Source organism: Chiroxiphia lanceolata, chromosome 28 (genome assembly GCF_009829145.1).
Source record: "Chiroxiphia lanceolata isolate bChiLan1 chromosome 28, bChiLan1.pri, whole genome shotgun sequence".
Lineage (NCBI taxonomy): Eukaryota > Metazoa > Chordata > Aves > Passeriformes > Pipridae > Chiroxiphia > Chiroxiphia lanceolata.
Window position 1 is genome coordinate 2,965,741 of NC_045664.1, and position 69,475 is coordinate 3,035,215.

Below are 69,475 nucleotides of genomic sequence, written 5' to 3' on the forward strand. Positions count from 1 at the left end.
TTGCTGCAAATCTCTCCATCCTTGGAAAATTCTGGAGTGCTCACAAAGTTTGGAAAGGGGGAAGAAGTAGATTTTTAAGGTGGCAGAAAAGTTGGGGTGGAATATCTTATCATTTAAATTCTCTTTATAATTTTAAATATAAGCTCATTCTAATTTAAATTATAATTTAAGTTTTGACTACACCTGTGAATACTCTTTTTGGTTAAACCTGGGAATTTTAGGGATTTGGCATTGTTATAAATGGTCCCACTTTACACGATTTTTCATGTGGAAATGATGGTTTTTAAAAAATACAGCGACTACCTCCCATTTAGAGAGAACATTTTAATACAGAAATCTTTGTATATACATTAATTACAGCTCATAAAAAATAAGTTCTGAGTCTTTACACCACAGTCAAACACAGATATGGGTTCAAATCCATTCCTGACTCAAATAAAGCAGCAATAATCCAAAGCAGAAGAAAGCTCTGCTCTTCCAGTAATGTTTATCCTAATCCAAAATCCCACCTCCCTCCTCAAACCAGACTGGAATTCCATCACACCTGTGTTCTGCAGGGGTTGGGAACCTCAGACAAAGCCCAGCCCAAGAGGAGAAACTGGAGTTTTATCTGGAATTCTGGATCAGAGAGGGTGGGTCTGAAGGGTGAGAGCTCAGGGAGGGTCACTGGAAACAGCAGAAATTTGGGAATTTGGCTTCTCCAGCGAAGCCACTGTGCCCAAGGGCTGGAAACAACTTTCCTGAGTCACAGTGGGATCAGCTGGATCCGTGTTCTGATTCTGATCCTGCTCCAAACCTAAACCCACTTCTCACTGGAAACTCCATAAAAATCTTGAGTACTTCGAATCCAGGGCAAGTTCCTTTCTCCCTCTTTTATTTTTCCTTATTTTTCTCTCTCTTCTTTTTTTTTCTTCTTCTCCCCTGGTAGAATTTTTGCCCTTGAAAAAACAACTTCTGGGAGCTTGACCTTCCAACCCTGGATGCCGAGCACAGGGATGCTCCCAGTGCCAGTGGCAACAGCAGCTCCCAGCACCATTGGCACCAGTGCCAACAGGGCCATCCCAGCTGGGCAACGTGCCCAGAGTGATGCCAACAGGGCAGGAGGGATGAGGGACCCTCGGGAATGAAGCAGAGTGGGAAAACTCATCCCACAAAAACAACCCCTGGTTCCCAGGAGTGACCCCACAACAACCCCCCCCGGGGGGAGCTCAGGGAGACAGGAGCACCAAAGGGAGGGTGGGGGTGTCCTGGAAGGGAGGAATCCTTGGATGTTTGTGGAGCTGAGGGGGCAGGGAAAGGACTGAGGGAGGGTTTTGGTGGGGCTGCTTTGCTGGGTTTCCCTGTCCCAGGGCAGTGGAGCAGCTGGAGCTCTGTGGAGTGGCACAGCCGGAGCTCTGGAGCTCTTGGAGCAGCACCTGGAGCTCCTGAGTCTCTCCAGCTCTCCCTGCTCACCCCAGGGATCTTGTTTAACAGGGAATCTAAGGGTTACTGAGAGAATCCCATCCCAAAGGATCATTCCAGACCCATTTCCAGCGTGTCACCTCGCTCAGGTCTAGTTCAGACCTCGAGGACACCAACTCCTCCCCAAAGGGCAGGAAGGGTTTGTCTTTCTGCAGAACTCAGACCTCTGCAATGCAGGGACCATCCCAGGCACCTGGAGGAGCAGATTTGTTCTTCCTTTGCATTGATTTACTCCCCAAATCCCTGTTGCTTTGAACTCCACGTGCTTTTGCTGCTGACAGGGACATGTGAGGGCTGAGAGGATTCCTTGGCACAGATGAAGAGTGTCTTGTGCAGTTTAGGATGATGTGTGAAGAAGGTCTGGTGTGTTGTGGAGGAGGGAGAGGGGCTGGCAGAGATCCCAAAATGGAGCCAAACCAAGGTAACACAGTTCACATTCCCTCACCCCCTGGGGTCTGTGCCCAGAGGAGCAGTGTGGGTGCAGCCACACCTTGGGTGCTGGCCCAGGAGCTGGGATGTGTTCAGCAGCTTTGGAATTTACTCCCAGTCTACACCTCAGTGCAAAGAGTGACTCTGCTTCGTTTCCTCTTGGGCAGAAGCTCTGTGTCTTCACCAAAATGTTCCTCACTGCTCAGAGTCCATCCCTTTTCTTCCCAAGCAGCCACCAGTCCGTTGTTCTTGTTGGAAGGAGAAGAGGAAGATGATCCTGGATGCCTTTGCCAAAAGTGGAGGAATGGAGGGGCAAGCAAATTGTCCCTGAAAACATCTCCATCCAGCCCTGTGTCAGAAACTTCAGACTTGGGGATTCACTGGGGGTTTTAAAGCCTGGGTGGAAAAGAAGGAGTTAAATCAAACATCAGAGGCTGCCCGGGGCTGTTGCAAGGAATTACATCCCAAAGGAATCGCTGTTCCCACTGGAACTCGGGTTACCTGTGGTGGAGGTTTGCCTCTGGGGACTGGGAGATGAGGAGGTTTCCTCTCTGGTGCCTAGAACAAAATGCAGTTTAAATGTCACTGGGTTTTCCTGCCTGAGCAGCTGCAGAACTCCCCCAGACCTCAGGTGTCCTCATGGATTTACCACAACATTTCCCAGGGGAAAAGCTGCAGGGGAAGTGGATTAATCTCTCCACATGCCAAATTACCACCAGGCAAGGGAGGCAGATCCCTTTCAGAAGCCAGTGAGCTGTGCTCAGTATTTAAATTCACCTGGGCTGGGTGTCTGTGCTCAAACACAACGAGGAGGAAGCTCAAGGTGTGTGTTGAGGAAGCCTCTCTAAACCCACTGACATCCAAGTGTGGTTTTACAGCCAAGCTGATATGGGGGAGTGTTTTAATTCCTATTTTGTTTAGTCCTGGCCCAGCATTCTCTGTGCAGGCACTGCCACAGTGATAGCACCAGCTGAAGATGGGTTTTACACCCTTGAGCAGGGGGCTCAAAGGCTGAGATGGGGAATATTTGAGGGATGTGTTTTCTTTTAATTAAGGTGCTTTGGGTTTATTGAGGACAAATATTCACATCCTTCCGGTTTCCAGTTTTTTTAAGAATTCAAAACACACATTGAGGGCAGAGCCCAGCACATCTCTGCAACACAGGGACCATCCCAGACACCTGGAGGAGCAAATTTGTTCTTCCTTTGCATTGATTTACACCCCAAATCCCTGTTGCTTTGAACTCCATGTACTTTTGCTGCTGAGAGGGACATGTCATGGTTGAGAGGATTCCTTGAGTATCCAAGAGTATCTTGTGCAGTTTGGGATGATGTGGTAAAAAAGGTGACTCTTTACTTAAAGAATCTTGGTTTGAATGGCTGTGAGTTTTAATTTTTATATTAAATCACGGTCAGAAACTGAAAAATACTGTTTGGCATCTGATAATCCTTTGCTACTCAGAGGAAATGTGGGAAAATTGGAGGGCTGTACTTACAAATTTCTCCTCTGGGTGAGATGAGGCTGCTTTGGTGGAAGGAACAGGAGGTGGGGGACCTTTAGGCCTTAAGGCAGGCTGGAAAAAACAGAACAGAAAACATATTGGCTCTCTACACACACTGTGCATGCCCGTGGTCCCACGGGAATGTGGTTGATGTAGGAAGTGCTGCCTGGCCCTGAGAAATCCCTGGGCTGGAGCTCAGGGATTGCCCAGCCTTTGGGAGTTGGTTTGGGATGGGTTGTCTTCCCCAAAGGCAGCAGGGAAAGCAGGGACATTCCCTGGCAGTACTTACACTCTGGAGCTGGGGTTTGCTCTCCTGAGGTGGAGGCACAGGGAGCAGGAGTTTCTTCCCATCCACCTGCAAACAGGAAACAGTCCCATGGGATGGAGCCCTTGTGTGTTGTCTCCCTGTGTCACTCAGGTCACTCAGGGACTCAGCCCCACGTGCTTTCCCCACTCCCAACCCACGCTGGCATTCCCAGCACTGCCCTCTCAGCCCTGGAGAAGCATTTGGGACCCTGGAGGAAGAGGAGCCCACTTTGGCTGCTGGGTTTTGGTGGCTGGGACAGTCCCAGACAGACCCAGCTGGCCCAGCACCCCCCTGCCCTCACCTTCTGGGCAGGCACTGCCAGGCCTGGGGGTTCTCTGCACCTCTGCTCTTGATCCACAAACACTTGGTTGGTGGCTCCAGGTCCACTCCTGTTCTGGTGGCTGTAAAATATTTCATATTGTGGTAAATCTTACCTTGACTGAAATAAATAAACTTGCAGTTGAATCCTTGCCTTAATCCCAGTGGTGTGTTACAGCCATGGCCCTGCTTTTTTATTGTATTTATCAAGGATTAATCTTGATTAATTTGATTAATCTTGCATTTCAAATCTTCACTCCTCTCCCAAATATGAGAGCTCTGAAGCAGTTCAGCAAAGCTCAAGGAATTCCTTGGCTTTTTGGTTTCTAATTCCCCCCACCCCCTTTGAAAACTCCAAGTTAAACCCATCCAGGTATTCCATGGCTTTGGTTTAGGGTTTTTTTTTCAGTCAGTGGGGAAGGATTTACCTCTCCTTGGCCACTCTGAAGCGGATGAGCAGCACTGCAGCAGTGGCTGTGACAGCCAGGACAGCCAGCACCCCAACCACGATGGCAATGCCTGCCAGGGAGAGACAACAGACACTCCTTAAACAGCCCAGAATCCTCCAGCTTGGACAGAGATCCAAGAGATCCACTGCTCTTGAGAAGTCTCCCATCACCACCACTGGCAAAGGAATTTTTTTCCCCAAGATCTGGACCCTGTTTGTCCTCACTTTGTGGCTTCTTCTCCTGGCACAGATGGAGATGGTTTTGCCAGATTTGAAGCCTGTGCAGGGCTGAGCAAACCCTGAACAATCCCTGTCCTTTCCATCCAGCCTCAAAGATCCTTTGGCTGTCACTCCTCTCCTCTGCCTCCAAAAGGTGTTACCCAAGTGAGGTTTCCTTCACAACTGTCCTTCAACCAAACCCTGATGTTCAGAGCTGATGGTGCTCTGGGGAGTGTGGGGAGACAAACATATTTATATTATAAATAAAATAAAGACTGCTTGTTTTTTTTTTCCCAGACAGATGGAAATCTACCCACAAAATGTTTTCCTTCAGAGGTAGATCAGTTAAAGACCAGCTGCCTGCAGATGACAAAGGAACTTGTCCACCTCCCTCACAGCAAAACCTGTGGGATCTTGGCTCCACTCTGAGGTGACAGTGAGCTCCTTATCCCAGCATGGAGAGGGGAGAAGCTGCTCCCCTCTTGTCAGCTCAGAAAGAAAAGTCCTTGCTCTGGTGGTTCCTACAAGCAGCAGGGGCTTCAAGATACTCAGAAATCACCTACTCAGATATGCAATATGTGCAAAGAAATGGGATTTTATGTTGGATATTAGGGGAAATTTCTCCAGTGAAAGGGGTGTTTAAGGCTGCCCAGGGGAATAGTGGAGTCCCCACCCTTGGAAGTGTTCAAGTGTTCACCATTAGTGGTGACCATGGGGGTGCTGCTGGTGGCTGGTTGGACTCTGTGACCTTAGAGGGCTTTTCCAGCCTCCACAATTCCATGAACCAGCCCAGCCCCCAGTGCTGGGCTGTCTCCCTGGAGTTCACAGGCTCATTCCAGCTGGGAGAGGGCAGATCCCAAGGTGTGGCCATGCAGCACTTACTGGTAAAGGCTGAGGAGCTGTCACAGGTGGGTGGTCCCCATCCTTCCTCACACTGGCACTGCAGCTCGTGGTCACACACCTGGGGAGGCACAAAGACCTTCAGTTTGGGAATGGGAGCGAATTGGGATGTCCCTGGGTGGCTCTGGTGAGTTTATTGAAGCTCTCAGTTTAAAATTTGGCCCAGAGAGGAGCAGTTTTGGGGGTTACAGGCCAGCCCTGGGGCTCTGCTGGTGTGCAGGTGAGAGCTGCAGTACAAGGCAGGGTTAACCCACACATCTCCAGGTCTCTGAATGGTCACACATTGTCTTCCCAACCCCAAAATGACCTAAAGGAGGAGAGCTGTGGTGCTGTGGCTCAGGGGCAGGGCCAGACACAGAGGCTGTGTCCACCTCCTGTGGTCTCCTTGGTAAAAATACTGATCCTGTCTCAGTTTAGATTTGCTTTCATAAAAATATAAGAAGCTTCTGCCTCCCCAGTTTTTACCAACTCCCATCCCAGTGACTTAAAAACCCTCAGCAATAAGGTCTGCAGCTGATATGCATCATTTTAAAGTGAATGGCATCAAATCTCAGATCTTACAGCGTGTCCAGAACACTTGGCAGAGCAGTTGGTTGATCTAAAGACCTCCTCAGCATAGATACACTCTCCATTGCTGCACACCTGAAATGAAAGGTTCCCAGAGGGATTCAGAGCTTCCAGAAGGTTCAGAGCTGGAACATCATCATGTGAAGGGATGAAGAGCACGAGGAGATGTGGGAACAGCTCTGCAAATCACCTAAACCCACCTCAGGGGGTTGATATGTGGGGATAATTTTTCATCTGAGCTTTGGGTGTTTTACAGCAAAGGGGAGTGACAAAGATGTACAGACATCTCTCCCCTTCCAAGAAGAAAATTGGGAATAGCACTTAAGAGATTCCTGGCACATCCATGATGGGAATCACTAAATGTAGTAATACATTTATGAGCTTCTACATAAAACCTTCTACATAAAACCTTCTTACAAGGGTGTTTCTGTTGCCACATATGTTTGTGGCAGGAAAAAAAATAAAGGGACAGCAGCCAAGGCAAAGGAATTTGGAATCATGGAAGTTCCTGTTTGCTTTGCTACTGGTTTGGGGATGTAGGGAAAACCAGCAGAAGTCTGGTGTCAGCTCAGCCTTCCCTGTTTAAAATTATCCTTAAGAATGAGCTAAGACTGAAAGAGGAGGAAAAAATATGGAGAAAAGTTATTCCCTACTAACCATCCCATTCCCACACTTGGTTCCATCAAGAATCATGCCCAGGTCCTCATCATCTCCATTTTTAGGAAAACTTGCTTTGCAGGAATTAACAGTCACCAGGCTCCCCTCCCGGGGCATCTCCCTCCCTCCAGAGCAGAACAGCTTCCCACACAGTTTGTCTCTGCAAGGAGAACAAAGGGCTGTTAAAACAAGGCCATGGCACAGCAAACCCCCCTCACCCCCCTGAGCTGGTCCCTCCTCCAGCTTGAATTCCAAGGAAACAGCTGCAGGAGGGAGCTTGGGTTTGTGGTGTTTGGTGGTTTGAGCAGGTGATGGGTTCTTAATTCCTCTGGAGCTAATTGGGAGTGATGTGCAGAATTGAGTGTTTAGATGATATTCCTTAATATTCTGAGGTTCAGATCAGAAAATCCCTTCCCTTCCCTATCCCAAAATCCCTTCCCTGTGGTTTTGTGAGCACACACACACACACACACTCATCCTCTCCAGCAGGTCTGCCCACACCTCTCCCCACATTTCCTCCTTCACCTCGTGATCTCAAACTAATTCTCTCAGAAGTGACTTTCCCACAACACCCAGACAACAGGGAGGGACACGGGGACATCTAAAACAGGGTGGGCTCGGATTCTGTCTCTTCAGTTGAAGTAGGAATTGTTTTTCTTCCCAAATCCCAAGCTCTGGAGCTTACTTTGTCTTGCAGGGGAGGTGGGTGCCCAGCTCCTTCCTGCAGTACCCGTAGTACGCGCCCCGCTCGTTCAGGCGGTAACAGGAGGAGGGACCGTCCGTCGCCTCTGGGAGAGAGGAAAAGGCCCTGGAATGAGTCTGGGAGCTCTGCCTGGCAGAACTGAGGATGTTCCATCTCCTTCACCTGCTCAGGAAATGGCCTTGCCCACTTCATTTGCTGAATGAGTCTCTGGCACTTCAGCCTGGAGAAGGGAAGGCTCCAGAGAAAGAGAAGGGTCTCTCCTTCTTTCTCTCTTTCCTTCTCTTTCTCTCTCTCTTTCTCTCTCTTTTCCTCTCTTCCTCTCTTTCCCTCTTTCCATCTCCCTTTCTCTCTCTTTGTCCCTTTCCCTCTTTCTCTCTTTCTCTTTCTCTCTCTTTCTTTCTTTCTTTCTCTCTTTCTCTCTTTCCTTCTCTCTTTCTCTTTCTCTCTCTTTTACTCTCTTCCTCTCTTTCCCTCTTTCCTTCTCCCTTTCTCTCTCTCTCTCTCTTTCTCCCTTTCTCTTTCCCTCTCTCCCTCTTTCTCTCTCTTTTCCTCTCTTCCTCTCTTCCTGAGAGACTCTTCCAGTGCCTAAAGGGGCTCCAGGAGAGCTGGAGAGGGACTGGGGAGAAGGGATGGAGGGACAGGACAAGGGGGAATGGATTTAAACTGAGAGAGAGCAGTTGGAATTAGATGCTGGGAAGAAACTCTTCCCTGTGAGGGCAGTGAGGGGCTGGGATGGAATTCCCAGAGAAGCTGTGGCTGCCCCATCCCTGGAAGTGTCCAAGGCCAGGTTGTTCCAACCTGGGCTACTGGAAGCTGTCCCTGCCCATGGCAGGGGGTGGAATGAGATGATCTTTAAGGTCCTTCCAACCCAAACCATTCTGTGGTTCTACAAATTCCTACTGTCAGCAGCCTAAAGACACCAAATATGGATGTTAATTTGACAGACAGACACTTCCTCTTCCTGTGTAGCCAAAAATACTTCCCCAGCTCCATTCCAGTTCTTTGAAAATCGTTGTGTGAAAGAGGAATCCCCTCCCCACTTCCCATTTCTCTGGAAACACTGCACTGGGTGCTCTGAGCTTTGGCTCACGAGTCACCATCACTTGCAGTGTGAGATGGGGAAACAATGATTGTGTGAAATAATGAAATAATAACTGTATCAAATAGAAAAATAAGAGTTATATGAAATATGACAATTACATGCTAGAAACTAGAGTTTATTTTTATGGATGTGCTATTCCTGATTTACAACAGGTCCTTGAGGATTTGTAGGCACAGCTTCCCCCTCTCTTTCTCTCTTTTTCTCTTTCTTTCTCTCTTTTTCTCTCTTTCTCTCTTTCCTTCTCTCTTTCTTTTTTCCTTCTCTTTCTTTCTTTCTCTTTCCGTCTCTCTCTTTCTCTCTCTCTTTCCTTCACTCTTTCTCTCTTTCTCTTTCTCTCTCTTTTCCTCTCTTCCTCTCTTTCCCTCTTTCCATCTCTTTCTCTCTCTTTTTCCCCTTCTCTCTCTTTCTCTTTTTCCTTCTCTCTCTCTTTCTCTCTCTCCTTCTCTCTCTCTTTCTCTTTCTCTCTCTCTTTCTCTTTTTCTTTCTCTCTTTCTCTTTCTCTCTCTTTTCCTTTCTTTCCCTCCTTCCTTCTCCCTTTCTCTCTCTTTCTCCCTTTCCCTCTCTCTTTCTTTCTCTCTTTCTTTCTCTCTTTCTTTCTTTCTCTCTTTCTCTTTTTCTCTCTTCCTCTCTTCCCTTCTCCCTTTCTCTTTCTCTCTCTTTTCCTCTCTTCCTCTCTTTCCCTCTTTCCTTCTCCCTTTCTCTCTCTTTCTCCCTTTCCCTTTCCCTCTTTACCTCTTTCTGTTTCTCTCTTTCCCTCTCTCTCTCTCTCCTTTGCCCAAGACACCCAGATTGCAGTTCTGGTGTTACTCACGTGGTCCAAAGGCAGCCTTGCACTGGTTGTCCCTGGTGGGGCACTTGCCCATGTAACAATACCCCTCTCCATAGTTGCAGGGGTGCCCGTTGACCCGGAATCGATCCGTGGGGCAGCTGGCGGAGCTCCCGGAGCACATCTCGGCCAGGTCACAGTCGTCCTTCACTGCCCTGCAAACTGCTCCTGACTTCTTAAACTGAGGGAGGGGAGAGCAAAGCCACCCTTAGCACAGGGCCCCTCCACAGGGCTGGAAACCACACTCGGCCAGAGCTGGAATTAGGGCAGAAAAATCTCGTCCTGGCTGTGCAGGTTGTGTGAGGAGCAGCATCACCCCCGGGGTGGGTGGGCACTGGGACAGGGACAGCACCCAGGGAATGGCTGGAGCTGTGCCAGGGCAGGCTCAGGTTGGATCTCAGGACAAGGTTCTTCCCCCAGAGGCTGGTTGGGCACTGCCCAGGCTCCCCAGGGCAGTGGGCACAGCCCCAAGGCTGCCAGAGCTCCAGGAGGGTTTGGCTGATCCTCTGGGGCACAGGGGGTGACTCTGGGGATGGGTCTGTGCAGGGCTGAGGGTTGGACTGATGGTCCTTGTGGGTCCCTTCCAACTCAGCAGATTCTGGGATTCTGGGACCTGCATCTCCTTTAACATTGGTTATGACACTCGACAAGGAGAAAATGGGTGATCCAAGAGCTCGTTTCTCCAGGATGTTGGAAGATTGAGGGAATTGTTTGCTGTGGGGTTGTTTGGGGTGGGCTGGTGAGCTGTGACAGGACCCGAGGGAATGGCTGGAGCTGTGTCAGGGCAGGCTCAGGTTGGATCTCAGGACAAGGTTCTTCTCCCAAAGGGTAGTTGGGCACTGCCCAGGCTCCCCAGGGCAGTGGGCACAGCCCAAGGCTGCCAGAGCTCAGGAGTGTTTGGACAACACTCTCAGGGACAGGGTGGGATTGTTGGGGTGTCTGTGCAGGGTCAGGAGTTGGACTCCGATCCTTGTGAGCCCCTTCCAGCTCAGGATATCCCATGATTCCATGATGTGCTGTCAGTAAGTACAAGTGAAGGGGATTGATCCTATGGAAAGCTGTCTCTGCTCTGTCCAGGAAAGGCTGGATGGGGAAGGGTCTCACCTGGCAGTTCTCACAGCACTCCCCGTGGGCACAGGCAGAGCCCGAGGTCAGCTTGCAGGTCTCGGGGTCACAGCAGTCGTTGGTGCACTCCTGGGACAGAACAACAACCAGAGCTCTGGGACCTGCCACCACCCCCTGCCCTGGGCTGGCACAGGGGGCTGGGACCTCCATTTCCCAAGGAGCCATCCCAGCCCTGGGAGGGAACGTGGGGAGGGCACAGAGTGGGGCTGCTGATCAGAGAATCACAGAATCACAGAATCAGCTGGGTTGGAAGGGACCTCTGAGATCATCCAGTCCAACCCTTGATCCAACCCCGCCGTGGTTCCCAGCCCATGGCACTGATGCCACATCCAGGCTCACCTTAAAAACCTCCAGGGATGGAGAATCCACCCCTTCCCTGGGCAGCCCATTCCAATGGCTGAGCACCCTCTCTGCAAAGAAATTCTTCCCAATCTCCAACCTAACCCTCCCCTGGCACAGCTGAAGCCCGAGCCCTCTTGTCTTGCTGATGGTTGGGTGGGCAAAGAGACCAACCCCCAGTTGGCTCCCCCCTCCTGTCAGGGAGTTGCAGAGAGTGAGGAGGTCTCCCCTGAGCCTCCTCTTCTCCAGGCTGAACAGCCCCAGCTCCCTCAGCCTCTCCTCAGAGGACTTGTGATGGTGGAAGTTGGGCAGGGAACTCTCTGGGCTGGTGACATGGAGGTGGCTCTGTGGGACTCTCAGTTCCCGTGTCCCCAGAGCCCCACAAACCAGGATTTGCCTCCTCCATCCCACCCCCGGTGACCACAGGAATCCTTCAGCTAAATTTGAGCTCCCTGCCCCAGGGAGGGACAGAAACCAGCCTGAGCAAACCCCTTTGCCTTTTCCAAGGGATATTTCATTCCCAGGTACCTCAGGAGTGCCACAGTCGCATTCCTCTCCCCTCTCCACGAAGCCATTCCCGCAGGCCGGGGGGGCGATGATGCTGCTCACGTCGGGAATGTCGGTCAGGCACTCGGGCATGTCGTTCAACATGAACTTCTCAAAGCTTTGGAGGCTGCAGGAGCTGAATTCCTTGGGAATGAAGGAACTGCAGGGAGAAATCCCGAGGATTTACGTTAGGATGGGCATAGGGAAGGAGGAGAAGTCCCCTTTGTGAGAGAAATACAGTGAGAGAAACTCACTCGTGAGTTCTCCCTTGTGAGAGAAATCAGCCAAGTGACCACCCCCAAAAATCAGCTGCAACCATTTCTCCAAATATCTCTATTGATAAATAAAGACAGCAGAGGAAAAATAATAAAAAAGAGTAATAAAATGAAAAAATAGATGAATAAAATATATAGGGGGGAAATGCACAAAGGAAATTTAAGATAGGAAAAATAAAATGGAAAATTGAAATTGAGAAAGAACTCTAGAAATAAAAAAGTAAGTAATAAAAAAATAAAAAATAAAAAATAAATAATAAATAATAAAATAATAAAATAATAAAATAATAAAAATAAAATAAAAATAATAAATAATAAAATAATAAATTAATAAAATAAAATAATAAATAATAAAATAATAAAAATAAAATAATAAAATAATAAGAATAATAAAATAATAAAATAATAAAATAATAAAAATAATAAAATAATAAAATAATAAAATAATAAAATAATAAAATAATAGAATAATAAAAATAATAAAATAATAAAATAATAAAGTAAAATAGTAACAAAATAATAAAAAGTAAATAATAAAAAAAATCTAGAAATAAAATTTGGTAGGTGAAAAGGAAATATTCAAATAAAAATAAAAAATAAAAACCTACAAATAAAATTAAGAAAGGAAAAATAAATAGAGCTCTGGCTGAGACCCCACAGCAGTTTCACGTTGTCAGCATTGTAAGGATGAAATCATGTTTTAATATAAAGCCTTCTACCATGCAGGGAACACCAATGCTACCCAAAAGTCACTAAAGTTTGGGGGTTTTTTCACTTGGTTGTTTTTTTGGGGGGAGGGCAGCGATAATCTGGGAATATCCTACAACGCCCTGAAATACCTTCATTTTTCCGTTTTTTTTTTTTTTAAATATTTCGAACGGTGTAATCTCAGAGGCCAAAAATACTTCGGTTTTCTGGAAACAGGAAGTTTCTCTGCACCCTTTCTGCCCCCCCCGAGGGGGTTTCTGCCCCTTCACCTGACGGTGTCCGTCATGATGCAGACGTCGTCGCCGCAGGCGCAGGCCTTGGTGTCGTGGCTCATGCCCAGGTTGTGGCCCAGCTCGTGGGCCAGCGTGGCTCCCACGGCGATGACGTTCCGGCTGTGGTCCTGCGGGGACAAGGACGGGCCAGTGGCAGCGTTTGGGGACAAGGGGAACACCAGGGGAGAGAATAATCCAAGGGGAATTGTCTCGCTGCTGCACCTTGTGGTGCTCCATCCCTGTGTGCAGCTACGCTATAGATCTATCTAGATCTGTCTAGAATAAATATAAATATGAAGAGAATAAATATAGAAACAGAATAAAGATAGATAGATGTATCTAGAATAAATAGAATGTAGATATAAATAGGATATATAGAGATATATCTATATAGATGTATCTAGAACAAAGAGAATATAGATATAAATAGGATATATAGAGATATATCTATATAGATGTACCTAGAATAAATAGAATAGAGATATAAATAGAATAGATAGAGATATATCTATATAGATGTATCTAGAATAAAGAGAATATAGATATAAATAGGATATATAGAGATATGTCTATATAGATGTACCTAGAACAAAGAGAATATAGATATGAATAGGATATATAGAGATATATCTATATAGATGTACCTAGAACAAAGAGAATATAGATATAAATAGGATATATAGAGATATGTCTATAGAGATATATCTAGAATAAATAGAATAAATATCTAAATAGAATATGTAGAGATATATCTATATAGATGTACCTAGAACAAAGAGAATATAGATATAAATAGGATATATAGAGATATGTCTATAGAGATGTATCTAGAATAAAGAGAATATAGATATAAATAAGATATATAGAGATATATCTATATAGATGTATCTAGAACAAAGAGAATATAGATATAAATAGGATATATAGAGATATATCTATAGAGATATACCTAGAATAAATAGAATATAGGTATAAATAGAATATAGGTATAAATAAAATATATATAGTTATATCTATCTAGATATATCTAGAATAAATAGAATAGAGATATAAATAGAATAGAGATAGAATATATATAGATATATCTATATAGATACAGCTAGAATAAATATAATGTAGATATATCCATATAGATATATTTGGAATAAATATAGATACAAATGGAATATAAATGCAGATACAAAAGCATACATTAAAAGTATTGATCTATTATAGATCTATATTATAATATAGATGTAAATAGAATAGATACCATGGGGGTGTGCACACCCTGTGTGTGTCATTTCAAATAAAATCCTGGAATGGTTTGGGTGGGAAGGGATCCCAAAGCTCATCCAGTTCCACCCCTGCCATGGGCAGGACATTTCCCACTGTCCCAGTGGCTCCAACCTGGCCTTGGACACCCCCAGGGATCTCAAATAAAATAATTCTATGACCCAGAGACAGAACTGAAAGTGCCACAAACCAACAGTTTTCATCAATGGGTTTTACAGGGTCAGCAAAAAAAAAAACAACAACGAACTACATGAAAGGCTTTTAAAAAAATAGAATAAAACTCAATCAGACCTGAATAACACCTGCAGAATATAAACTACTGCAGATGGACTTGAGAAAGGCCAAGCCAATCGTTGTCCCCTCGAAGTTGAGGCCCCTGGAAAGGAGAAGGAAGCAGAAGGGGGTCAGTGATGGGACATAAAATAAGGAAAATACTAAAAAATATATGTAAAATATATAATATAAATATAAATATATCATTGATATATATTATAATATAATATATAATACATTATTATTTATAATATATAATATGTATATCATGTACACTATATTATATATTATATTAGATATAATATATATAATAAAAATATGGTTTATATTATATTATTATATATTATATTATAGTACATAATATATAATTATATTAGATATACGAAATTATGTATTAGATAAATAATTTTAGATAAATAATAGATAATATATTATATAAATTATATAATAAATAATAAATAAATATTAGATAAATAATATAATATGTATTAGATAAATGATAAATAATAATAATATATATCTATATCTTAGATAAATAATATATTATTTACATATTATATTAATTATATCGATAAATATATTATTTATCTAATATATATTATCTATATTATATATATTATCTAATATATATTAGATAATATATATATTAGAAAATAATTAGATTTATCTAATATATATAATATATATTAGATAAATAATATAAATAATTAAGATAAATAATATATTCGATAAAAAATATATCAACTATAATTTTGGGAACATATAATATACAATAAAATAATAATATATAAAATACATATAATTTATATTACATATAATATATATCATAAATATAGAAATATATAATATATATTATATACTATATATAATATATATAATGTGTATATATATTATATATATTATATATATTATATATTATTATATATATTATATATATTATATATATTATATATATTATATATATTATATATATTATATATATATGTATATATATATTATATATAATGTAAATAAATAAATAATATAATAAATATAAAATAAAAACATAAAATAAGTAAAAAATTTTAAAAATACATTTTTTTCCCGCACCAGGAAAAAAACAAGAGCACCATTTTTAGCAATTCAAACTCGCATTCTAATTTCTATTTTGAATTTTTTAGTTTTATTTTTCATTTTCCTCAACTAAAACTCGCGCTTTAATCTTTATTTTTAAATTTTTTTTCATCTTTATTTTTCATTTTCATTTTTACTCTTTACCAATTAAAACCCGCACTGTCATTGATACAAACCGGCGTCGGCGAGCCCGAAATCCAGGTGGGTTTTAGGCTAATTTTTAAGGAATGAAGGGGTTTGGGATGGAGAGGCACCCACGTGATGAGCTGAGCGTTGTCGTTGCCCTTCCTCTTGAGCAGGTCCGAGCGGCGCCATTTGGCGAAGGCGTCCAGGGTGATCCCAGCGTTCCTGCTCAGGGGCCGCTTGTCCCCGTCCGTCCACACCTCCAACCCCACCAGAGCCACGTGGATACTGATGGCCTTGTAAACCTGCACAGACACTCAGCTCAAAACAACTCTGGCCTTGTAAACCTGCACAGACACTCAGCTCAAAACAACTCTGGCCTTGTAAACCTGCACAGACACTCAGCTTAAAAAACTCCAACCTGGCAAAGACTAGGAACCAAACCCTCGCCCCTTCCGTCACTCAGAACCAAACCCTTGCCCTCACTCAGAACCAAACCCTCGCCCCTTCCCTCACACGGAACCAAACCCTCATCCCTTCCCTCACACGGAACCAAACCCTCGCCCCTTCCCTCACTCAGAATCAAACCCTCGCCCTCACTTGGAACCAAACCCTCGTCCCTTCCCTCACTCAGAACCAAACCCTCGCCCTCACTCAGAACCAAACCCTCGCCCCTTCCCTCACATGGAACCAAACCCTCGCCCCTTCCCTCACATGGAACCAAACCCTCACCCCTTCCCTCACTCGGAACCAAACCCTCGCCCTCACTCAGAACCAAACCCTCGTCCCTTCTCTCACTCAGAACCAAACCCTCGTCCCTTCTCTCACTCAGAACCAAACCCTCGCCCCTTCCCTCACATGGAACCAAACCCTCACCCCTTCCCTCACATGGAACCAAACCCTCATCCCTTCCCTCACTCAGAACCAAACCCTCGTCCCTTCCCTCACTCAGAACCAAACCCTCACCCTCACTCGGAACCAAACGCTCACTCCTTCCCTCACACGGAACCAAACCCTCATCCCTTCCCTCACTCAGAACCAAACCCTCGCCCTCACTCAGAACCAAACCCTCGCCCCTTCCCTCACTCAGAACCAAACCCTCGCCCCTTCCCTCACATGGAACCAAACCCTCATCCCTTCCCTCACTCAGAACCAAACCCTCACATTTTAACAAGTGATAACAAAGTTCAGTATAAATCCTTCTTTATAAAAATCTCATATCTGAAGGCAAAGAACAGGATCATTTCCTGTTAAGTGTTAAATTTCCTCCTTAAATTACGATGCACTTGAGCTTTCATTCATTACTATATAAAATAATGAACATTTGTGTTGTTTGCAACAGAAGAAACTTGGATTTTGATGTCAGTGGTTTACTCCTACCGTGTTGACGTAGTTGACGATTCCAAACACCCTCTGTCTGATGGCTTTGACATCTTTATCGTGGTTCTGGTACTAAAATGTAAATACAGAACGTCAGGAAAAGGAGAGGGGGGAAAAGGGATTGATCAGAAAATCAATTGTGCTGCAAACCACTCCATGCCCAGGCTACTTGATGAGAAATTCTCTTTTTATGGAGTATTTTAACAAACAATTTGTTTCAAGATGTGTATTAAATGGCAGGGTGTAGAGAAGAGCTTGGACTCCAGGATCCTTTTATTGATCCCTTCCAGCTCAAGATTTTTAGGCACTTTAAGGGGTTTTCTGAATTTTCCTCATCTCTAGGCAGGATTTTGAAAACAAACCCATTTTAGGAAACCCTTTTCCCACCCAAGCTCAGTAGTTGGAAAAGCAGGAGCCCAGGGATGCAATCAACACCTATCCTGGGAAAATAACAATTCCAATACTCACCAGAGTGTTGTCTGCAACTATGTAGAGCTCCAGGTATTTTTTGGCTTTCAGGTACTCTTTCATCTAAAGAAATAATAGATTTAAATGACCTGCTTTAGCCTCAGTCTTTGCAACTTCAAACCCATCTATTAACTCTTGGAGGTGTTTGTTTGACCAAGTCATTTCGAGTGGGACTGTTTTTAAAAGACAAGAAGCAGGTTAGATATTAAAATTAATAAGATTATGAAGGATCTGCTGGATATTAAATAAGTATTTAGGTGTGTAAAGGTGCACCTGTTGGTAAAGGCAGGAGGGTTTAACTCGGGTGGTGACTCTGAAACCTCAGATCTGGAAGATTTTTGTGCTGATTCTTTAAAATCTGATGCAATGAGCAGCCAAAGTGGGGTTTGGGCTCCTCAAATTCGAGTTTTTAACCCCTTCCCTCTGTGTTTAACCCCGTCCTTACCTCGGGGCTGTTGCTGGATTTGAAGATGTCGTTGATGGGGTCGTCAGAATCCTGTTCCCAGGTGTTGTTGGAGAGGCCACAGGTTTTGATGGGCTCTTGTTTCAGTGCCTCGTATTTATAAACAGCGTGTTCTGCTCCCTCCCAGCCTCCCAGGGGCTCGATGAGGTACCTCTGGCCACGGGTCTCAAAATAGCCACTGAAAAAAGGAGCTGGACTGTGATATTTTTTTTTGAATCAAGAGAGCAACAGCATCTCCAGAGCGTTTATCCCAAGCATGGAATATTCTGGCAGCCTTCAGCCAATGTAAATTTAAATCAGGAATTAAAGCTGTCGAGTCAGCTGGAAGATTTGGGTGGCCAGTGAAGTCTCTGAGGAGGAGACTGGCAGTGAAAGGAAGCTGGTGCAGGAATTAATTTGATTTCAGTTGTTGGGGTTTGTGCTAAGAGAGGGGGTTGAAAAGTGAATTTTGGTTCAGTGAGGAATTCAAAGGTGAGAAGAAAAGCTGAAATATTGTGAGGAACTGAGGAACTTTCCCCCCCCTTTCTTTCCCTGCTTCTTTAGTAAAGTGGTTTCCTTGTCAGCAGGAATAGATCACACGACTTATTTCCATCCTGATTCTTTTTATATGGAAAATTTATCCCAGAACGTTCCTATTGTGCCTTTGGGAAGCAAAGCTGCCCTTACCTGAGCCCTTGGCAGGTGCTGATGCTCACTGTGGACTCAGCATCATCCTGAACGTGGCCTTCATAAAAACAGTGATCCTGTTGGGAAAAGGAAAATCCAGTGTCACTCTGGGCCCTGTCCCATTGACCCAACTGCTCTGGATGCAGTGATTTCAAAAGACAAACTACAATAAACTGCCCTGGCTGAAATCTCCCATTAGGAGGGTCTCAAAATGAATTAAAAAATTATTCCCTAACAGTTATTTTTATCCTTCAACAAGGAGGGACCCAAATTGTGACCAACCAATCGTGGTGGGAGCTGGTCAGTACACAAGAACACATAAAAATAAGGATATGGGCACACACTGCTCCAAATTAAACACAAACTGATGAATTAAAGTCCACACCAAATGATTTTATTGCAGCCAAACTTCAAGGCAACACCGTTTAATAACCCAGCAATTAACTTCAATGAGATTAAAATGTTAAATATATGATTAGGGGAAAGAGTTTTGTGACTTAATTGGCTTAAGGATCTCAGGTTTACATTTCTGTGTTCAAAGAGACTTCAAAGTCACCGAGGGACTGTGGAAAATGTTACCTTTAACATTTTCCTGAATGGATTTCTTAAGAACACGGCCCCAGACCTTCCTGCCTCGTGCCTTTTGTTTGCTCCTGGATCTTTGGGTTCACTTTTACCATTTACTTGTCTTCCTTTCACCACAAAGTGACAACTTTCTTGCAGGGATAAAGAGATCCAAAAAAGGGAAAATCACTGGGGGAAAGGGGAGGATTTATCTCCATCACTGGAGATTTAAGAGAAAAATAGGCATTCCCTGTTCAGCACAGATAGGCCTGATTGAGTTTGTCTTTATCCACATTTAGGTGATGTTTGCTTTTCCCAGGATTTATTTAAGAAAAATCATTGGAGCAATGAGAAATGCCTTCCCCCCCCCCCCAAAAAAAAAACCCCAACCCAGAATTCTTTCATTTATTTCACTCGAGATCCTCCTGTTCCTGCTGACAAAGAAAACGAGGGTTTGGATTCCAAATCCTGAGTGTTAAAACACATGGAATGAGCTGGGAAAAGGAGCTTCAGGTGGAAGATCAGCCTGAGGAGAGCAGAGTTAATTCCTGAGGAGTGCAGAGTTAATTCCCGGGGAGTGCAGAGTTAATTCCCGAGGAGGGCAGAGTTAATTCCCGAGGAGGGCAGAGTTAATTAAAAACTCCTTTCTGTGGTGACTCCCTTTGTGTCTGGGTGGAAGAACTGATTTGTCACAGATCAGAGAAAGCACCTGGAGTGACCTGAGTGCATCTGCTGAGCGTGGGTGGGAAGGTGAGCCCGGAGGAAATGGGGTTCATCCCAACCTCTGATCTCACCGGCAGCGGGGTGTGAACCAGGAGCGGGGTCAGGAGGGCAAACAGGCAGGTTGGGAGCAGTGGGATGGCCCTGGCTCCACTCCCTGTCCTGCCAGGAGGGAGAGGTTTGACTCACAGGCTGTTCATCAGCACTCAGGGGAGAGGTGGTGTCTTCCTGTGGGGCTGATTCCCGACGGGAAAAAACAGGGCTCAGCTCTGCCCAAGCCACGAGTCCCTTCTTCCCAGAATATTCCCAGTTGGAAAGGACCCACCAGGATCATCAAGTCCAGCTCTTCAGTGAATGGCCCAAATCACCCAGAAAAACATCACCAGGGTATTAATTATTTCCTCCCTCTTCCCTGAATCCAAGAACAGGATAAATCTGTGTCTCTTCCCTGTCCCTTCAGACACATCCTAAATTACAGGCTTAGAAGCTTGATTTAAAATCTTTCCTTTCTGTCTTATATCTCCTATTATTTCACGGCCTCAGGAATCTCATATGGACCTCAGGACTGCAAATATATGGGAAAAAAGCCTTCCTTTCTTACCTTGATCCGAGGAGTTCTTGTTATTTGTCGACCGTCATCCGAATAAACAGTTTCGGTGTAATCTCCACCTAAAAGATCCCTGCAAAGAGCCAAGTGCAGTTCTTATTCCAAAGAAATTGTAGCCATGCAGGAATGAGGTGATTACACAACCCACCAAGCACGTGGGGAATTCAAACAATTACTCAGGTTATTATTAGTATCGAAAAAACTCGGCGAGCAGAGCAGCGGGGTGGGGAATTCTGCCTGTTCCTGGTCCTTCCTCAAACAGAGGGACACTTCTCAAGGAGAAGAAGGCAATTAAAATCTACTCATTTCATTGCTCTAAACTAATCTCCCAGCAGATCTGAATGCAAATGTATAATTACATATTGATCCTTTTTTTTTTTTTTTGGCCTTTTATGCATCTGACTAAAATCAGCAGCAAAGCAAATCTGCCTCACTTCTGTTTGGGCAACTGCCCCAAACTGCCACAGTCCCATTTCTCTTCAAAGGAAGGGATTTATTACAGTATATTTTCCCTCTCCCCACTGCAAATATTTAGATTAGATTAAAACAGGGGGAAGCAGTTAATTACAGTCTATATTTAAGGTGAATTGATTATGGTGCTGTTGTATTTACACAGCCCTTTGAAAAGTAATTATTAATGCAGACTTGTCTGATTGCGTGTTCAGTATTCTGGTGGGGCCAGAAAATCCCAGCTGGGCTTTATTCTGGGCTGTTCTGTGCAATTTTGGGCTTCTCCTTGTGTGACAAAGCCCCCTGCCCTTCTGTACCCTCTGCATGGCCTCTTTCCAGGCCTGTTCCTGTAGCCAAGGGGGAGAATTTTCCCAGTTTTCCACTTCCAGGAAGCACCTTATCAATGCCAGGATATATTAGATTATTCCAAGTCCAACAGCAGTAGTGTTCAGGTAAATAACTCTATCTATCTATCTAATACATAGATATTTAAATATGGAAGCACAGAATGGAAAATACTTCCAACATCAACAAATCTATCCCAGAACCCCAGGGTGGTTTGGATTGGAAGGGACCTTAATGATCAATTAATTCCATCCCTGCCATGAGCAGGGACACCTCCCACTAGTCCAGGTTGCTCCAACCTGGCCTTGGGCACTTCCAGGGATCCAGGGGCAGCCACAGCTCCTCTGGGAATTCCATCCCAGCCCCTCCCCACCCTCCCAGGTAGGAATTCCCTCCCAATATCTGATTTAAACCCGCTCTCTCTCTCAGTTTAAAACCACTCCCCCTTGTCCTGTCACTACATGCTACGAGTTTATAACCCCCTGACTACTCATGGTCCCAGAAAACTCGTGGAACGCCATGAAAACATTAAACTTTCAGGGATTTGGCCCCTTAGGAAACAAATGGGAGAGCAGAGGTACAGGCAAGTCACTCCACCACGGCGATGCCTCGTGGCCAAGTCCTTATTTCATGTTCCCAAAACACTGCCATGATGCTTCTCTCCCCTTTTCTTCTTGAAAAGTTGTTTTTACTCCAATACTTCTGTTTTATAGGGGCCTAAATCCTGGGTTTTTTTGTATCCTGAACACCCCACAGTCATTCAGAGGCAGGAAAAACACCCGAGGAAAGAGTTGAACCCAACCTACTTATTTTTTTGTAGCTGCAGGACGACTTCCTGGCTGTTGGCTTTGATTCCATACTCCACCTTGTCAACATATTTGGTCTGTAAACAGATTGAAGTGTTAAACTGTGGGCTGCTACAACTCATTCACCTGCCAGCAGTGCTCCTTTCCTCCTCTTCCCACCAAAAACAAGTGCTCTGGCAGCAGCACAATAAGCAGGAGGTCACTTCTGTCTCGTATTTTTTTTTTACTTGGAGGAAGAAATTTAACTTTGCAAATTCGTTTTTACCATCCTAAGCATGTTTGGGGAAGTGCTGGGGTGGATGCTGAGGTTTAAACACTTCCATAACACCCTCTGGAAGTGCTGAAGGCTTTTAAGTGCTCTTAAGCTTCAAAATAAATTGTCTGGAGGTTATTAAATTTTTGAGTGGTGTCAAAGTCAACATCTTTAGAGAGATTCAGGCCCTAAAACACCCACTGATGGTCACTGCTGGGGTGGATGCTGAGGTTTAAACATTTTCATAACACCCTCTGAAGTGCTGAAGATTTTTAAGTGCTTTTCAGCTTTTGGTTGAATTTACTTCAAAATAAATTGTCTGGAGGTTATTAAAAATTTGAGTGGTGTCAAAGCCAACAGCTTTGCAGAGATTCAGGTGCTAAAAGAACCACTGATGGTCACTGCTGGGGAGGATGCTGAGGTTTAAACATTTTCATAACACCCTCTGAAGTGCTGAAGGCTTTTAAGTGCTTTTAAGCTTCAAAATAAATTGTCTGGAGGTTATTAAATTTTTGAGTGGTGTCAAAGTCAACATCTTTGCAGAGATTCAGGTGCTAAAACACCCACTGATGATCACTGCACATGTCCCACCTCACAGCTCCTGGTATCACTTTTCCAGGTTTTCTCTTTCATTTCCTTTTGCAAGATCAACTCTCTGGCTCCAAAGTCCCTTGCCCTTAAAAACCAGGGGTATTGTGACTCCAGAAACCCTTCCCCATCCCCCAGGAACATCAAACATCTCTCTTTTGATACCTGGGTGCTCCTTCCCGTGCTCCTTTTCTGCACCGAGCGCAACTTCCGTGGATAAACTATTTCATAGCTCTCCACTCCAGGTAACTCCCTGCTGGTGCTCCCTGGGGACAAACAGATGGATATTTAGGAAAACATGGCATTAATTTTTCGAACACCTCATTTCCTGCCTCTCAAGGCTGATTTTTTGGGGCTCTTGCACCCCTCGTGCCTCGTGCTCAGGGGTCCGTGGCGACCCGACACCAGCGGGTTGTTCCCAACTGGATTTGGGATGAATTGTCCCACCTGGATTTGGGATGAATTGCCCCACCTGGCTGCTTCCAGGTGTCCAAATATTTCCCTGTGGGCTTCTCTGAGCAGTTCAAGTCCCAACCTGCCAGACCAGCCTTTGCCTCTGCACTTTGCAGGTGACAGGGATTAATTTATAAAGCTCTGGGAAAAGGGGGATCTCCAAACCCTTATCACATGATGGGCAAGTCCAGACTGCCTGGAGATCAGCAAATAAACTTACAACAATGCAGAGGTTTGGAATGAGGCTGGATTTCTGTCTTGGAAAGCTTTCTCCCATAAATAATTGTGACAGAACTTGATAACAGAGACACTTTCACCTCTTTAATTGGAGGGAGGTACAAAGCCGTGACAGCAGAAGGATTAGAGGAGGTGTTTGAACAAAACCAGGTAAAATAATAGGAGATAGCACTAAAGTAGGAAAATTTTGAAGGTGGGAAGGAATCCAGGTAATTCTTTAACTCCCATAACCCTTTCTCATGGTCTTTAAGGCACGCTGTGTGTCTGCAGTGGTTGTAAGAACTCTGGGAGGAAATCCAGAGCTGAGGAAAAGGGTTTCTTTTTGTTTTCTGCTCTGCACCCAAATAAATCTTGACCAAAGTTAATTTGGGGCACCACTTGCAGGGCTGGGCAGCACAGAGAATTTAATTATGGCATCCCAGAAGTTCATTAGAGCAGCTGCTGCCCAGGTTTTTGGGGAAACAGGGTTGGTTGTGTTGGTTTCCAACAAGGCAACAGCAGGTTTTAGATGCCCCTGAACTCTTAAAGCTCCTACTAAAGGACATTTCATGTGAGTTGGGAAATTCTGAAGGGCTCAGAGCACAAGAGCCTGTACTTGAATACAAAACCAACCCCAAACAAACCTAACCCCACAAAACCCAAAGGGAGGATACACCTCCCATTTAATTCCCTGCCCCAGGCCCAGGTTTTCCCAGGAGTGGGGCACCCACTGCCTGTAATTTGTCTGGAACAACAGAGCACATCCCCATGCAAATTGTCCCAGGCAGACAAACAGATTCTATCTTTGCACCTGGTTTGCTAAATGAGACTCTTTCCAAAAGTAATTGCAGAATAAACTGGGTTGTATCTTGATAAAACTGGTGGAGAAGTGACCTTACACCTGCTGAGCTCTTACACAGAGCCCTGGGCACGTGCTCAGAGCAAATACCAAGTGTAACTTTACTCCTGCAATTCCCAGGGATCTTTTGTAGTTTATTTTAAGCAGATAATTACATTTATTTTGTTTAAAAAAATCATGGTTTTCAGACTTAAGTCTTTGCCACAACCATAAAGTAGGATCAGTGATATTTTAGGCCTCTTGGTACAGAATTCTCCACTTTTATCTCCCTGTTCACACCCTTTGTCCAACTCCAGCCCAGACAGTTCAAGTTTAAGTGGGATTTAAATGAAGACTCAGGACTAAACTTATCCTTTTCCTGCAGTCTGATGCAAACAGCTTTTCGAGGAAAACTGGTTAATTTTGGCCTGGAACAAATGGTTTCTTAGAGTGAGTTTTTTAATCAGTGTATTGTCTTTGTCTGCCTTCAGGCACTGTCTGGAGTCAGGAGGTTTAAGGAGGAAAGAAATTCCTTGGGCCTGGTGCTGTGTAATAATGGAGAAATAATTATATACTTTTCCAAGTGCCTAAACTAAAAATCATTAGTGAGGAATCCACTGGCAACGAGGAAAAAAAAGATATAACACCTTAAACACCGTGCCCATTTCCAGATATTCTGTGCAAATAATCCAAACTTAGATACCTGCCTGAGTATAAATTACATGGTTAATTATGGATTTAAAACCTGTCCGTGCCTGTGCCTGCCAAGCCCTGACAAAAAAAAATCTGTTCCCTGTTGACATGAATTGAAAGGAACAATTGAAAGGAAAAAAAGTGGGGTCTGCTCAGGTGAAGGCACAGGAATACTCAGAACCTGAAGTGCCAAAATAATAAGGGGGTTAAAGGTTTTAGGGTTAAAGGTTTTAATTCGGGTCATGTTGTTATTTGGGTTCAAATAGAAATCTTTTAGGGCCAAAATTGGAGATGCAAGTGGATAAATTGTCCTCTCACTTGCAGGGCTCACACAACTAACCAAGTTGGCAAGTGGCTCACAGAACTAACCAAGTTAGCAAGTGGTTCACAGAACTAAGTTAGCAAGTGGCTCACAGAACTAACTAAGTTAGCAAGTGGCTCACAGAATTAAGGAGTTCTGGGGGTTTAGGCAATTTCTGGCCAGTTTGCAAACAGGTGAATAAATCTCCAACTGAAGAATTCGACATAATCAATTTGAACACAAAGAGGAAAACCCCAAACATCCCCAGCCCCGCCGTTTTCCAACGGCTTTAATTCCCGTTCTTCCGTATTATCTCCCTGTTAATAATTAAAAACCCATCCGGAGTCCTGCCCAGAGAAAGGATTAAAACAAAAAACGCTGTACCTTGGTGGAGAAAAAGCAGGAAAAGGGCAGGAAGGAGGAGTATTTTCATGCTCCCAGCTGGGCTGCTCCGGTGGGGTGTCCGTGCTTGGGAATGTCGAGGTGTCCGTGCCCCGGGAATGTCACGTTCCCAGGCTGGGCTGAGAATGAGAGGGAGAGACTTGCCTGGGCTTTATTCTTGTTCCTACATGAGGAAGTGTTTGCTGAAGGTGTTGCACAACAGCCCAGTCACGGAGGGTTACAGCCAGTGGAAGTTCCTGCTGGTTGGTTCGTGGCCCACGGGTCGGGACATGGATCGGTGGCTCCGAGTTCAGGGCCCTCAGAGCGGGATTTCCTCAGAGGAAATCAAATCCATCCACAAATAAATCGGGAATTGGAGCAGGCGTTGAAGTAGGGAGTGGGTTGGGTGGTCCTGATTTGATGTGTTTATAAATTAACTCAAATAAAACCAGTGGGTGCCACCGGTGGCTCGAGGAATGGGACAGTTTTGGGGAGATTTGGGGTGAAAAAGGAACACAGGGACAGGCTTCAGTTCATGGTAATTCCAAATTTACTGTATGTGTGAATCATCCCCCCAGTCCAAACTTTTGCTGCCCCTTTAATCCCTCTTAGTAATGTTTGCTTGAGGTTCATGTGATAAGGGCTGAATAAAGGAGGCAGAGCAGTGAGCAATCAGGTGAGGGCTGGCAAATAATATTTTAAAAAAAAATCTCTGCTAAGAAAGGAGAACGTTGACTTAGTCACCTGTAATAAAGTGCTAATAAAGCTGCTCAAGGCCACAGGTGTCAATATAAAGCTGCTTTATAGAAGCTGAAATTTTTATAGGTTAAAATAAGTGTTACACAGCACATGGAACTAAAACTGTGCTGTATATAAATTTCTATTCATATATATATATTCATATATCCAGTATATTACATCTATTCATCTTATATATTTATATATATATTCATATATATATTCATATATAATCATATATTCAGTATATTCATATATATTCATATATAATCATATATTCAGTATATTTTATATATATTCATTTATTATGTTCATCTATATATTTATATATATAAATATTCATATATATTCAGAATATTTTATATATATTCATTTATGATGTTCATTTATATATTCATATATAAAAATATTCATCTATATAAATATTCATATATATTCATATATCCATATATTTTATATATATTTTCATTTATTATGTTCATTTATAAATATGTAAATATATCCATATAAATCTACAGCAGAACTACATCTACAGGAGAATTTTCCTGCCATAACTAACAGAAGTTCATACTCCTAATATAAGTGCTATTAAATAGTTATTTCTCTCTCAGGTATGTGTTGAAAAGCTCTGATTTGTGGGACATTCCTAATTCAGACTTTCCCCTCAGGTTTTGCTGCAGCTCCAGACATCCTGGGGCAGACTGGGAGCTGCAAACAGGTGGGTTCTGAGCTTTTATTAAGGGTAGAATGTGCTAATTAATCACAATTTATGTCTGGTGCTGATTGCAGGAACCAACTTAGGTGTAGAACTGGCACGGGAAGGGTAAAACTGGATTCTAAGTCTGTGTCTGGATTTTGTTAAGACATTTCCAGTGAGGCCAAGTGGCTTTAAAATGGGTGTAAAATTCTGGTGAGCAGAGGCAGGAGAGTCTCTGCAAGTGTCTGAGAGCCCCTGGAGGGGGATTTAGTGGCAGGGAGGGGAAAAGGGCACCTGAGAGTGCCCTCAAAGCTCTTCTGGGCTGCAGGAGGGAACCAGGAGCTCAGGGAGCACCATCACAACTTGGGGCAAAAACAGGCCTGGAATCCTGGAATGGTTTGGGTTGGGAGGGACCTTAAAGCTCATCCCATTCCCAACCCCCTGCCATGGGCAGGGACACCTTCCACCAGCCCAGGTTGCTCCAGCCTGGCCTTGGATGCTTCCAGGGATCCAGGGGCAGCCCCAGCTTCTCTGGGAATTCCATCCCAACCCCTCACCATCCTCCCAGGGTAGAATCCCTTCCCTGTGTCCCATCTAACCCTCCCCTCTCTTTTTGAAGCCTTTCCCCCTCATCCTGTCCCTCCTGGCCCTGATTCCCACCTGCTGTTGGAACAATTCTGGTGATCCCTGCTCTGACTTCTGGGAGGACCTTCTGTCTCCTCCTTGGGAGCAACCCGAGACTCCTGGGAGAGGAATCCTTGTTGGGAGCAGCTTCTTTGGGACAGTGTGGCTTGGAGACAGTCACATCCCTCCCCCCAGACTTGTGTCATCATCCCAGGTTATGAAAGAGGCCTCCAGGCAAAAAACTGGGGAAGGTTTGGACATCCCCCTGCCAAGGTGCTCCTTGGAGCTGCTCAGAATCACAGAGGAGCCGCTGGCATTGAATTTGGGTGGGTGTCTTTTTAGCTGTGTCAGGAGGAAGCTCAGTCCAAAAGGTGGACAATTCAGTGTTTGAAATGTTCTATGAATGGAAACGGGCTGGGCATTCTTGGACTGCATCTTTGCCTCTAATTAAGAAAAATAACTACGAGCAGCTTGGTTTTCCAAACGAGTGGCTGCTCTCCAAGCATTTATCTCGGCTCGTTCTCCCCGCATGACGCACTTGAAAATTATGAGCTGACCCCCCCCAATCTCCTCAGCTAATGCTCTGAATAAACTTGTGCTTTTGAGCAGGAGAGGAGGGAGAGTCACTCTGTGAATAGACACAGCATCCCAACAAAGAGCTGGCAGGAAGGAGGGAATGTGATGTGATGTGGTCTTGGGTAGACTTGAAAGGGAATTGGATGTAATTTCCTTTTGTGACTTGAGAAGCATTTGATGTTCCTGCCCTTGCTTCAGTGATTCTGTAATAATCTGATTGCAGCTTCTTCCCCTGGAGGTGGTCAGAGAGTCTGGGAGGCCTCAGATGGCAGCAAAGCTGCTTTGAACTCTCTGAAACCCCCAAACGATTGTGCCGAGTCCAAGGGAGCAGTTTGCACGTTCATGGGGGGTAAAACTGGACAGCAAGTTTGTCTCAACATTTAATAACCGGAATATTGGTGTTTTTAAGCTGAGTGCTCTCTGCTTAACCAAAAGAAGGAAGCAGAAAAGGGTGAAATTTTTCCTTGCACTGAGGGTCTGCACAAATCCTGCCTGTGTGAGATTAAACTGAGTGTCAGAAATAAAGTCATGGTTGTCCGTGAAGCACTGGACAGAGCTCAGGAAAAATCAGGGTTCAAATCCCTTCTCTGCTTCTGCCTTGTCCCGAAGTTCACTTTGAACCAGGTTTGCAAAGGCACTAAAGCACCTGAGAGGGATTTTCAGGAGTGTTTCCCAGGGTGGGTGTCCTTTCCCCTGCACTTCACTAGGTCCATGTTCAGCCATGACCTGAAGGACACCCCTGTGAGCCCTGCAGGGCTGGGCAGTTCAGAGAGGTGATTTTATCCTGTGCTGTGTCTCTGTTTGTTCCCTCCTGCCCCCCGTCCCCCCCGAGCCCAGACCAAGCTCAGCAAACAGCTCAGCAGCTCTGCCCCAGCCCTGTGGCCACATCCTCTTCCTCTGGGGGCAAGTTTGGGGACAGACTGTGGTGTGTCACAGCCCAGCCACGGGGCTCTTGCCTCACTCCACAGTCACCTGCCTTCTGCTTCCCTGCATTTCCCTTTCCCAGGCTCCAGCCCCAGCCAGCCTGCAGGTTGTTTTTCTTGGGAACCCAAACCAACCCACACAGCTTTGCCTCCCTGTTCCTTTGCTCCCCTTTGCTTCCTCCACCTATTCCCAGCTACATTCCAGCCTTCCCACAACCTGCCTCTCCCTGCCAGCCCCATCCCTTCCCCTCCACTTCCATTGGAGTCAACAGGAGACTTTCCATTGCCTTCCAGGTCCCTTGGATCAGCTCTTGGATAATCTCAATGCCTTTTGAAACCTCCTCTTTAAATAAAGCTTTTCCTTGTGCTCGCCTCTGTTGTCTCACACGTTCCCAAAGTGAATTATCCTTCTTTTCCTCAACTGGCAGCCTTCAATATTTTACATTCTGGGCTTCTGCTGAAGGATATGATCCAATGGCTGCTTTAGACCTGGATATTTGGAAAAGTTCCTTCCCTTCTAGCTGTGAGTTACCTGCTCCTCTGCTTATCTGCAGCACTTGGCTACCTTTGTACTGCCGGGGTTTCACAGAAAGTAAATGTAAAGGAAAATATTTTCCCCCCAAAGGTGATTGAAACTCACTCAGTGAGCAGCAGCTGAGTTATTTTTGGTGTGGCTTTAATCAGGTTACAGACTGTCAGCCGAGTCTGACTAATGAAACCTCATTACAAACATTCTGCATCCCTGCAGCACTTTTTGCCTCAGAGATCATAGACAAATATGGTGTTACAAGCCTGTGGCTTCCTTCTTTCCTTCCTTTTTCTTTGAAATGTAGGACCAAAAATCGGTTACTTCATCTTCCTCCTCTCTCCCTCTCAGCTGCATTTTGCTTAATTATCCTTAATGAATCCATCCACATACCCCAGTGTGATGGAGCACATGCAGCAGCAATCTAGGCAGGCTGGAGGGAGTTAATTGAAGGTACAGGACCTTTCCATGGATTTCTCAAGACCCATGAACGTCTTGTGAGTTCTTAAGTTGATTAAAGTGACTTTTTTGAAGGTTAATGCTTCTCAGAAAACACCTGCAGCCCCATTTCGGGCTGTGCCATGTGTTGTGTAATTGTGTGCACACGTAGAGCTGTTTAATGTTCTCCATCCAAAGGGGACAAAGCAGATCATTGTGAATTCAGCACTGTGGTCTCAGGGCCTTTTTTTTCTTTAGAGTGTTGCCTGTGGTATTGTTTGTCCTGGTACTACGTGAGGCCTGGCTCCTTTTTTCCCAAGGGAAGGGGAATTCTGTGTGTTCCGACGTGGTCCTGAGCACAACCCTCTGCTGGCTGGGACCCACCTGGGCTCTACTTGCCAGGCACGAGGGCACGGGGGCTCAGTTCTTAGAGCTGGGCTTAAGGAGGGGGGAGGCACCACTCAAGGGTGTGGGTACATCAGAATCATGGAATGGCCTGGGCTGGAAGGGCCCTAAAGGTCACCTCATTCCACCCCTGCCATGGGCAGAGACACTTTCCACCAGACCAGGTTCCTCCAACCTGGCCTTGGGCACTTCCAGGGATCCAGGGGCAGCCACAGCTCCTCTGGGCAACCTGTGCCAGAATTCCAACCAAGAATTCCTTCCCAACATCCCATCTATCCCTGCCCTCTGGCAGTGGGAAGCCATTCCCCCTTGTCCTGCCACTCATTCCAGGCCCTTGGAAAGAGTCTGTCTCCGTCTTCCTTGCAGGCCTCTTCAGGTCCTGCCACAGTTAGGTCACCCCAAAGCTTCTCTTCTCCAGGCTGAACAATCCCAGTGCTCCAGGCTGAACAATCCCAGTTCTCCAGGCTGAACAATCCCAACTCTCCCAGCCTCCCCTCCCAGCAGAGCTGCTCCGTCCCTCTGATCCTCTTGGTTCCTCCTCTGGACTCTCTCCAGCAGCTCCACGTCCTCCCTGTGCTGTTCCCCAGGGCTGGAGCAGCTCTACCAGGGGTCTCACCTGAGGGGGCAGAGGAGTACAATCCCCCCTTTCACCTGCTGCCCCCGGGACACAGGGAGGGCTCCTGGAGCCAGAACTTTGAGCTTGGTTGTGTTGGAGCTGTGACAGAGGGGGGATCCAACCTCAGGCCTCCATGACCCTCGTCTCTGTGTCCCGGGCCAGCTTGGACGGGGCTTGGAGCAACCTGGGCTAGTGGAAGGTGTCCCTGCCCATGGCAGAGGGTGGGATTATATGGTCTTTAAGGTCCCTTCCAACAAAACCATGCTGGGATTGTGCCCACCCTGCCCCTCCTTCACCCCCACGTTGCCCATGGAAGGCTGTGCCCTCCCTGCTGTGCCGGTGCCACCGCCAGGCCCTCCAGCCCTACTCCCTTCCCTCATGGCTTTCATTCCTGGCAAACAGGAAAGGGGAAGCAGAGCTGTTTTACCTGGATAACCTGCCTCAGTCTCCAGCCTGATGGATCCAATCCCTGCCCACGCACCCGGAGCAAACAGAGAACAGTTATTGAGTCCCCCCTGCCCTGCACGAACAAAGGGGCAACTGTCCCCCCCCTGAGCTGTCAGGGGGCTGTTCCTGGCTTAGGAAGGTTGAGGGACTTGGTGACAAAGAGCTCCCAACGTGGCCAGGGCTGTCCAGCAGCCAAGCTCTGCTTTGGACCAGCAGAGTTAAGCTTGAGTAAAGCCAGGCCTACGGGTCCGGGTGTGTCCGTCGGGATGTCACAGCATCAGCAACACCCTGGCTGGGAGTGGCCCCCGGTATTCCTTGGCATTATCCTTTAAGATCTTTGGAACAGGTTGCCCAGAGAAGCTCTGGCTGCCCTGGGATCCCTGGAAGTGTCCAAGGCCAGGTTGGACGGAGCTTGGAGCAACCTGGGCTGGTGGAAAGTGTCCCTGCCCATGGCAGAGGGTGAGACTGGATGGGCTTTAAGGTCACTTCCAACCCAAACTATTCCATGATTTTCAGATCAGAGGACTGCAAATGCAGTTCAACCTCTCTTACACCTTATTAATAAGACTCAGACCTTCACAGACCTCAGCCTAACAGCACCTACCTTCAGTGTAACACTTTATATTAGCAGGACTTAAACCACTCTAACAATAAAGTTCATATTTCCCCATCTGAGAGATGAGGAAACCTGGGGTGTCCAAACTGGGTGGTTTGCTGCAATGTCCATCCGGGGTGTAAACCTGCAACCTCCTGGCCCAAACCTGGCCCTTCTGGGTCTGGGTTAAACTGAGGTCTCCAAAAACTCCTGAAAACATCAACCCAGGAAATGTAAAACTGAGAAAGCAAAATAAAAAGAACTCCAAATGGGTTATTTGTTTGGTTTTTTTTAATCTCCTGGTCTCTTGTTATTTTTTAGGCCTGGCTGATGCTTTTGAAGGCTTGGAGTTGGCAGTCCTAAGCCCTGATCTGACCCAGTCCTTTCTCCAGAGAGGCTGCAAAGCTGCCAAAAAAGTGAGTTAAAGCATGGATTTAATCCTGCTTTACAGCTGTAGGACTTCGGAGAGGTTGGGACTAAGGACTCAAAGTCTCATAGGACACCTGTAGTGGCATAAAAAATGGGTTTAGATTATAAAATTAGGTTATATTAGACTATAAGATTATTAGACTTATTATAAGGCTTCTCTGCAGTGAAGTGGCTCAGAGCCTCCCCTAATGATGCTGTGTTCCTTCTGGAAACCTCAGAGAAAATGAGATATAGTTCTATAAATTTATTTAAATTATTTTTAAAGTAAAAGAGAAAAAATGGGGGGGGGGGAAGAGCAAAAACTGCAAACAGTCTTTGAGGGGAACAGATGAACAAGGAGAGCAGACGAGCAGAGCTCAGGGGTTTGATCCTGGTGGGGTCAATTCTACAGGGAGAGTTCCTGGACTCCAAAAACCCATGAAAAGCAACCCCTGCCTGCCCAGCTCCCTCCCCCCTGGGATCGGGAGCTCTTTTTGTGCCGGTCACGTTTCTGTGCCACCCTCCCCGTGCCCTGCGAGGGGACAGGCACCGGGCAAAGGAGGAGAGGGAACAAAGGCAGAGCCCGGGGCTGTTTGCTCACTCCACGCACTGTTGTCTCCCATCAGATAAGCCCGTGGCCATGGGGTGGAAGATTTCCAAACCCAAACCAGCCAGAAAAAAAAAAAAAATAAAAAATATAAATAAATAAAAAGGGAGACCGAGGAGACAAACAGCAGAAACTCTCGAGTTTCATCTGCCCGAGGTCTGGACCTGCCCCCCAACCCGGGTCATATGATGAGATTCCCAGGCAGAGGGAGCCTTCTGGTTCCATCCTGCTCCAGGGTGTGCCTCCTGCTGCCGGCAGATCTTCCTGCCCCGGCTTTCACCCTCTAAATAGGACAAACTGGGGAGGGAGGACGAAGGAATGAGGTGTTGGGAGCAAAAGCTGCACCTGCCAGGTGGTAGGTGGGTTATTCTTTAAAGCTGCCAAGGCAGGAGGGCTCCAAGAGGGCAGGAGCCAGCCCTGGGGGGACAATTTGGGGGCTGGGGAGTCCAAGGGTGACCAAATCTTGTGATCCCCTTCCACAACCACATCTCCAAGCACAAGCAGGTCACTCGCTTGTCCGTGTTGGAGAACCCAAACTGTCCCCACTGGGGTTTGTTTTGCTCCCTGAGCTGGAGCACAGCCAGGATTTAATTGGTGTCACTCAGCCCAAACTCATTGACCACCTTCCCCTGGTTTCCTGCTGTGACTTTTGGCCTCTTGGGGTGTTTTAACTGGAGGAAAAGCAAAGGCTGCTTTCAAATGGTGCTTTTAAGCATCCTGTTTAAGGAGTGGGTTTGCTGGGTGCCAACCCAAACGGGTACGATACAGTCCAGAGAAAAGCTGCTTCCAAATCATTGCCTGCAGAAGGCAAAACTGAAGCTGAAATGGAGTAAAACAAACTTCCCAAAGCATTTAATTGGGTTGCTCAGTTTTACAGAATCCCTTGTGTTTATGAAGTGAGTGCTTTTGAGCTGCTAATCCGTTTTTTTCCCCGTTGCTGTTGCTGTTTTAATCCTGAGAAAACAATGAAAACCTCTTTTAAAGAGCAGAGTTCAAGTATTTCGTGGACAGCAGGAATGTCCCTCCAGTCTAGCACATCTCAGCAGCACTCTGGGATATTCCATGTGCTCCATGGCAGGAATTCCAAGGCCAGTGCTGACAGGAGTGGTTGTGTTGTCCTGGTCTTTCCTTGGATTATTCCAGCTCTTGGCTCTGGCTGGCTTTGTTTGAGCTTCCACTCTCCCTCACCTCATTTCATTGAGGTTCTGACAGCACTGACAGTATCAAGAAAGATTCCCTAAAAGATTCCCTAAAAGATTCCCTAAAAGATTCCCTAAATCCCTGGGCTGTGTTAATGAGCTGTCAGCAATCACTTAGGCTGGCAAATAGTGGGGGAGAGAGTTGGGCTTTGCTAATCCTGCTCAAATAAGGCATAAAAGAAGCAATAAAAATGAGAGAGAAGACCTCAGCAAGTCCTTTTGCCTCAAATCCAACCAAAAGGGGGGATGGCTTTAAATTTTTGTCATTTTAAAGAAGCCGCTGGAGAGTCAACTGTGCACCCTGCCCAAGGATTGAGGTTGGAAAAGGTCATAAAGGTTGGAAAAGACCTCCAGGATCATTAAATCCAACCTTCAAATCCCTCTAAACCACGAAATGTCACATCCACTCGTTTTTTGGACACTTCCAGTTATACCTTTTAGAACCTTTGTCCCCTTTGTGCCCCCAGCTGCTGGCACCACTGTCCCCAGACATGAAATTAAAATGAAATGCCCCCGAATTAAAACCATTTAATGGCTTCCTGCTGCCAAAGATGAACCTCCAGCCCATCTGTGCCCATCCAGCCCAGGTTGGTGTTGCAGCCTTCGGGTGTAGAATGTTCTAGAACCTCCTGACAGGAGGGTGGAGTTGGTTTTTATCCCAGGTAAAAAGTGACAGGGAATGGCCTCAAGCTGCACCAGAGGAGGTTTAAGTTGGATATCAGGGAATATTTCTTCATGGGAAGGGTTGTTGAGCACTGGAAGGGGCTGCCCAGGGCGGTGGGGGAGTCTCCATCCTTGGGAATATTCCAGAAACCTGTGGATGTGGCACTGGGGGACGTGGTCTGGTGCTGATCTCAAAGGTCTTTCCCAATCTCACCAAGTCCATGATTCAACAGGCTGTAAAATATTAAATTAATGTTAAATTAAATATTAAAATATTTAAACCCACGTTTAAAATATAAAAAATTAAAGAATTTTTTTTAAGAACGAAATACTAAAATGCTAAAATTTAAAAATACATTTTTAAAAAAAAAAACAACCAACTATAAAAGCTCCTTAAATTCCTCTGGGCACTTGATTTTGTGGCCCCTCACCTGAGCTTTCATTCTGTTGGCATTTTGGTCTCCCTGGTGTGTCTGGGAGGAGATAAGAGAGGAGGAGACCAGGCCCAGGATTACAAAACCTGGAATTAAACCCCCGGGGAAGTCACTGCTTTTGTGCTCCTGTGGCTTTAATTAAACATTTCCAAGCTCCTTTCTTCAAATAAGTCAGGGAGATCTTTCTGAGCTCTGATCAGATTCCCAGGGAAATTAATCTGTTTTTTTTATTTTTCCTCTTATTTTTCGATCATAAAAATTTGAGAAGGGCACATTAACCCTGGGAGCTCGTTAACTTATAAATCTGAAGCCAGACTTTTGATTTTTTTTTATTTTTATTTTTTAAGTTTCATAAAACTTCAGGCAAAGATTTCAAAAATAATGATTTTGTTTTCTTCTGAGCATCTTGGCCTCGCTCGGTTCGGTGCTCAAAGGTGCCAGAACGCCCCAAGAAAAGCTGATTTTGCAGGATTTCCAAACTCACTGGTGCCATGAAGTAGTAAAACAGAATTCATGAGGAGGAAGCATTGAGGAATAAGATGTCTGGGGATACAATTGCCCAAGTATTCCACTAAATGAACACTGGGAGTTTTAAGGAGCCTTGTCAGCTCTAGAACACGTAAAAAACGGAATTAAAAACTACTTTGAGATGGTTATTCATGTTAAAGGCTCCCAGTTTTATCAAAGATTCTGGAGTGAGTCCAATGGGAACATGAATAATAGTGGGAAAATATCAAATGAAGTTCTGTTTCCTTGACTTGCAATGGATTCTCACTCTGTGCTACATAAATAACTTCTAGGACCTGACTTAATCGGTGCATACATTAATTCATATTGTATTTTAAACTAAAAATCACCACTTTTTAATTATTTTAGTCTTATATTCTACTGCATGTGATGAAACAGAGTCAGACAAGGTTACCCTGCGTGTTTATTGATGGTGACTGCCAACATCCATGGGAATTTGCAGTCAAGGGTATGGATTTGGGATGGTAATCCCTTGGAAATGAGGGCTGTGCCACTGGGATCCTCGGAGGGAATTGCTGTGGCCCAAAGGGACCAGGAGCTGCTTTTTAGGGAAACAGCTCCAGCTGGATCTGCCTGGACACCTGAGGAGGGATCAGCTTGGAAGTGGAGTGGTGGAAAAGCTGGGATCTTCCCTGGGTCATTTAGAGCTGTGTTTGGAAAAGATCCTGGGATTTTTTAGGTGCTCAGCTCCCATTTCTTTCTGTGAGAGCCAGATATAGTTCTCTAAAAACCTCTGGTTTCTATTCTTCGCAGGTTTTTCAGTCCCCAGAGTTCTCTAAAACCCTCTGGTTTCTACTCCTTGGAGGTTTTTTAGTTCCTGCTGAGAGAAGGAGTTTAGTTGGATGTCACAGAGTCATAAAGGTTGGAAAAGATTTCCAAGGTCATCAAGTCCAACCTTTGATGAAATCCTACCATCCCACTAACCCATGACATGAAGTGTCACATCTGCTGGTCTTTTGGACACCAGGGGTGGTGACCCCACCACTGACCACTCCTGCAGTGAAGGAATTTTCCATAACATCCAACCTGAACCTCCCCTGGCTCCAACCCCCTCAGGTGGCTGTAGGGAAAAAAGCACCTGCAGAAGTGTCTGTGTGGATCAAACCAGAGCTCTCAGGAGGTTTCTGCTTTGAGGGAACAATTCCAACCTGAATTAAGGGTTGATTTCTCTCTGTCCTTGTCCTCTGACCACACGAGAACACACAGGGGGAAGAGCCCAGGGCAAAGGCCTCTCTTTTTAATCTCACATAATGTGCTTTTTGTTGGTGTCACCCCGTGGATAATCTTGTCCCCTGGCACCCCCACCTTTATCCTGAGGGAAGGAAAACCCCCCTTCTTAGGAGAGTGGGAGCTTGAATGAACAATGCAAAGTGCTGTTTGTGTTCAGGATCTCCATGAAGGGCTGGAAAATTCCAACCAAAACTTTTGTGTGATGGTGGTGAGGAAACTTTGTGGTGAGTCCGTGGCTGTACAGCCCAGAAACAAAGCAGGAACAACCCTGGAGTGAGATCCTGGTCCTTTTTAATGCAGCTTAGGGCAGAAATATCACAGAATCCTGGAATAGTTTGGGTTGGGAGGGACTTTAAAGATCATCCCCTGGTCCCACTAGAGCAGGTTGCTCAATGTCCCACCCAGCCTGGCCTAAATATCACCTCAGACCATGGCAGGTTTTGCTTTATTGATGATTTCCATCCACTTTCCACCCTGTGCAGCTGGATTTGGCATCCCAGGGGATGCTCCAGCAGGACCTGTGAGGCCATCCCTGCCCACCAGCATGGGGTGGACCAGCAGGCACCAGTGCCACCAGTTCCACCAGTCCCTTGCCCTGGGACAGTGGACAGGCAGGACATGGAGCTCCCCAGACCTGGAGCTGTTCTAGAAACCTCTCCTCCACTGCAGGGAGGATTGACTGTCAGTCATCCCTGAAAAAAACCCTTGGAATGGCAGGCTCTGATGGGAGAATGGAGAGCCAGGTCACTTAGACCACTGCCAAGATAAAGCTTATTCAAACACCTCTGTTTGTCCTGCAATTCATCCAGTAAATTACTCTGCCTGAATGGAATTTGATGGGAAGTGATTCCAGGCATGGAATACAATTTACAATATCTCCTCAGCTGCCACGTGTGTCCCTGTGTGAATTAGAGCCAACCTGATCCTGAGGAGATTGCTGCTTTAGATAGTTTGAAATCTATTTAGCCCACCTCAGACAATCTCTGCTGTCAGTGGGTGCCATGAAAGCAACTTGCCATGGGTCAGCATTTGCCAAAAATTTAGGCTTTGATTTCTCTGCCACGTCACTGTTTATTTCCCCACTTTTTAGAGTCTCATTAGGTTCCTGTTTCCTTTGAAAGGAAATACTGAGGTCAGAGGGGTCGTATCTGTCATTCTTGTAGCTCTCTTAAAATCTACCTGTTTGCTAAAATCTTCAACTTTAGCCCTTTTGAAATGAAACCTGGTGATTTTATACTTCCCAACCTTCAGGTAACAGGTGGGACGAGGGTAAGGGCATTAAAGAGCTCCTTGTTCCAGCCTGGGCTCTGTGCTGGCTGCTTGTCCTCACAGATCCTGCCAGGGGCACACCTGCCTGCAGGGAACAGCAGGTCCTGGAAAAACAAGGCAGCTTTGCCCTTCCAAATCCAGTTTTCTTTGGGCTGGGATGCATTTCCTGAATGTTTCCTTGCACCTCTTTGCTCCCACAGGACTCAGGTGCTCGCGAGGGCAGGTTTGCTCCCTCCCTCCTTCTCACAGGGCTCTGATTCTCACCTCAACTGAGCTTTTTGATGTGAATTGCAGTAATTTTTGCCTTTTCTGTGCCTTGTTAACAGCCACTGAAATGCTGGCCCAGGAGTTGAGGTGTCAGGAGCTTTGGGGACTCGTGGGCAGGGACACCCCAGTCCTTGTAGGTGCACAGGGACACGTGCCCAAAGAGGGAGGATTTATCAGCCTGAACCAGGAAAATTTCATTTCTAGGACTAAAAAAGAAGAATAAATAGCACTTTTCTCCTGTTCAGGGGTGTGTGTTTAATCCCTTGTCCCATGATAACTTTCTGTGAGCATTTCTGAGCTTCTCCCTCACGAGACCACGATTTTTAACCCAGAGCAAGGAGCTGAACTGGGTGTTTTACCCAGCAGACTCTAAATGGGAGCCTTTGTTACCACAGTGCAGCTTTTAGAGGCATTGAAAACATTTAAATTTCTGCTGTGACACCAGAACCCTCAGGCTGAGCTCCTCCAATTAGCAGTTCAGTAAGTGATTGATTGCACAAGAGTTTCGAAAAGCTGCACAAATATCATTAAGTCTGTTTTACGAGGTGGGAAACGGAAGAGCAAAGCTGTTCCCTGAGCTGATAACGTGGATTATGGGAGTAAAGATCAACAGAGATCTTTCTCCAGTCTCCCTGTGCTTCTGGTTCCCAAGCTGAGGAGATTAAAAGTGGTATAAAAGCCTCTGCCTGGACTCTGCTGCGTTGGCTCAAACACCTGAGGGAAGTTTTTAGGCTCAGGTTTTTCAAAGTGCCCGTGGGAGCACAGACCTTAAATGCCAAGGAAGGACAAGGCAAGTTGTGCTGACTGGCACAGGGAAGAAGGGGAACATTTCTGGCTGATTCAGAGCTCGAATCACCCTTCTCTTTCCCCAAAGTGACAGCAGGATTTTAGGCTTCTCAGCCTCAGAATATTACCCTCAGAAACTTGGTGTAATTTGGGAATTTCAGTGCTGCCCAAGCACTTCAGGGAGCAGGTTCTGCAAAGCTGAAATTCACCCTTTCAAATATTTTGAGGCTCCAAAAGTGCTCGAGATGCAACTTCCCTTTCACCTGTGATTTTGCTCGACATGCACCAGCACAGGCTAAACCACAGCAACAGCGGAGAGCAAGTGCAGAGGTGATTAAAGAGGGTGAACAAAGCCAGTCTCGAGCTTTCTGTGGCTCTAAACATTTTTAAAAGTGCTTTAGATAAGGATTTATTGCTGAGCAGCGTGTTGGGCTGCGTCCTGTGCCAGGTTTCACGCTGCTGACTAATTCCTCGGGCTTGTTCCGAGCCACTGACTCCAAACCTGCGTCATCAAAGCCCTCAGTCCAAACAAGTGGGTAGGAATTCGTGGCTGAGGCATTGGCTGGAAGACCTTGTGTAGGGGGAAGGATTTCACCCCTCTGAGTTGTGTTTATCTGCTCTCATTCCCACACCCTGGAGGCTCAAACCCTGCCAGGTGTCCCTGTCCCGGGAGCCTGGGCAGGAGTGGTGGGGACATGGAGGACCAGGGACACCTGCTGCGTTCCCCTTGGATGCTGACAAGGAATTGGGGTTTGAAGAACTCCTTCTGAAGTCAGAACCTTGTTTGCTTTGCCCTCCCTGCATCTTGGGCAACGGGGTCTTGTTTCCTCATTTCAGGTCTTACAGCACAGCCTGTTTTCCTGTCGGGGTGGCAGGAAAAAGGTACAGGATGTACAACCCTCTTTCTTGTCATCCTCCTGTCCACCTCTCAGTTCATCTGTGCCGTGCTCTTGATGCAGGAGATGCCACTCCTAGTGTTTGCCAGCATAATTGTGCTCAGTTGTCTCCATAATTCTCAACAGATTCCAGGTTTTTAGCCCTTCCTTCATATTTTTTCCTGGTGCTTTCACAGATTTCCAGGCACGTCTCACCCTCACCTGCTGCAGATTTCCCAGCACTAAACTCTACAAGTGTTACCTACTGCAAGGATGAAAGAACAGAGCACCAGGGAGCACCAGGAAAGGCTAAAAATAGAGCAGTCAGGAGAGAGGAAGGATGTGGGAGGAAGGGAGATGAAAGAGAGATTATTTCAAAAAGTTTTCGTGAGACTTTCGAGCATTATCTGTAAAAACCCAGCACAGCAGAAGGTGACAGCACCTCCTCAGGGCTGGAGCAGCATTTCCTCTGCTCGGGGATGAGTCACTGAAAGTGATATTTGTGCCCTCAGGTTTGGAGAGAAGTGAATCAGTTCCGTTAAGAACCAGCACGAAACCGTCCGAGGACGGGGGGTCCCTCCAGCCCTGCTGGGCTGGGACATCTCGGAGAGAACAGCATTTGGGAACTCAAATGCCAGGGTCTGATGGCAAATGTCTGATGGAGAGAAGTTTCTCCTCAGCTTCCCTGTCTGCTCCTGCTTTCACATCAGTGAGGAAGGTTTGAAAGGTTCTGAAGGAAGTGATTCTTGCCCTGGACTCAGCGCTGGTGAGGCCACCTCTGGAGTGCTGTGTCCAGTTCTGGGCCCTCAGCTCAGGAAGGACATTGAGGGGCTGGAGCAGGTGCAGAGAAGAGCAACGAGGCTGGGGAAGGGACTGGAGCACAAGTGCTGTGAGGAGAGGCTGAGGGAGCTGGGGCTGTTCAGCCTGGAGAAGAGGAGGCTCAGGGGAGACCTCCTCACTCTCTGCAACTCCCTGACAGGAGGGGGGAGCCAGCTGGGGGTTGGTCTCTTTGCCCACCCAACCATCAGCAAGACAAGAGGGCTCGGGCTTCAGCTGTGCCAGGGGAGGGTTAGGTTGGAGATTGGGAAGAATTTCTTTGCAGAGAGGATGCTCAGGCACTGGAATGGGCTGCCCAGGGAAGGGGTGGATTCTCCATCCCTGGAGGTTTTTAAGATGAGCCTGGATGTGGCATCAGTGCCACGGGCTGGGAACCACAGTGGGGTTGGATCAAGGGTTGGACTTGATGATCTCAGAGGTCCCTTCCAACCCAGCTGATTCTGGGATTCTCTGATTCTATGAAAAGGTCACTTCTCAAGCACAGAGGGAGGGATTCGTTCACCAAGGGCAAAGGTTTGATCACTTCATAAAAGCTTCAAACTCCAGCAAAGAAATGGAAATTTCCAAATTCAAATAGTTTTGTTCAGGGTGGGTTTTACCTCAAATCACAGTCACAGAATCCCAAGATGGTTTGGGTGGGAAGGGATATTAAAGCTCATCCAGTGTCACCCCCTGCCATGGGCAGGGACACCTTCCACTGTCTCACCTTGCTCCAACCTGGCCTTGGACACTTCCAGGGATCCAGGGGCAGCCACAGCTTCTCTGGGCAACCTGCGCCAGGGCTCCAGAGATAAATGAGAGCCCAGTTTGGAGAACTTTGATAGAAACCTCTCCCAGTGTCACAGGAGTGGATCCTCATTGGATCCTCACTGTAATGTCGTTTCTTACTCAGCCTTTATTACCTGGTGACTAGAGCTGTATCAGTTACTGATTACTGATAATCCCATGGTCCATAAACCCTCCCTGAAACAGTTGTTGAGCTAAGTTTGAAAAAACCTACGTGGAAATCACACTTAAAATCAAATTATTTAGTCATACTTGGTTCAACTGCCCCGAGGAATGGAGGATATTAAGGCAGAGAAAACCCCCTTGGAGCAATTAGTGTGTGATTATGGTACAAAGCTCCCAAAGGCCTTTTCCAACCCAAAGGATTCTGTTACTGTGTTTTAATGCTCAGTTTTATTTGGTAGCTTGGGGACAGGTGACGTGGTGAGACTCAGGGAGAAGGTGAGACTTGTTGGAACTCGGCAGTTTAGAGGCGGCTGGAAAACGCCAGAAATGGTTTCCAGGAGGCATCCAACCCCTCGGGAAGGGCAGGGGCAGGGCCGAGCTGTGCCCCCCGGTTGTCCCTGTGCTGGGATACCCGTCCCGGGGCCGAGGCCGGGATGGGAATTCCCACCTGGAGCCGCTGCGCTGTGCGCTGCTGCCATCCAGAGCTCGCCGGGGGGAGCTGCGCTGGGAGAGGAGGCTCTGCCGGCCCCTCACCTGCCAGGAGAAGGCGATAAATAATAAATGCCATAAATAAGGAATGAGGGTCCAAAACAGCTCCGGTTTCCAGCGGGAACTGGAAGCTGCCGCTGCCACAGCTGGAGCAAGGATGTTTTCATTTCGTATTCGCTCTGTTCTCTCCTCCCCCAGACACTGGTTTGAGGGAGGAGAACACGCTCTCCTCAAAAAGAACCTGCAGGAGATCAGTGTTCCCAGACTGGCATTTTTATAACCTGATTCAGTTCGTCTTAAACGACTCTTTCTGGCTCTGTGTGAAAAACAGATGTAATTCTGGCTGCTGGTTATTTATAGGGATGTGTCCTGGATAGGGAAGCACAGATCTGCCACTTGTGGGGTTGTGGGAAACCTCCTGACTTCTGGTTTCAGAGAGAACAGACTTGGGAATTGTATCCCTGGGGGTCTGATACAGGTAAGGATGGAGCACTGTGGCCCTCATGGGAAGGACATGGAGCTGCTGGAGCACCAAGGGGATCAGAGGGATGGAGCAGCTCTGCTGGGAGGGAAGGATGGAGAACTGGGATTGTTCAGCCTGGAGAAGAGAAGCTTTGGGGTGACTTAACTGTGGCCTCCCAGGATCTCAAGGGAGCCTGAAAGAAAGATGGAGAGAGACTGTTTCCAAGGGCCTGGAGTGCCAGGACAAGAGGGAATGGCTTCAAACTGCCAGAGGGCAGGGATAGATGGGAGATTGGGAAGGAATTCTTGGCTGTGAGGGTGGGGAGGCCCTGGCACAGGTTGCCCAGAGGAGCTGTGGCTGCCCCTGGATCCCTGGGAGTGTCCAAGACCAGGTTAGAGCAACCTGGGCTAGTGGGAGGTGTCCCTGCCCGTGGCAGGGGGTGGAACTGGAGCAGCAAGATTTGATGGGCTTTGTCCATCCCTGCAATTCCCCTTGTTCCAGCAGTGCCATGTGCCACTGGCACGTTTTTATGGCCTTGTTGCCAATCCCTGGGTTTAGGAAAAGCTTCGTTGGCCACGCGAGCCCCGGGCTGTGCCAGGGAAGGGTGGGTTCAGCTGCAGCATCGCCTCCTGTTATCGCCCCATTTAATCCGATGTTTTGGGAGATTCCCAACTCCGGTGCCCACAGGAGGGAGCCAAATCCTTTGCTCTCGAGGCAGACAAAAATCACCTTTGTCTCGAGCGTCTTCATCAGCTGCTCGTGTGTGACAGGGAGGAAAAGCCAATGGAAATCTCTGAACACACCAGAGGAGCCTCGTGTGCCTTTTCAAAGGGAATTCAAACTTATTCGGGAGATTAAATGAAAGAATTCAGGGGAAAAGCATCATGCTGAGGTGCATCATATAATCATGGAATCCTGGGATGCTTTGGGATGATGGTTTTCCCCTGAATTCTTTCAGACAGTTTGGGTTGGAAGGGACTTTAAAGCTCATCCCATCCCACCTTCCCCTGGGACACCTTCCCCTGTCCCAGGTGGAGGCAGGAATGTGGTGCCAGAGGCAGGGAAAAGTAGCCTGAGCTCTGGGAACCTCTTCCTGTGCCTCGTTTTTGGTTTTTCCCTCTGGTATGTGGCCTGTTGCTGGATGAGGAAAATCCAAAGCAAAGAAAGCTTTCAAGTGACTAAAAATAAACGGGGTTTTTTTATGAATATTTCACAGAAGGCTGGGATTTCTTCATCTTTGGCGACACTGGGGGCAGCTTTTCCATATTAAGAGAATCCATTCTTGTTATTTTTTCACTTGGTATTTGCTGGATTCCGGGAGTTTTTCAGCTGCTTGTTGCCATCTGCCATCGCTTCGGGGTTGCACTTGGACATTTGCTTTTGCTTTGGGGTGGAATGGCCTTTTCCCAGCTCTCCAAGGGCTGCATCCCAAAATGATAACCCCAAGGTAAGGCACCCTGGCAGCCCAGCCAGTGGGATAACCCCTGTTGCTGTTTGTTGTCACCATAACAGAGTGGGGTTGGAGCTGGAAGTTGGCAAATGGGATTTTTCCTCCTTAAGGGCTGTAAGGAATATTTGTAGCATCCCTTTTCCCCGACTTCCCTGCAGGATTTCATTCCAATTTCCTCGAGCTGGGTGGTAAATCTGTGCCTCTCCTGTCCCCAGCAAAGCCCATCCCAGCTCTGGCTGATCCAGAGGATCAATCCTACAGGAACATGGTGCTTCCATGGGATGCTGGGAAGACAAAACAAAGGGTGTTTCATACAGTTTATTGGATCAATGGTAATGAAAAAGTTTAGAGCAGGCAAAGTATCCCCCAAAAAAAAAAGCAGGAGGGCAAACAGAGCCTGAATCCTCCCCCCATAATTCAGAACAGCTCCAGGATGGAAAAGAAAATAGACGTGTCAGGGGCAGTGTTTGTTCATGTGTGCAAAGAATACATTCCTTTCCCCTGGGCTGGAGGGGGGGATTTGTCAGGAGTCACGTTTTTTCCTCTTATTATTTCTCCTCGTTAAAGGTCGTGGTGCTCTGGAAGCACATCATCCATGTGCCCTCATCCCTGGGCCAGGGAGTGGCCAGGGAATGAAATCCCTGTGGAACAGAGCCCCAGGGATCCCCTGCTCTGCCCCCAGATCCATCCTGGGACCAACCACCAGGGCTGAAATCCAGGTTTCCTGAAAAAGGAAGGTTTCCTTGGCAATCCACAGCTCCAGGAGTCTGCACCTTGTTGTGATTCACCAGCTGGAGGGGGAACCATCTTCAGATGAACAAGCTCAGCTTCGTTGTTTGAAGGCAGCTCAAAGATGCTGTGACTCATTTGCTTCATTGATCTGGGGTTTGTTTGCCCCTTTGCCCCTTTTTTTAGCCCCCCCCCCCCCCCAAAAAAAAAGCCAACACTTGCCCTGCTGTGGGTGGGAGTGAGAACATCCTGTCCCTTGAAGGCCCCAGTATGACCCTGCTTAATTCTGATTAATTCCCCAGTCCCAAAAACTGGGGAGCCACGTCGTGGCCTCCCGGGCTTTTCTCCCAGTTTAAGGATTAACAATGTGAGTCCAAGCCTAAAATAACTGTTTACTTGCAGTTCTGAATCTTTGGTGTGCTAAAGCATGAAAAAGGCTCAATCCCTCTTGCTTTGGGTTCAACAAATACTCTCCCAGTGCAGTTTAGATTTTGGGCAGTGCAGTGTCCAGGTTTGTATTTAACATCCCCGTCTCAGCACTGGGGATGATAAAGAACATTAAATCCAACTTTTGCTTGATGGCAAAACGCCTTCAGTCCTCAAGAATTGGCCCCAGATTGGTCACAGCTGAGGAAGAGATTTGAGCTGTAGTTCCACAAGGGAAGGAATTGGCTGCAAATGTGGCTTTTCTGCTTCCAAAAATGGGGGATCCATTCACGTGCTGAAAGGAGTCCTTTGCTCTTGGGAAGCTCAGATGTTTTTAGGGATAAGGGGGAGGGAGAGAAGCTTCTGGTTCCCTATTCCCTGTCGGTAGATTGGGAAGAAGACTCAGCCAAAATCACCCAGAAAATCAGTGGCAGTACAAGATTCTGGTAATTTTTTTTTTCTTTTTTTTGATTTTCTTCTTGAGAGCTTTTCAGATGTTTCTCTGCTTTAGGATTTGGGATTGGGAGGAGGTGAAAAATGGGGAGTCAATGAGGAGAGGGAAGGGTTCTGTCTAAATCCCCTGTATAATTGTGATACTCCTCTGTGGTTTTTAAGTAAGTATTTAAAACAAAAAGCTTTTCTACTGGAGGCCAGGAGATATAAAGATGATTCAAAGCATAAAATAAGGGGATGGATTAAATGGAGAATAAAAAGGAAAATAAATGAAGAACTTCTGTGGTGAAGTGCTAGGAGCTTTGGAAAATAATGCTCAAATTAGAAGCATGTGCTCTAGAAAGTTACAACATAGGTATTGCAAAAAAATCCATTTTTCCCCAAGGGTGGGGGGGAATTAGGATTCAAAATCATGAAATGATCCGGGGAAGGGACCAAGATTTCTGCACAGGAGGCAAAAATCAGGATGGGGATCAAATGTAGGGGATTGTCAAGCACAAAACATGGAAGAGCTCCAGGGGGTGATGTGGTACCACCTCCATGGAATAGAGAAGAACTGGAATAGAGAGAAGGGCTCATTCCTTGTCTGATTTTCACATCTTGGATTTAAGAAACTGTATTTGCTGGGAGATGTCCTGCTAAAGCTGGGAGTGGGCACTTCCAGGTGGAGTTTAAAGGACTGTGGTTATTCCTTTGGTTGAGTGTTTGCAGGAAACTTCCTGCATGTGGAGAGAGGAGCTGGATTAATGGGACAAGAAACAGTTTATGGCTCATGGATGCAGAAATCCCATGGCTGGGAAGGGGCCCCTCTTCCTCCTTGTCGAAGAAATGGCCAAAATCATTATTTCCAGGTCTGGAACAAAGTCTTTGCTAAAATTTACAGAGACTCACAGCAATTTCCCAGTTGGAGAATTCAGGAAGGAGGAGAGAGTTCCAAGCTGGAGGCTGGAGATTTCAGCCATGAATTAGAACCCTCTGGATGTGCCTCTCCCATCCCCAGCCCAGAATGTGGAGCTCAGCAGCTTCTTGCTGTGTCTCTGTCCAGCACTCCTCTCCCAGCACAGATATTCCTGCTGTACTTCAACAAACCAGCCTTCCCAGATGGTTTTTCTCATTAACTTGTCTGATCCTGCCCTTTGAAACCTTCAGAATTCCCCCATCCTGCTGGAACACACGGCTTTGGAGTGGGGCTGTCCTGCACTGAGGATGGTGAACTTTCCAACTGGCTCCACACAGAAGGTTGTGCCAAGGCTGTTCCCAGCCTGGAAGAGCCAGCTGAGGCTGAGGGAGTGAGGAATGGAATGGTGAAAGCACGATGGAGAGGTTTCCTGGATAAATACACACTTTAAAAAGCCCTGGAATCCCAGGTTTGGCTCATCCTTGCCATGGGCTGGGACACCTCCCACTAGCCCAGGTTGTTCCAGCCTGGCCTTGGACACTTCCAGGGATGCAGGGGCAGCCACAGCTTCTCTGGGAATTCTACCCCAGCTCCTCTCCACCCTCCCAGGGAGGAATTTCTTCCTAAAATCCCACCTATCCAGCCATCAGCTCGTGGAAATCAGCATTGCTCTGGTGAAGTCAGCAAATCCAAATTCACATCAGCTCAAAATCAGGCCACGTGTCTCTCCTAAGCTAAAAAAGTCATAAAAATGCAGCTGGTGGAGGTTTGTGGAGGGAGTGGCAGAGTAGGAAAATAGTGAGGGACCTGCTGTCCTACACAGACAGTGGGAAGGGGGAAAAATAACAAAGGGAAAAGGTGGAAATCAAAGGAAAAGGGTGGGAGATGCTCCGAGCACGAGCAGTGCTGCAGGGTTTGACTGCCCTCAGTTATACAGCAAGAGAGGAGCTCTGCCACTGGTTCAGCTGCTGCCATGAAAAAGCAAAACACTTCCAATCACAAATCCAAGTTGGGAGCAGTGAATGGAAAGGCTGTTTGTGTTCTTTGCATGGTCAAAATTCTTGTGGCAGAGGGAATTGTGGCCACGGGCTCCGTCACCAGGCTCTCAGCACTGGTGGCACTCAGGTGTTGCTGTCCCAGTCATCCCAGTTCCTCCCAGTTCACCCCTGAGAGCAAATCCACCCTGGGAGTGACTGTCAGGCTTTGGAGTCCTTGAGAAATCTGGGAATTCACTGTGCTTCCAGCCCTGGGCTGGCTGTTCCTAACCCTGACTGCAGGATTCATCCCCCAAGGTTGGGGATAGGTCTTTCTAATTTTATCCCTGTGGAATTCCTAGAAACCAGACAAAATTGACTTTCACACAAGAATCTCCGTTGTTTACACACCCTGGCCCTCTGTTCAGTCAACAAAACGTGGTTTTTATTAGGTTTACCCTGGAAAAAAAGAGACATTTCAAATGAAGGGGAAAAAAATGCTCAGTTTGGGTGTTTTTGGTGAAATCTGGGGGTGGGCAGAGAATGTGGAGGGGAGATCAAAGCTTTTGGTTGCAACTCAGAGGTTACCAAGTGCCACAGATCTTTATCAGCTGAGAGTCACAGAGTCAGCCAGGTGGGAAGAGACCTGGCCAGGCTTGGAAGGGACCTTAAACCACCTCATTCCAAGGGCAGGGACACCTTCCCCTAGACCAGGTCACTCCAACCTGGCCTTGGATCCAGGGGCATCTCATCCATTAGTTCTGTAAGGAGCAAGACAAGGGGTCAAAAAGGCAAATCAAGCCTTGGAATTCTCAGGGACATCCATCCTGGCCTGGTGCTGGAATCAGTCCAGGGGGTGGATTTGTTGTTGGCAGCTCCCCCCGTGGAGGCAAAAAGAAGTCGGGTGCTGGTGAAGGGTCTGGGTGGGAGGGAGGAAGGAAAGAAATCAAATAAAGGCTCTGTAGTAGCAGATGAAAATCTGGATAACGAAAATGTAGTTTGTTTTAAAGGTGGTGATTCCTATCTGGGCTGCTGGAACATTCCCACATCAGGGCTTCGCTCTGGGAGAGCCCAAAACATCCCTTTGCTGACATTATCACCCAGGCAACTCCAGATAATTACCTGTGTGTGTCTAATTGCTGGGGTCACAGGCAACTCTGGGCTTTCATTTTCCACCAAGTTGTTATTTCTGTCTCTCTCTCTCTTTTTTTTTTTTTCCTTCTCCTTTAGCAATGACATTTGCATTCCTTTGAGCAAAATACCAAGGTTAAACTAAAAATAATCCTGCCCATCAGTTTTAGATTAGGACTAGTGCAGGCACAGCTTTACTGTAAATGTGGATGTCAGGACTGCTGGGTGCTCTGCCAGGAAAGTGCCACAGTCAGACACTGCAGGAATTCGATTAATGGGGGGTTTTTTAACATAATCTGAAGTTACTTTTGATTGCCAGGTGGTGCCTACTATTAATATCTGTGTGAATCCACCTTCTTTCAGGAGAAATGAAGATGTGTGGAAATTGTTTCCTTTCCTGAGAAGGAGAAGGGGGTTTGTGCCATTCTCCTTCTGGAAAAAAAAGCAGCAGCACATCCCTGAATCCCAGTTCCCTTGAAAGCAATGAACTAATGGTTATTATAATGCTGGAAGTGTCCAAGGCCAGGTTGGAGTGACCTGGGCTGGTGGAAGGTGTCCTTGCCCATGGCAGGGGGTGGAATTAGAGGAGCTTTAAGGTCCAAGATTCCATTAAACAGCTTTTTGTGGAAGGTCCAGGATTCCATTAAACAGCTTTTTGTCCGCAAGGTTTTAATCTCTGGTTGTGACTCTGAGTTACCTGAAGCAGGTTTATAAATATTCCCTCCCCTTTTCCCAGGGAAAGCACAAATCTGGTGGTTTGGGAGCTCAGCTTGCAGGGCTGGGCACAGGAGACCCTGTAAGGGAGTGTTAATCCTGCCTCTCCCACAGTGCAGAGGTTCAAAGGAAGGTGTTGCCCTGTGTAGTCCCACAGGGGAATTAGAACCAGTTCTAATTCTGAAATCAGAGTCTCCTTCAAAGGCCCAGTGCCCCGGAAGGCCCAAGTCCCTGGGAAGGAATCCCTTCCTCTGTTCCCCTTTCAAAAGGTCTCAACATCCAAAGCATGGGATTATTTTTGCTCCCCGTGGGTGAGAGAAAAGCTGGAGCTCGTGTTCTCCTTCCAGAGGGCTCCATGAGGTCACCAGGGAATCAGGGAATTCATCAATAACTCCAATAAACTCATTTTGGCGCCCTGGCACACGATGAGGAGGATCCACGTGGGATCTTGGTGCCTGACTGAGGTGGGGTTTGGGCAACCAGTCTGCACAGCCCAGCCACTGAACACCATGGTAAAAACACCAACCCAAGGCATTAGAATCACAGAATCACAGAATCACTGAGTCATAGAATCATAGAGTCATAGAATCACAGAATCATAGAATCACAGAATCATAGAATCACAGAATCATAGAATCATAGAGTCATAGAATCAGCTGGGTTGGAAGGGACCTCTGAGATCATCCAGTCCAACCCTTGATCCAACCCCGCCGTGGTTCCCAGCCCATGGCACTGATGCCACATCCAGGCTCACCTTAAAAACCTCCAGGGATGGAGAATCCACCCCTTCCCTGGGCAGCCCATTCCAAGGGCTGAGCACCCTCTCTGCAAAGAAATTCTTCCCAATCTCCAACCTAACCCTCCCCTGGCACAGCTGAAGCCCGAGCCCTCTTGTCTTGCTGATGGTTGGGTGGGCAAAGAGACCAACCCCCAGCTGGCTCCCCCCTCCTGTCAGGGAGTTGCAGAGAGTGAGGAGGTCTCCCCTGAGCCTCCTCTTCTCCAGGCTGAACAGCCCCAGCTCCCTCAGCCTCTCCTCACAGCACTTGTGCTCCAGTCCCTTCCCCAGCCTCGTTGCTCTTCTCTGCCCCTGCTCCAGCCCCTCAATGTCCTTCCTGAGCTGAGGGCCCAGAACTGGACACAGCACTCCAGGGGTGGCCTCACCAGCGCTGAGTCCAGGGGAGGAATCACTTCCTTGGACCTGTTGGCCACACTGTTCCTGAGCCAGGCCAGGATCCATTGGCCTTCTTGGCCACCTGGGCACACTCTGGCTCCTGTTCATCTGGAATTAAACAGGATTCCCTGGACAGTCTGTGCATTTTCTGCTGTCCAGGCAGGTACAATATTAATTCCCCTAAAAGTAGGACAAAAAACGGGGCAGAACCAGCCTCTGAGCAGCTGCTGGCTCGATAGGCTTGACTGGGATGAAGATCAGGGATATTTACAGGATTTTGGCTCAATATCTTGAATTAAAGGAGTTTCTCACAGCCCAGGATGGGTGAGGAAAACCCCGTCACCGTAATTTATCACAGATATTAAAGAGAGACAGTAAAGTTTGTTCAACATTTATTAGTGTGGCTGTAAAACTTCATCTCCTTTGCAGTGGCTTTGGGTGGGGGCAGAGGGTGTTTCAGATGGAGATTTGTGTTGGAGCAAAGCCTGGGAGATGTTCTCTCCCTCCTCTGGCTTATTTGAAATCTCCTGCAGCCTTGGCTCTCCTCCCTGAGGTGGCAGAATGGTTTTTACGTGGGCTTGCAAAAAGATTTGATTTTATTTTAATTTTTTTCCCCAGGATTTAGTTTTTTCACTTAAGCAACTTGTTTCTGAGCATTGATAATAATTAATTATTGTGTATTGAAAGGATGTGTTCAAAATATGTGACATATATTTCTATATTTAGCATTCTCATCCTCCTTTATTAACCTTTGGCAAATCACTTCCACAGGCAGCTCCAGTGTAAAATAGGGCTGAAAGAATTCCCAGCCAAAAAAAAAATTCCCTCCTGGAATTTCTCCTGTGATGAGCTGAAATATTCTAGTCTGTGAAAAGGAGCTTTTAAAGAATTCCCCACTTCCTTTGGCTCGGAGGAAGGGAAGTTGTAAATTTGATTTTTGGGAGCCGTTCAGCTCTCTGGAACTTTTAAAACATTTACTTAAGGTTAAAAGAGACTTTTTGGTGTGGGAGCTGCTGGGATTGCTTTTACATCCACTGTGGGTTTCTCCCTTCTGAGCAGAGAAGATCCATCATAAAATTAATTTATGTTTTCAAAGCTCCTCCCCTATAACAGGAGTACAGAAAAACTGACTTTAAAGAAAACAGTCCCAAAAAATTCGCTGCCAAGGAAAAAAAACTTTCCAGCCACTCAGGGTTCAACACATGGGTTTTCATGCCCTGGCCCTGACAGCTGAGTGCATCTCTTAGCTAATTACCCACTGACATTTAATTCAGGCCTAAAAAGAGCCAGGGAGGGGCTAAAAATAATCCCAAGGCACAAGTGAAAACTCCACTGGTGTGATTTAATACCATGGGTCCTGCACACGCTGCTGGGTGAGGGTTAGGGTTAGTTTAGGGTTAGGGTGAGGGTTAGGGTGAGGGTTAGGGTTAGTTTAGGGTTAGGGTGAGGGTTAGGGTGAGGGTTAGGGTTAGTTTAGGGTTAGGGTGAGGGTTAGGGTTAGTTTAGGGTTAGGGATTGGTTTAGGGTGAGGGTGAGGGTTAGTTTAGGGTTAGGGATTGGTTTAGGGTGAGGGTGAGGGTTAGTTTAGGGTTAGGAATTGGTTTAGGGTGAGGGTTAGGGTTAGTTTAGGGTTAGGGATTGGTTTAGGGTGAGGGTTAGGGTTAGTTTAGGGTTAGGGATTGGTTTAGGGTGAGGGTTAGGGTTAGTTTAGGGTTAGGGATTGGTTTTGGGTTAGGGTTAGGGTTGGGGTAAGGATTAGGGTTATTGTTAGGGTTAAGTTTAGGGTTTGGGTTAATATTAGGGTCAGGGTTACCTTAGTGTTAGGGTTAGGGTTGGGGTTAATGTTAGGGTTTGGGTTAGGGTTAGGTTTAGTGTAAGGTTTAGTGTTGGGTCAGGGTTAGTTCAGGTTTAGAGTTAGAGCACATCAGTGTGAGCAATGCTCTGAATTCCTCTGATACATCCACAGCACCAGGGTTTATTTTTTACATGCAAGAGCATGAATTCTGTGCATTTTAAGGACATCCTAAATCAGGGCAGTGACCCCCATGCCAGGGAGCTCAGCTCCAACCCTGCCAGCAAACCCAAGGAGACAGTTTGTGCCCAGGGAAACAAGGCAGTGACCCCCATGCCAGGGAGCTCAGCTCCAACCCTGCCAGCAAACCCAAGGAGACAGTTTTTGCCCAGGGAATCAGGAGAGTTGTGCTGGACAGTGGGCCCAGCCCAGCAGCTGCCTGGCTCCAGGAGAGGAGCTCCCTGCACGAGTCTGGCTCTGCAAGGTCGAGCCTTCCCTTCCCAGCAGCAGCTTTTGCTCCCCCCAGCCCTGCAAACGTCACCCAGAGAACCCCCCCAGGGCTGTTGTGGGTTGAGGTTGGGGTTAATGTTAGGGTTTGGGTTATGGTTAGAGGTAGGGTTAGGGTTAGGTTTAGTGTTGGGTTAGGGTTAGTTTAGGTTTAGAGTTAAAACACATCAGTGTGAGCAATGCTCTGAATTTCTCTGGGACATCCACAGAACCAGGGTTTATTTTTTACATGCAAGAGCATGAATTCTGTGCACTCTGTGCTTTCTGGACATCCTAAATCAGGGCAGTGGCCCCCATGCCAGGGAGCTCAGCTCCAACCCTGCCAGCAAACCCAAGGAGACAGTTTGTGCCCAGGGAAACAAGGCAGTGACCCCCATGCCAGGGAGCTCAGCTCCAACCCTACCAGCAAACCCAAGGAGACAGTTTGTGCCCAGGGAATCAGGAGAGCTCTGCTGGACAGTGGGCCCAGCCCAGCAGCTGCCTGGCTCCAGGAGAGGAGCTCCCTGCACGAGTCTGGCTCTGCAAGGTCAAGACTCCCCTTCCCAGCAGCAGCTTTTGCTCCCCCCAGCCCTGCAAACGTCACCCAGAGAACCCCCCAGGGCTGTTGTGGGTCGTGACTCCCCCGACAAACGACGTCAGCAGGGTTTGGATCATCAAACCCACTCGTCCAGTTCCAGCAGAGATGGATTTTTGGCTGCTGGGCTCAGACAAGGCTGGCTCTGACGGGGAGGATGTGATGAAATCCCTCCTGCTTTGTAAACGAACCCGACGAGAGCTGGAAATCCTGAAATAGAATAAATACAGCTGACCCTGAACAGAGCCACTGGGCTGAATAGAACCAGCCTGAGAGCAGTGGTGTGAGATCCCCCTTCCAGGTTTGTCTAGAAATAGAGCTGGGGAGGAAATAATGTTCCTGTTCTGCACATTTTTTTTTTAAGGATTTTCGACTTTTTTGCTGTTTTGCAACAGGATGGAGCTGAGATCTTTTGAAGAGTGGCGTGGAAAAAAACTGAGATAGACTCCAAAATAAAAAAAAAATAAAAAAAAAATAGCTCAGGGACCAGATCACCTGAGATGTGGAAAACCCACATCCCTCTTCTGCCTGAAATGCAGGAGGAGCTTGAACCTCCACTGTTTGTATTTGAGAGGAATATTTGAACTCAGCTGTGTAACCCATCAGTCACCTCCTTACACTGAACCTTCTTGATCTGTGGCAGCAAAGGGGGGTCCTTGGGGTGTCCTCTGGCAGCTGATGAGCTTTGCAGTCGCTGTGGATTAACTGCAATGAAACATTTCTGCTGAAATGGGAGGGATTATCCAACATCAGGCCAAAGCAGCCACCTTGGATCAGTCCACTCACACAAACTGCCCTTGCCTTGCTTCTGAGAATTCCTCTCCTTTGGCATGTGCCAAGCCATGGACCTCCTGTGAGCTGCTACCTCCTAAAAGGAGGAGGTTTTATGCTTGGTCTGAGTGCTGCTGGATCTAAAGATGATCAGAGGATGCTGTTCCAGCACGTTTCAGTATGAAAACTTCCAGGCATCCTTTGGGCACACATCTGGGTAATAACCTGAATTATTCCTCTCCTGCTTGGAGGTGTTTATCCTGTGATCCTTGATCCTCCTGGGAGTCAGGACCCCCTCGTGTGCTTTGGGTCACCCTGGATGACCCCAACTGCTCCTCTGGTGCTCTGGGGCACCTTGGAGGTCCAGAGAAGTGTCATAAGCAAAAACTGGATTTTCTGTCTGCCAGGGGGCTCCTCTGAGTGTTCCTGTGGTTTGTGGAAGGGACAGAGTGTGAGTTCTCCAGCTGCATGTGCAGTCCAGAGGGAACTGCATGTTCTGTCCAAAGGGAACAAAGTGGGAGAGGAAATTGTTTAATCCTATAGAATTCAGGACTTCCAAATGCCATCGATTAAAGGACCAGGCAGTGGCTGAGGGTTAAGATCCTTCAAACAAAGCTGTCAGCTGATTTGTCATTTTTAATTGGGATTAGGATTGGGGCTGAGCATTAGAGGGACTTCCCTCCCTCCTCAGGACTTGCTTTGGGTTTACAGAAGGCAACATTCTCTTTACAGCTGGGATGTGAAGGACAGGGGGCCAATCTGGGGGATTTCCTTTTATAAAACATCATTAATTTTATAGTTAGCTCTGAAAACAACATTTTTAACTTGATCCCCACAGCAGCCAAGGAGCCAGGGGCAGGTGATCCAAAAGAGCCTGAATATGAAAACCAGACACCTCAATGGAAACTTCCAAGGATTTGAGCCTGCAGAACCAATTTACTCCTCTGAAAGGTCTGTTTGCAGTCCCTCTGTGCAGCCACCAAGGGGATCAGAGGGGAAGGAAGGATGGGAGAACTGAGATTGCTCAGCCTGGAGAAGAGAAGCTTTGGGGTGACCTAAGTGTGGCCTTCCAGGACCTGAAGGGTCTGACAAGGAAGATGGAGAGAGACTATTTAGAGGAGCCTGGAGTGACAGGACACAGGGAATGGCTTCCCACTGCCAGAGGGCAGGGTTAGATGGGATACTGAGAAGGAATTTTTCCCTGGTAGGGTGGGGAGGGGCTGGGATGGAATTCCCAGAGGAGCTGTGGCTGCCCCAAGATCCCTGGAAGTGTCCAAGGTCAGGCTGGAACAACCTGGTCTAGTGGAAAGTGTCCCTGCCCATGGCAGGGGGTGGCACTGGATGAGCTTTAAGGTCCCTTCCAACCCAACCCATTCCAGGATTCCCTGGTTCTGTGACTCCCCCATCCCTCCTGCAAACCAAGGGCACAGGAGGAGGGTGGGACCCCATGTTTAAGAACTGAAATGTGGGTTCAGTCCTTTGGGATTCCTCTGCAGGGGTGAGAATGGCACCCCCAAAGCATGCTCTGCTCCAGGGGCAGGGAATGGACGAGCCTTGGACCATTTCCATAACTTTGGTCTTAATCCTTGTTCACTTCCTAAGCCTGACCTGAACCTGAAAGCTCAAGTTCTCTCTGACTTCTCCCATTTCCTGGTAACTGGAGAGCAGGATTAGCCAGGTTTGGTTGAATTCCCCACTCCTCATTGATGCACAATCCATTACCAGGAGGAGAAGGGAAAAGACCCCCTGGTGTTGTCTGGGATGAACATCTCAGCCTGGCTGCTGCTGGAACACGGAGCCTGGAAAAGCTCCACTTGGAATTGGATCCCCCAGTGCAGAGGAATGGCAGCTCATTGCTGGCAGAGCTCGAGTTCCTGTGCTCCTGCAAAACATCCTCTGCCATGGCCTCAAACACCTCATTGCAGCTTGGAGTTCAGCACACAGAGAGCTCACATCAAACCTGTTGTTAACTCCCTTTTGCACTGCAGGATGAGGAATTGTTGGGTGAAAGCACTGGAGACACCAGGAGCTGTGGGAATTCTGCTGAGCCTCTCTAATATCACTGCCTCTGGACTCAGGGGGAGGAATTGTTGTTCATTTTAGAGGGGATCAGAGGGATGGAGCAGCTCTGCTGGGAGGGAAGGATGGGAGAACTGGGATTGCTCAGCCTGGAGAAGAGAAGCTTTGGGGTGACTTAACTGTGGCCTTCCAGAACCTTCCACTTTTTAATACGGTACAACATATTAAAAAGTGGAGTTAATGGAGCACCAGGAGTGTGTCTTCCCCACAGATCAACCACTTCTCAGTCATTTTAACCCCTGGCCTTTGTTAATTGTTGTTTGTGGATCAGATTTGCCTCTGCTCTGTGGGACATGAGGATGGTTGTTGCCTCCAGCCCACTTCAGTCTGTGTCTGGCTGTCTCTCTGTTCAACAAGCCAGATGTTTTTATAGCCACTTTATAAAAGCCTAAAACAAATAAACACACAACCCCAGCCCTTCACTTCTCTTTGGATTCAATATTCCCAGAGTGTTATTGAGGCTAATGAGCGTTTCCTTCTCTTGATGAGCAGCAAATTCACACAGATCCGTGGATCTGACCCATCCTTTAAAAGGACTAATCCAATTTCCTACCCTTGTCCCTAAAACCAGACCAAGCGAGTACAGGATGACCCTGGATCTTTGGATCTTCAGCCCAAGGTGGTGCAAACCAACCCATAACTGGGTGTCCTGGTTAAACCTCCACACTGGGAAAATGATGGAGAACATCCTGGTCCCTGCTCAGCACACACAGCTCGGCTGGGGAGGGCACTTAATGCCATGGCTCAAGAACCACAGAGACAACAGAGCTGGGTCCCTGCTGGGGATCCTTGGGATCCTTGGGATCCTTGGGACCCTTCCCCAGAGCTCATCCCACCACAGCAGAGCCTCGGATGTGCAGCCCAGGAAGTCAAACAACAGCATCTCCTCTCCCCCACTGCTTCCAAAGGGGGATGAGTTGCAGCTCCATCCGTGGAACTTTCGAACGAGCATTTCCCTGGCAGATTCATTCCCAAATACCAAGTGGGTTTTTTAATGGGAAAAAATGACCCAAGAGGTCTCACATTGTTGTTTATAATCACGGCCGACAGCAACGTCATCGGGTAATGCTTCGCCCACTTATCTTGCCACGGGATTATTCATCCCAGGAGTGGGGATGGGAGGAAAAAAAGAGCCTTCTGACATTGTTGTTTTGCAACCTTTTCCTATTTTTAAAAGGCACACAAGCCCAGAAACAAACAGTGTGGGTTTAACTCAGCCCGACGTCACCTCGTGGCCCCCAGAACCTTCGTGGGCGCTCCCGGATCCTTTGTGTGATTCCATCCCCCTGAGCTGTGATCCCAGGGAATTCGTGGGACACAGCTCTGCCAGGTTTGGGGCATTTGCTGCCCTCCCCAGCCGAGCTGTGTGTGCTGAGCAGGGACCAGGATGTTCTCCATCATTTTCCCAGTGCGGAGGTTTAACCAGGACACCCAGTTATGGGGTGGTTTGCACCACCTTGGGCTAAAGATCCAAAGATTTGGATCATCCTGGGCTTGCTTGGTTTGGTTTTAGGGACAGGGGTGGGAAATTGGATTAGTCCTTTTAAAGGATGGGTCAGAGAGTCCCAGAAATGGAGCAGCAGGAGTTTTAGGGATTTCCTGTGGCAAAGGTTGCTGAGTGTCTGACGTGCCCAGAGTTCAAAGTATCCATGTACTTTGGATTTTAGGGGAAAACTTTTCACTGAAAGAAGGGTCAAGCAGTGGGACAGGGGATGGTGTTCCATTCTGGAAGTGTTCCAAAAATGAGCAGTCTCTATTTGCCATCACTCTGTGATGTGGTTTAGTGGGCAGGGTGGGATTCAGTCAAAGGTTGGACTTGGTGATCTCAGAGGTCTTTTCCAACCTGAGTGATTTTGTGATTCTGTCTGCTGGGCACTGGTTTGCTGCCATGGCCTAAGAGGACACCCCAGGGTGGATCTTTAAACCACAAAAATTAAGAGTCTTGCCATCCATCCATTGTCTGCTGGCTGCCCCAATTCCACTCCTGTTTTCCAAGCATTCCCTTTGCCACAGAGCACCCAAAGGTTGTTGGTACCCATTTCTGAGCCACAGAAGGTGATAGAAACCCAAAGGGAGGCAAGACACCTTCCACCACAGGCTTGGAATGTGATAACATAGAATCAAACCCTCAGCCTCTATATTTTTGTCCTGTGTCTCAATGACCAGGGTCTGAATTAGTGCAGTGGAAGAGAAGAGCTTAAACACCCACTGAACCACAAAAATACCTTGAGATTTCCCAAACAAACTGAAGAAGAACCAGGGAGCAGAAATCAGTTGCTGGCAAGTCCAGTGGAGTTGCTGGTGAGTTGCTTTGAAGGCAGTGTGAGCAAACAAACCAACACATCCAGAATTATTTCCCCCCACCTTGTTTAGGAACTCGCTCGTAGCAAAACACCAGGCTGTTCCAAACACACTTCTTGCACTTTGATATTGTTTATAAACACCTCTTACAGTTCCCAGGGCAAAGAAAGCCCCTGTTCCAGAGGGCACTGAGTAACCAGCAGGAGGGAGGGAGGTGGGCACAGCACAGGAGGGGAGCCAGGCTGGTGAAGTCACCCAGTTAATGGGTTGCAGACTCCTCAGTGCAGCTCTTTCCCAGCAGTGTCTTTCCACTGAGAAACTCTTCCTGTGGCTGCATTTCCAGCCCACAGCAGCCTCCAAACCTCCTGCCACCTCGGGAGGGTGTGCTGAGCCAGCTGTCCTTGGCTTTGGGGACACCAGGCTTTGATGTCCCTCCCCCGAGGGACAGTGGTGGGACCATTCCCAGCACTTTGAGGGCACTCTGAAAACAGAATAATCTCTGTTTTACCGTGCTGGGAGGGGAGGGTCTCACACCTCTGCAGCCCCTGTGAGCACAGGAGGAACTCCTGAGTGTTCCTTGCTCCAGGCACTCTGGAGAATCACACACCTGGGAATTCTCAACAGCAGCACCCACCTGTCTGCAGTGGGGGTTCGTGTCTTGGCTTTGAATTTATTCTTAAATAGCAACAACCATCCACTCTGGACTAAGGAATAAGGGATAAGGAATAAGGAATAAGGACTGAGGAACAAGGACTAAGGAAGGAACAAGGACTAAGGAATAAAGAATAAGGAATAAGGAATAAAGAATAAGGACTAAGGAATAAGGAACAAGGAATAAGGAACAAGAAATAAGGAATAAGGAATTAGGAATAAGGAGTAAAGAATAAAAAATAAGGACTAAGGAACAAGGAATAAAGAATAAGGAATAAAGAATAAGGACTAAGGAACAAGGACTAAGGAACAAGGACTAAGGAACAAGGAATAAAGAATAAGGAATAAGGAATAAGGGACAAGGACTAAGGAATAAGGAATAAAGAATAAGGAATAAGGAATAAAGAATAAGGAATAAGGACTAAGGAACAAGGACTAAGGAACAAGGACTAAGGAACAAGGACTAAGGAACAAGGAATAAAGAATAAGGAATAAGGAATAAGGAATAAGGAATAAGGAACAAGGAATAAGGAATAAGGAACAAGGAATAAGGCATAAGGAATAAGGAACAAGGAATAAAGAATAAGGAATAAAGAATAAGGAATAAGGAATTAGGAATAAGGAATAAAGAATAAGGACTAAGGAACAAGGACTAAGGAATAAGGACTAAGGCATAAGGAATAAGGAACAAGGAATAAAGAATAAGGAATAAGGAATGAGGAACAAGGAATCAGGAACAAGCCCAGTGCATTATCTGTGCCCCGTGCAGAGGCTGCAGTGTGGTGTCTGCAGTGACACAGAACAGCCCCTGCTCTGTCGTGCTGCTGCACCAGCCAGACGTGATGGGAGCTTTGTTTCTGGGCAAGGCAGAGGCAGAAGAAGTTAATTAAGGGAATCTGGAACAAATTCTCCCCAGAGGAGCTGATGATGTGACGGTGACCGGTGCCAGCAGAGCTGGAGCTCATCAAAGCTTTGGGGCTTATTGAGTTAAAAACTACTAAAGGTGTATTTTCACCTCCAGCTGATAAGGAGATGGGTGCTCTGGGTGATTAGCAGGGCTGAAGGGCTGCTTGGAATAAAGAGATAAGGTCCCATGGATCTGGAGTCGAGTGTGAGACAGAGCTCTGGACTGGATGATTTCAGAGGTCTTTTCCAGCCTAATTGATTCTGTGATTCTGGGAGTCTGGGCCTGACATCTTGCACTTCTCTGGCTTTAATTGGGGTGGGTTGGGAGTTGCTTCAGCTGGGGAGGGAGGGCCAGGACATAGAGAACTGGTGACACAGAGTCTCTCTTCTTGTTTCCACCAGGGCTAAGGGGAGCTTTTCCTTGTGCTTCAGCATCAAATCACTGCATGAAGCTGCTCACTTTGCTTTTGCTCTGAGGTGACAGGGAGAAATATTGGGTGCAGAAAGAAGCCCTGACCTCTAATAAATGACCTCTAACTGGTAGGTCACGGCTCTCCCATTCCCTCCTGATTTCAACGCTGGGATAAAAAAAAAAAACAAACTCCAGCAGCTCATAATTGAACATTTGAGAGGAAAAAAAATGGGGGAAAAAAATGAGATTTTAAAAAACCATATGTAGACCTGTGTTGAATTTATTACAGCTCCTGTGTTTTCCCTCAGTGGAAATGGAATCAGTTTTTCAACTGTTCATTTTTGAACAGCAGCACCAACCCCTGTGCTCTGTGAGGGCAATTCCCTTCTGCTTCCACCCAGCTCTGTTGGCAGATGAAGGTGGTTGTTTTCTTGGGGTGAATTATGGATTTAAAGAACTTCCCCAGACCAACCAGGAGCTGCTTCTCGTTTTCCTTCCTGCCAGGAATCCCAACCAGCTCTGGAGGGATCCAGGGATTGGGAACCCAAAAGCTGAGGCAACACTGAGGGTGAGTTTGAGATACACCTTGAAGAGCTGCCACTAAATGGCTTTTGGGAGGCACAAAATTCATCAGTTTTATAAAATTTGGGCGTTGTTGCTTCTCTCACTCCTCCCAAACCAGATGACAGTGCTCTGGTTATCTCCTGCTACCCCCTTCACCTCCCAAAATTTCCAAGGCTGATAAAGAGAACTGTGAAAGGTGGAGACTGTTGACAAGGGCCTGGAGGGACAGGACACAGGGAGTGGCTTCCCACTGCCAGAGGGCAGGGATAGATGGGATATTGGGAAGGAATCCCTCCCTGTGAAGGTGGAGAGGGGCTGGGATGGAATTCCCAGAGGAGCTGTGGTTGCCCCTGGATCCCTGGAAGTGTCCAAGGCCAGGTTGGAGCAACCTGGGCTAGTGGGAGGTGTCCCTGCCCGTGGCAGGGGGTGGCACTGGATGGGCTTTGATCCCCCTCCAACCCAAACCATTCCATGATAATAATAATAACCACCACCACAAGAAACTTTTTCAGGAAAGGGGACGCTTTACCTTTGTTTCCAAAGGTTTCCAAGGAAGGAACAGCTGCACTTCAGTGGCTTCACTGCTGATTTCTTCTCCGTGATTTGAACAACGAAGCACAAACAGGTAAATCTGATGCCTGGCTGTGCAAATTCCCACTGGAATCCTCCAGTTCAGAGGGAGGAGTTAAATTCCTTTTTCTTCCCAGTGCCACTGGATGCATCCCACGAGGAGGGACATCTGCTCAGTGACTCAGAGCAGGGGACCATCCCGTGCGTGTGAGCGGCACAAGCTGCCTCACACTCAACCTTTCTGAGGCTTTTTTCGCTGGTTGTGCAAGAAAATAAATGAAAGGGGGGAAAAAATTCACGCCAGGGAAGAACTTTGAAAGCAGCAGTTTGGCCTTGGAAACGTCTCCAACATCGAAATGTTAATAATGAGGGCATGTTCCTGCTGACAGTCCTGGAGACAGGAATTCTCCTGGAGTCCAGGGCCAGCTCCTCCAGTGCTCTCTGCTTCATGGCTTTGCTCTTCCCCATGGAAAACTCTCCGTGGAGAGGGTGGAGGGAGGGAATGGGAAGGGACTGAATGCCTCGAGGTTTGGCCTTCAGGGAGAGGAGAGGCCAAGCCTTGAGGAGCAGGGGGAGGATGATGATGCTGAGGAGTGAACCAGGATGATGATGGAACCCTCGAGCTGAGCCCTGGGGATCCCCTGGGAAAGAGGAGGGGGCAGGAGGGGGGGGTATTAGTGCCTCCATGGAATTATTAAGGTTGCAAAAGACCTCCAAGTCCAAGGTGTGAGCAAATCCCACTGATCCATCCCACGGAATGCTCGATTTTTGGACACTTCCAGGGCTGGTAACTCTACCACTTCCCTGCTCCAGTGATTAACCACTCCTTCCACGAAAGAAAATTCCTCCTGATATCCCACCTGAACCTCCCTCAAGGCCTCTCCCCTCGTCCTGTCAAACCTGCTGGTCGAGGTGCCAAGAAAACCCTGGGAATTTGCTTTTTTTTTGCCAAGCTGAAGTGGATGGCATTTGGCCTGTGCCACCTGGAATTGTCAGCTTGATGCTGTAGGACTCAGGGATAAATAAATCTGGGCAGAAGCCCTGGCACTCCTTGGAATTCTGCAACCCTTTAAAGCAGTTGTGCAATGAAGGGGAAAATAGGAATGGATTGAAAAGGGGGGGTTTCATCAGCCAAGGGCTGGGGGATAAATCACAGAAAGCCACATGCTGAAAGTAATGGGTCTGCAGGGTTTGTCTGGGCTTTGGGATTTGTTTTCCTTCTTCTTTTTTTTTTTTTTTTTTTTAATTCTTCACAAATTGTTCCTCTGCAAATTGTGGTCCCAAGGCTTTCAATGGGGTATAACTGTCTCCTGCTGAAGTTTGTGAACCAGTGTGACCAGTGGAGCTCTGTTCCTTCCACCAGCTGAAACGTTGGCCTTCGGTGTGTTTTTGTGACCTTTTTCATTAATCTGGTTGGATGATGACAATATATTCCTTCCTTTATGTAAGTGACCCAACAAGTCCTTTGTTCTCCTGCAGCCAAATGAAAATGCAGGACAGAATTAATCACTGGCACAAGAGGCCCCTTGGGAGAAGGGAGGGGAGGACTCCAGGGAGGGAGTTATGGAATCACAGGATAATTTAGGCTGGAAAAGAACTTTAAGATCATCAAGTCTGAGTATTAACCCAGCACTTGGGGGGGTCAAGTGCACCTCTAAACCCTGTCCCCGAGGACCAGGTTTAGCTCTGAGCTGGGTGAGCTGTGCATGAATCACCACCCATTCCACGAGGAGTTGGATCTGTGGACTCTGTCTCCAACATCTGTGGCATTTTGGGGCACCAGGGAGCACTTGGCTGGTGCTGCTGGTGCTCCTGGGAAAAGCAGGAGGCAGTTGTTTGGTCCTGGGAGAGTTTTAGAGCTGGGGAGTTCTTTCCTCGTCCAAGGTGAGACAAAAGGTCGAATGATTTGCTCGTGACTTTGCTCAGGTCTTTTTGGGAATTCTTCACCTTCTCTTTCTGTGGGTGAGTTTTGGTGTTCTGACCTGGGGGTTGTTTTAACACCCAACCCACCCCCCTTGCACATGAGGATGCCTCAGTGTAAATAATAACCCATTTTTCCGGGCTCGTCCAGAAAAGGCATTTTATCCCCAGCTGAGTGTTTCCCATTAAGACTTTTGATTTTTAAGGGGACTATTTCAACCAGTCTGCACCACCAGCCAGAGGGTGTAGCTCAAGCAGGCTCTGCCTGAAGCTGCAGCCCAGTTTTCAGCCCTCAGCCCCTCCTTGGAGGAGCACGGCCCGTCCTCCCCACGTCAGTGGAAAGAGCAGGGTAATATTGTGACTGGCACAGCTCCAGCTTTCCGGGGCCGAAGCCGTGGGATGATTTGCCTGTTGTTTAAATGTCAGAGGATCAGGGATGTCCGAGGGGAGAAGTGGCCTCTGAGCTCATCAGATCCACAGAAGTTCGAGGCGTCGTGGGAGACGTTGCAAAGACAATTGAAGAAAGCAAAAGAATAAAAGCATGAACTCCAAACTTCGAGGTAAAGACAGATATACTGATCTATACAGGCACTGGCAGACCCAATTTAATGGTTACTGTTACACACACCCCACCCTACAAGACATTTTTTCATTCACTAATCGCTGAGGTACCAATATTTAAGAATGGAAAAAATTCAGTATTGGAAAATAAAACCTAAACTTGAAGCCTTCTTTTTTTCTTCTTCCCCAGAAAACTATGGCAATTTCAGTATGAAATGTTAAGATGCTTATAGAATTTTACAATACTATGCTTATAGAATTGTACAATCCACGTTGGCTTTTTTTTCGTGTGTGTGTGTGGTTTGTGGTTTGTTTGTTTGGGGGGGTTTTTTTTTTTGAATTTTCTGGAACCAAGAGTGGCTTTCCCACACAGGTTCTGTGTATGTCAGTGATCCCATTGGAATTCCTGTGACTCAGCAGTTGTGCCTGACATCCCAGCCCATCCCAGCCCGTGGCACTTTGCTCCACACACATCTGGCCACGTTTAACATTTCACGGTCAGAGCCCTACGAGCTATGCCAGGAATTCCATGGAGAAACCTGGAGGCCAAGCTAATCCCAGCTCTTCAAAGCAGAGGCACTGAAGCACGGCCTGGATATGGAATATTTCCCAACAGCTCAACCAGCTGTGCCCTGATCCACTTGTTTGACCCTGAAAACAGCTCTGAAATCCTCAGAAGGGGCTGGTTCGGGTACAAACCAACCCAATTTATTCCAGCCACTTCCAGCAGCTGGAAACCAGGCAGGATTCCTCCAACACAAATCCTGGAACCTGGAATGACTGTTCCCCCTCTTCCCTTAACCCAGTTACAAACCAGGAGCACACCTTGGCCTCGTCTCCCTTCAAACACACCGTGCTGGGAGGGGTCACTCTGCAGGTCAAGAGGCTCAATTTGGTCAAGCAAATTATTGTTGCAAAGTTCTCCTCTCCCTGCTTCAGAGAGGGAAAAAAACTGCAGGGTTTAGTTGACTGAATAAAGCAGGAAAAAAGAATTATTCTTCCCGTCACCCCAGTTTAGAGAAGGGAAAAGGTGAGTTTTTAGCTGCCCAAAAGTTGAGCTGTGGGGCAGCCACAGGATCTGAAAATGCAGAGAACAGGCAAATGGATTTATAGGAACAACTATTCCAGTTAAACCAGGGTGGGTTTAGGTTGGGCTGTGAAGAAGAGACTCCCACCTGAGGGATGGCAGCATCCAGAGGGACCTGGAGCTCGAGATTCCCATGGGAATCTCATGAGGTTTAACAAGGCCAAGTGCTTTGTTTGCCCACTGGATTCTCCTCTCTCTTTTCTCTGCACTTACTCTGTTCTCTTTCCCTTTTTCATTTATTATTTTTTTTTATGGGTTAAATCTTGTTCGATTTTTTTCCCTTTTCTTTTTTTTTTTCTTTTGGTCGTTTTGCGTTTTGTAAAAATGTGCTTTGGCAGGAGCCGGGATTTTTTTTGGTCAGTAATCCACTTATTCTGTGGTTTAGAAAACCTCTCAAATCACAGCTTGGACCCAATGTTGCTCACTGTCCTCGTTGGCTCGAGGAACATGCAAGGAAACCCATCCTCTTGTGTTCAACCACCTTCCCAAAAAACAGAGGAGCCAATTCCTGCCACAGTCAGGCCTTTGGGATTGGAAGGGGCTGCAAATCTGAGAGGAAAATACTCCCAGGTGCAATCTTGACAGATATAAACTCAATATCTCGTAGCTTTGTCTCTCGGTTTCTGTGTTTCTGTACATGCAGGTGTAAATTACAGAATCATGGAATGGTTTGGGTGGGAAGGGACCTTAAATCATCCCATTCCACCCCCTGCCATGGGCAGGGACACCTCCCACCAGCCCAGGTTGCTCCAGCCTGACCTTGGACACTTCCAGGGATGAGGCAGCCACAGTTCCTCTGGGAATTCCCTCCCAGCCCCTCCCCACCCTCCCAGGGAAGAATTCCTTCCCAATATCCCACCTAAACCCACTCTCTGCCAGGTTGAAGCCATTCCCCCTTGTCCTGTCCCTCCAGGCCCTTGTCCATACTCTCTCTCCATGATTTCTGGCAGCTCCTCCAGGTCCTGGAATGCCCTGATCAGGTCACCCTGACCCAGGTCCAGCACCAGCACTTGGCCTTGTTAAACCTCACGAGATTCCCATGGGAATCTCGAGCTCCAGGTCCCTCTGGGTGCTGCCATCCCTCAGGTGGGAGTCTCTTCTTCACAGCCCAACCTAAACCCACCCTGGTTTAACTGGAATAATTGTTTTCCTATAAATCCATTTGCCTGTTCTCTGCATTTTCAGATCCTGTGGCTGCCCCACAGCTCAACTTTTGGGCAGCTAAAAACTCACATTTCCCTTCTCTAACCCCCTGAACTGCATTTCTGTTCAGAACCCATGGATTAAATCAATGGGCCTTTTTCTCAGGGAGCAGGAAGAGAAGCTGAACCAACAGCAGGAAAATCCATATAATGGCCACGGGATGCTTGAGGATGTCAAATTTCATTGGAAACCACAAGTTTATTTGTGCCTGTGGTTACCAGAATAAAACTGGTGCTGAAGATGAAGGTTAAGCCCTGAAAGAGCAGCTGGAGCTTCGAGCTGGTGATGGGCTTGGAGGACAATAACATGTGAGAGGAGACAGAGGGCACAGAGCTGTCAGGTTTGATTGTCCCATTGGAAAAAATCAGCCCCAATATAATTAATATTATTATTAATACTATCATGAATGGCAGTGCCAGGGCTGAGTGTTGCCTGAGTGAAGACACAGGGCTCTGAACATGGTTTGGACCCTCCTCTTGCACAGACAGAGGGCACAGCATTGTCAGGTTTGACTGTCCCATTGGAAAAAATCAGCCCCAATATAATTAATATTATTAATAATATTATTATTAATATTATTAATAATATTATTATGAATGGCAGTGCCAGGGCTGAGTGTTGCCTGAGTGAAGACACAGAGCCCTGAGCATGGTTTGGACCCTCCTGTTGCACAGACAGAGGGCACAGCATTGTCAGGTTTGATTGTCCCATTGGAAAAAATCAGCCCCAATATAATTAATATTATTATTAATATTATTATGAATGGCAGTGCCAGGGCTGAGTGTTGCTTGAGTGAAGACACAGAGCTCTGAGCATGGTTTGGACCCTCCTGTTGCCTCCCTGAGCTGTGGGAGATGTGATGCCCCCCAACATAGAGCTGCTCCCCTCCCTCCCTCCCTCCCTGCTCCCAGCAGAGCTTCCTCCCTGCCAGCACATCCAGGGGGAACCTCAGGCTGGAATTCCTCCTAAACCCCGGGATATTCCCCATTTCAAGTCATTATTCAGCTCCTCCTGAAGCAGCCTGGACAACCAACCTTCTGTTCAGCTGCTTCAGTGTCCGTTTTTTCTCCGGGATCCAGGATGGGCTTCCTGCAAAGGGATTCAGAGGTCACAGAGCCCTGGTGAGTGTTGCAGAGGCTTCTTCCTCTTCATCACTCACACACTGATGTCTGGAGTAAATTTTAGATGCCTGGAGAGGCTAAATTTTGGCTGGGTTGGGTGATGCTTTTCCATGATTTCAGGCTTTCCTTTGATTTTTAGTTTTGCAGCAGGACAGCCCAGGGGGAACACACAGCAGAATATCCATGCCTGAATCTTGGTTAAATCCCAAAATACACAGCATTTAGTTAATTAATTAACTAGTCTAGTTGCCTAATTAACCCTCACAAATAAATAGGGGGCTGGAAAGCTTATTTTGGTTTTGAAAGCTTACCTTCAGTGTGGGTGTCCTCTCGCAGCTCCTCAGCAGAGGTGGCAAATTCCTCTTTAGTGAAGCAAAAAAAAACTCTTCACATCCAGAAAGAAAACTTTCATATGGCCTCGAGGGAAACCCTCACACTGGGTGAAGTTAAGTTGGCTGAATTTACCTTTATCAAGTCTTCTCTCTATGAAAAAAATGGTTTTTCTTCCACATACAGGAAGTTTTGGCACGTTCAGACCGTGTGAAGCTGTTAAATATTGGAAGTTGTGGGTGTTAGGCCTTCAAAAAGACAATGAGAGGGTGTTAAATGTTTGTATGCACACATTTTTTAATATAAAATTAGGAAAATATCAGGAAGAAGAAAGGCCCAAGGGCCATATTTGGAAAGATAACCAGGATCCCAATTCCTCAGGGATGCTGTGTCCGTAATTTATGGCAGAGAAATGTTGAGGGTCAGAGGGGAGAAGGAACTGGAAGCGACTCAAGAGCCAGAGCTTGGAACTTCTGACCTGGAGCTGGGCAACCAAACCCCTGGAAAATCCCATTTTTCCATGTAAATCCCACCTGATGCTGAAGGCAGTGGAATTTTACGGTGGTTCACGAGAAAAACTCCATTTTCAGGTGCAGTAACGTTGCAGGTCAGTAGTTGGTGTTTCCAGTTCCCAGGTTAATTTCATGGAATATTTTGCGTTGTGCCAGACTCTAATTATCTCCAAACAATTCCTGCCTTCCTTTACTTTTCCCCCTTTTGCCTGGAAATGTCTTATAAAGGAACTGAACTCTCCTTTTGCTCCGAGACCGGTAATTTTTAGACAGAAATGAGGAGAAATCTCGAGTGGGTTTTTTTCTGCAAACCCATTACAGGCCTTTAGGATGAGGACAATACACTTCCTTAAAAATAGGTTAAAAGCCCATTTAACCAAAAGCAAATGAAATCACGT

General features: G+C 46.8%; 1 protein-coding gene across 1 annotated transcript; it reads right to left on the minus strand.

The window, feature by feature from the left end:
- Positions 1–893: 893 nt before the first annotated feature.
- ADAM28 (ADAM metallopeptidase domain 28) lies at positions 894–26,161 on the minus strand. The gene is made up of 24 exons (XM_032712553.1): positions 25,683–26,161; positions 22,963–23,063; positions 21,957–22,033; positions 20,350–20,428; positions 18,465–18,541; positions 17,781–17,976; positions 17,336–17,398; positions 16,868–16,939; positions 15,623–15,792; positions 14,270–14,354; positions 12,701–12,831; positions 11,431–11,608; positions 10,543–10,632; positions 9,424–9,619; positions 7,493–7,595; positions 6,808–6,967; positions 6,145–6,225; positions 5,566–5,644; positions 4,445–4,535; positions 4,000–4,099; positions 3,681–3,746; positions 3,386–3,463; positions 2,392–2,448; positions 894–2,286 (listed from the first exon to the last, which is right to left on the minus strand). Exons 1-24 carry the CDS (start codon positions 25,729–25,731, stop codon positions 2,254–2,256), a joined length of 2,412 nt encoding a protein of 803 aa, XP_032568444.1. The 5' UTR covers positions 25,732–26,161; the 3' UTR covers positions 894–2,253.
- Positions 26,162–69,475: the final 43,314 nt, after the last annotated feature.

Coding starts and splice junctions, on each gene's coding strand:
- ADAM28 (XM_032712553.1), bottom strand. CDS start 25,731: ATGAAAATACTCCTCCTTCCTGCCCTTTTCCTGCTTTTTCTCCACCAA. Junction 22,034..22,962: donor GCACGGGAAGGAGCACCCAG/GTATCAAAAGAG, acceptor ATCTGTTTACAG/ACCAAATATGTTGACAAGGT. Junction 4,100..4,444: donor TTCAGAGTGGCCAAGGAGAG/GTAAATCCTTCC, acceptor AATATTTTACAG/CCACCAGAACAGGAGTGGAC.